At 39.8% G+C, this 72,089-nt stretch overlaps 2 protein-coding genes across 2 annotated transcripts in view; both read left to right on the forward strand.

Annotated features, from left to right (window-relative positions):
- The first annotated feature begins 2,205 nt into the window (after window positions 1-2,205).
- Window positions 2,206-53,787, forward strand: LOC103719837 (glycoprotein 3-alpha-L-fucosyltransferase A-like). The gene is made up of 7 exons (XM_039118463.1): window positions 2,206-2,827; window positions 8,294-8,454; window positions 11,577-11,818; window positions 21,371-21,475; window positions 22,694-22,850; window positions 46,814-47,041; window positions 53,146-53,787. Exons 1-7 carry the CDS (start codon window positions 2,492-2,494, stop codon window positions 53,399-53,401), a joined length of 1,485 nt encoding a protein of 494 aa, XP_038974391.1. The 5' UTR covers window positions 2,206-2,491; the 3' UTR covers window positions 53,402-53,787.
- Window positions 53,788-62,636: 8,849 nt separating this feature from the next.
- Window positions 62,637-72,089, forward strand: part of LOC103698157 (ferredoxin--nitrite reductase, chloroplastic) — a 16,973-nt gene continuing 7,520 nt past the window's right edge. The window contains exon 1 of the mRNA XM_039118464.1: window positions 62,637-63,170. Coding sequence (XP_038974392.1) covers window positions 62,795-63,170 — 376 coding nt within the window. The 5' untranslated portion in view covers window positions 62,637-62,794. The remainder of the gene's footprint in view (window positions 63,171-72,089) is intronic.

Raw genomic sequence — 72,089 nt, forward strand, 5'->3', positions numbered from 1 at the left:
GCTTTTCTTGCATTATTAACAAAAGCTTTTCCAAGTGGTAATAAGGTTCCTATGTCTTACTCTGAGGCTAAGAAAGTTATTCGGGATTTGGGGTTAGACAATGTGAAAATAGATGCTTGTGTAAATGACTATTGCATCCTCTATCGGGGGGGAATATGCTGAGGCTCGATTATGTCTAGTATGTGGTGCTTCTAAGTGGAAAAGTAATGAAGCATATGAAAATGTGGCCCCCAATCATGATAAAGGTAAAATATTTTCCAAAAAGTTTCTACATTATTTTCCTTCAACACCAAGGCTGCAAAGATTGTACATGTCCTCAAAGATTGCTTCAAAGATGAGGTGGCACAAGAAAAAACTTCATAATAATAGGTATATGAGGCATCCGGCTGATTCTATAGCTTGGAAAAGCTTTGTCTCACAATATCTTTTTTTTGTAGCGGATCCATGCAATGTTAGGCTAGGCCTAGCAAGCAATAGTTTCAACCCATTTGGAATATGATCACTTCCGACAATGCATGACCAGTTGTTCTCATTCTTTATAATTTACCATCTTAGATGTGCATAAAAGATCCTTATTGTATGATGCCATTACTTATCCTTGGTCCTAAATCTTCTGGTAATGGCATTGATGTGTTCTTACAATCACTAATAGATGAGTTGAAGGAGTTGTGGGAAAAAGAAGTGAAGACACATGATGCATCATCAGACTGCACTTTTCAGTTATATGGAGATGTGATATAGACCATTAATGATTTTCCTACTTACGCTAACCTATCAATTCTCTTGCGGACCATCTATGCAGTTGTAGTCCCCTACCACTAGGAGAAGATGACCTTGCTGAGTGATTTTGGTTAACTCCTCCTGATCATCCTTTCCTTATAATCCGTACTTGCATAAACAGCAGCAAGCATCCATGGTCTAGTCATACCATCCGATATCACCATCACTACCTCCTGGTCACACACATAGAAAATATCTAACTCGCCAATCTCCAATCTCCAATCTCCATGCAGCAATGATTCCTCCCGACAAACCTCGGAATTCCACAGCATATAACTCCTGGGATTTAGGAAGGGCTCTCCTTGCCCGTAGCAAACTTCTACCAAATAGCCGGATTTCGAATAGAAGACACACATTTGGACTGTGGACTTGCACCAGTCTACGAAAGGCCGGGCAAAAGAGGGCTTCCATGCCCCTCGACAATTTCATGGTAAGACTTTCATTGGATAACTAGAGAGGTACCCAGGATCCCCTCCCCATACCTTGCTTCCACTATAGCACTGATCTCCCTCCAATCCTCCTCATTCAAATTCTTGTCCCCCTAAACTCCCTGCAGAGCCCTCTTCAGGAGGCCAAAGAGCCTCACATGAGGGGAAGAGGCTCTCCCCTCCTGACGGGCCCTTGACTTCTAGGACGGGTGGTTGTGCCGGCACGCATGAACAGGCCCCGGCACGCTTGAAATTCCCCCATTCCTGCTAGTTTTCCGGAGAACGCCTCGGAGGGCGCCCCCAAACCTCCCCCTGTTAGCCCCGTGCCCTCCGTTGGGAGAAGGGAGGGATACTTACCGGACGGCAGGGAGTGTGTTGGCGCCGGCAGCGAGCCGAACCCATCCGGTTGAGGTTCTTGGCGGAACCGACTTGCCTTCACCGTCGTCTCTCCCCGTTGGAGGCGTCTGCCAGCCCCATCCTCATCGGACTCGGGAACGGCCTCCAGCTGTTCCGAGCTCCTCCGAATGCTCCACAACTCGCTGGCCTCCACGGAGTTACTAGGGTGAACAAAGTTAACCTTGGACCTCACAGGCTCAGAGCACCGTTTAGCCGCCCAACTCGGACGGCTTCGGCTTGCACCCAAGTCTGGTGAAGCCCCGCCAACCTCCAGTGATGTCGGGCCCATACGAAGCCCGCAGCCCATGCCAAAGTCGTGGACCAGAGCTTTCCCGCGTTGGCCCGCCCGACGCGGGCTCAAACTGCCCACAGATGCCGGGCCCGACTCAATCTGCCGCCCGCCCAGGCCTCCAATTCATCCTGGGCCTTCGGTAGGAGGGCTGGTGGCCCATGGCCCACTGTCCAAAGCCGGGCCCTCCTTCCGGCCCAAGAATGGTCCATAAAACGACAAGAAATAATAGTTACACATGAATGGCACGTGTAGAGGTCCAGCGAACTGCTTCTATAGTCCTCTCAGATTGGTGGACGGAGTAGCAATCCATCCATTAGTTTAAACTCGGTGACGATGGAGCAGCCATCCGGAGTTCCATGGGAGCTGTCTTGTGTTTTGCACGTGAAGCGCGGACTTGTCCGAGAATTGTCTACCGAAAGCGCTGGCTTCCGGTTTAGTTGGTAAAACAAGACCGGAGACCGACCAACCTCACCTGGCTTGAAGGAGGCCACAACAGCTCCGTTCGTCACCTGCCTTCTCCGCCATTTCGCTCCGGTAGAGGAGAAGGGCGCAAAGGAGAGAAGCCGCTACGGGCCGAACAAGCGGCGATCGATCCATGGGCGTCTCTTCTCCGAACCAGAAAAAGAGATGGCCGAGCCTGCTTCCCCTCTTCGTCGCCCTCGTCGTCGTGCTCGAGATCGCCTTCTTGGGTCGCCTTGACATGGCCAAGAACGCCGCCATGGTCCACCAGTGGACCACCTCCTTCTATTTCCCTTCCACCCCCACCACCGCCGGCTCCACTGCCACCAACACCTCCACCTCCTCCTCTTCTCCTCCCGAATTTCTAGATGATGACTACCGCCGCTGCCAGGATTGGTTGGAGAAGGAGGACGCCGTTCCGTACTCTCGGGATTTCCAGAAAGATCCGATCTTTGTGTCGGGCATCGAACAGGTTAGCTTTGCTTGTCAAACCTTTCAAAAATGTTCTCTATCATATATTTCAGTTAGTTGACTTTTATTTTTGAGCTTCTTTACAGTTAGTCATCCTTTAATGTTTATTGTTATTGTTGATTTGGGTGTGATTGGTGTCATTTGAATGGGGCGAATGAGGTTTTCTCGAAACTTGTATGTAGTTGGTTGGTAAGAATGTTGGATTCAGAGGGGAAACTTTTGTGAGACATTAGTGACTACGGTAAGGCTTGCATCGCAGCCTTGATAAATTTGTGGGGCATTGAGAGGGTTTATGGAAGCGAAAGATTGGGGTGGAAAATAGAAAGAAGAGTGCGGTAGGGGACATGAAAGATGACCTGTCGCAAATTGTTCTGGGTTCATGTCATGTGCATATGTCAGGATCTGTGGTGAATTGCTTTTCTGATTTTGTAGAGAAGAAGTAGCTGGGAAGAAGAAGAGCGTGCACATATAAGAGGGAGAAAGCGTAGAAAATAACTTTTATTAATCTTTTCTTCTAAAAGACATGACACAATCTCTCTACAAATTCACTTGCTACTCACAGCTAGTAAGTGACATTCTCCCTAGATCCCTCTGTAGCTCTCTCTTAACCTAAGGGATTCTGTGTTCTAACTCCAAGTTCAAAGACACTCTCCAAAAGTGCTATGTGACCATGATATATAGCCATGCGTCAACTCATAGTCCTTTTTCCATGCATCAACTCATATTCCTTTGTCCTCTCATATTTAAACTCCTAACCACTATCTCACAGCTGCTCCATAGACTGGTCGATTATTCTGTAATTCCTTGGTATTTGAAAAAAGAATTCCTAGTGCAAGTTGAACTTTCACAGGCTAAACTCTATTCTAATCCTATTTGCGTTTAGTACTCATTTAAAGTAGATGATATTGAATACGAGGAATAGGAAATAAAACCTTTTACATCAACTGGTTCACACATAGACCTCACATTAACAACGCTGACTGATGCGCTCCTTAACTAACATATTCCATAATTACATAAATTAAGACCTCACATTGCATCGCAGCCTTGATAAATTTGTGGGGCATTGAGAGGGTTTATGGAAGCGAAAGATTGGGGTGGAAAATAGAAAGAAGAGTGCGGTAGGGGACATGAAAGATGACCTGTCGCAAATTGTTCTGGGTTCATGTCATGTGCATATGTCAGGATCTGTGGTGAATTGCTTTTCTGATTTTGTAGAGAAGAAGTAGCTGGGAAGAAGAAGAAGAGCATGCACATATAAGAGGGAGAAAGCATAGAAAATAACTTTTATTAATCTTTTCTTCTAAAAGACATGACACAATCTCTCTACAAACTCACTTGCTACTCACAGCTAGTAAGTGACATTCTCCCTAGATCCCTCTGTAGCTCTCTCTTAACCTAAGGGATTCTGTGTTCTAACTCCAAGTTCAAAGACACTCTCCAAAAGTGCTATGTGACCATGATATATAGCCATGCGTCAACTCATAGTCCTTTTTCCATGCATCAACTCATACTCCTTTGTCCTCTCATATTTAAACTCCTAACCACTATCTCACAGCTGCTCCATAGACTGGTCGATTATTCTGTAATTCCTTGGTATTTGAAAAAAGAATTCCTAGTGCAAGTTGAACTTTCACAGGCTAAACTCTATTCTAATCCTATTTGCGTTTAGTACTCATTTAAAGTAGATGATATTGAATACGAGGAATAGGAAATAAAACCTTTTACATCAACTGGTTCACACATAGACCTCACATTAACAACGCTGACTGATGCGCTCCTTAAATAACATATTCCATAATTACATAAATTAAGACAAATAAAGAACACTAATTAGAACCGCCCCCCCCCCCTCCCCCCCCGAATAAAAGGAAAAAAAAGAAACAAACTTCCCTCCTCTGAACAGAAAATCAAACCTAGTCATTTTATAATTTGGCAACTCTGCCATTGGTCTACCCCCTCAAATGCCCATGCAAGGAGTTAGTGACGACTACCAACCTTCTCCCTTGGCACCTCACTCCTTTCTCATCGTGCTAAATTGCTATTTTAGCATCCAACTGCAACTGTTGTATATCTAGCTACCAAAGCTTCGAAACCTTGTGGCGATATTGGAGCATAATACCACCTTTATTTGCAGAATTTTACTATTGGGTGGGTAAAATCTTTGGTTGGACATACCCTGAAACTTTAGGCCAAATTCATTTTTGGGTCACTTCTTTCGGGGTTAATCCGACCCTCTTTCCCATGCATTTCTTAGGGCTTTTAGGTATACCATGTCGCATTCCAAATTATCCAGATGCTTATGCTGGAGGGAATGCTCTGAGCAGTTTAGGCTCTTATATATCCGTAATTGGGATTTGTCATTTCTTCTTGGTCGTAACAATGACTTCAAGCAATGGAAAGAACAAAAGATGTGCTCCAAGTCCTTGGACTGTTGAACAGAATCTAACTACACCAGAATGGATGGTACAAAGTCCTCTAGTCATTCATACTTTTGGAGAATTTTTTACTACCAAGGAGACGGAAAGCTATGTGAAGTAAAAGAAGAGAACGTTGCCGACTGCTACTAAGATAAGAACCTTATAGAATTTTTCAAAATGTGAGTTCTAAAACCACTTGTGTAGTCGGAGTTGAGAATTAGAGGGACGTGCCAATAATCATGCTTTGCAATAATCAATTGACCTATTTGACTTCTTTTTCACCTTTTAACCCCACTTCCTTATAACTAGTTTCACTCCCCTGAAAGCAGAACCGTTCCCTTGTTTTGTTCTTATTCAAAAAGTAGACCATTAGCTTCACTCCAATAGTTTTTCCCTGACTTCATAAACTCTTAAGCCACATCAAAACTAACATGGATCTTACGGTTTTTGGGTTACCAATCCATCGTATAAAATGTTCATGCCCTGTATGCCCTTTTATATTAGAGCCATTTGCATGCTTTGGCTCATCAATCTCAATCCCTTCAAGACTTGATCTAACCTTGAATTGATTAAGCTCCCATTGCTTTTGATCTTTCTCTGGATTTGATTCATCCTCTTTCCAATCAAACCCTCTTTGCATCAAATATTCTTCTTCAAAATATTCCTGCACTATATCTTCTATTTCCTAGGAATCTGGCAACATGAACTTATTGCTTCTCAAAGCTTCAATCATGGAGGTCATACAAAATCGTTGCGAACATTAGTTCCTCAATTGCTTTTAAGCCCGAACAAGATCACTATCTTTGCTACATTTTGTGCCACCATATAATTCGCCTATTGGTTCATAATCTCCTTCATTGACTCCTCCCTCACTTGTAAGCTCCATTACCATATGAGTAAATAAAAGCTGAATAACCTTGTTTGGGAGCAACCTTCACTTGATAATCAAGCTTCAGTTGGTTTTACTTCTCACAGAAACAGTGAATTGCTTGTCCACTAATGTGTGCGCTTTTATCACCCATATCACTATCACCTTCATCATATGATTTACCTTTGTTCTGCTTCTGTGTTCTTTTTCTTCCTTTTTTCTTCTTAGAGAATAGTTGTCCTCTCCATCCTAAACCTTCAATGTTCCTATCGTGGAAAGCACCATTTTATGGCTAATGAGAAAACTCTCTAGCTCATTGACAAAATGCTGCATCTCCCTCCTTGCAACACCTACCACGTACTTAGCCCACTCTAGGTGTAGGTCGATAGATAGAAGTTTCCCTGTCTTGTCATTTGAAGTTTTATTATTTAGATCCAACAATGACAACTCCCTATATGCCATTTTCATATCCAATAATGACAACTTCCAACTCTAAAATAGATAACTTACCTTGCTTTAGATTTTCTGCCTCCTTCAAGAGTTGAATTTGGTGGGTCTTGATTTTCTATGGAAAGCTTGAAAAGATGTCCCAAGTTTGTTTCAATTGTCTTTGCATCAACTATCCAAACAAATATGTCATCTTCTACTATTTGCTCCCTAATGACATGATTTCCAAAAATTATAGTTGGAGTAGTTAAGCTTTCATAAAAACCTGAAACCCTTGTAAGCAGCCATATTCTTCAATAAAATCTCTTTTGCTTCCAACATTGGTCTAAAATTTGTTCCCAACACCGCCATAGAGACGCATATTGAAGTTGCTTGTCACACACTGAACTTGTTGCAGATTACTGTCTCCATCATATCTGGGCTTTGGGATAAATGTTGAGTTATGTTTGTGACATTCCCTTATTGTGGAAATGTAGTAGAGAGGAAGAGAGAGAATGAAACATATGTTTACGAAACTTTGAGTATTGAACATAAAGCACTCTCTCCCGAAACTGACTGCCTACTCACAATAAATGCCTAAAGCTTTGTTTCTCTCTTGACCTAAGGGACACTGTTCTCTTAAGTCCAAGAAATGAGGGCTACTCTCTAAAGAGGCTACACGACCATTATATATAGCCATTCTCCAATTGATAATCCTTTTCCTTCTCATATTCAAACTTTTAATTACTGCCTGACGGCTACTACATAGGCAGCCTAAATATTCTCTATTCGTTGATCTATAAATCAAACTTTGACAAACTAAACCTGGCCCCTAATCCTATTATGCTCATGCTGCCACATACATGATATTAAAATAATTGGCTTTGCTGCAGAGTTGGAGATAAAACCTTCCATGCTACTTCAACTCATGCTCCAGTTAACTAACAAACTCATTCTATAACTGCTTAAACTATTACTTAAATAATGAATCCTAATTATGTCCCCAAATAAACCCTACTAATCTTACTTAAAGTAGAAGAGGAAACCAAATTTTAATGCGATAGACAACTCTGCCACTGGCCCTTCTCCTTCGATACCCATGCAAGGAGACAGGATAACTCCCAGCAAATAATGCTCACATTTTAGCCTTCATATTGGAAGGGTTCATGGACACATCAGATTGGTGTCGAAAATAAAAAAATGCTGTAATAATGTGATACAACTTCTAGGAGGATGGAGTTTGCAGTGAGTGAGTTTTTTGTAATATAGTAATTGACATATTGAGGATGTATTAGTGGAGACTGAGCTGAGATGCTATATATTTAATGAAAGATATTGGGAATCTTGAACAAAAAGGTTCTCTTGTGTTTGTGTTTTGGGATTGATATTGAAGAGGAGTGATGTTTAATAAAGAGGAAGGTATTTGCTAGAAGGGCATCATTCTTTAATTATATACTGGTAGCAATACCTAATACACCAAACTAAATTGAAACAGGGATTATAATTATTATACTAAAATTTCCTCGTTAGTTCCACCTCCACCTATACTTTCCCCCTCATTTAACTGTAATAGATGGAAGGTGGCCCAATCTCATGTCAAGATGTTGTATTCTTGAGTTCTATTTTTTTATTGAAAGAAACTTGGCATTTTAATATTGATCATCAAATTTAAGCAATGCCCCTTTGCTGTGCTTATAAGGTCTTCTTCCATGCTTATAATTTGATAATATATATTACTGATGTTCTGTTTCAGGATTGGAGTGCATGCTCTGTGGGATGTAAGTTTGGGTTTGCAGCTGACCGGAAACCGGATGCTGCCTTCGGGTTACATCAAGATCCTGCAATAGCTAGTGTTCTCCGATCCATGGAATCATCCCACTACTATGCAGACAATAATATTAATTTGGCACGAGGGTGGGTAAGCACAATATGATTTGTTGAATAGCATTTGTCTATAGTGTTGATTGGAAAAATAGAAATGTGCATTATCTTTTGTTTGTCTTTTGTTTAATGTCACAGAATCAAATGCAACTCAGAGGTCAGCTTTGCAACATATATTGATCTGCAATATACATTAATTTTCACAAACAAAAATTATCCTTATTTTTGACTCAAGCTAGGCAATCATTTTAGTTAATTTTTGAAGACAGTTTTCTGGTATAATTTACTAGAAGAAACTAAGCAAGTATCAGGTAACACTCAAACACACACACTCTGGTATAATTTACTAGAAGAAACTAAGCAAGTATCAGGTAACTCTCAAACACGCGCGCGTGCGCGCGCAGAGAAAGAGAGATTTCAACAGATAAAATTAATTGCTAGCGAAATTAGTGCCACAAAAAGTATATCACTCAAATTGATAGGAATGCTTCCGCATTGTTTAGTAGGTAGCTCCAAAATCTGCTTTTAGCAGGCATTCATGTACTGGTTGGTATGGCGCTGTATTTTAATTTTTTTCAGAGAAAAGGTTTTAGGCATGAATTCATGTACCTGTTTTGTACAATCTATACAGGCCGGTATGTACACTAATGCTGGCCTGCATTGCTATAGGTTACTGGCTGTGCTAACCATTAGCTTATGTCTGCATGAGGGCATAATGTGATATTGTATTGGTCGGTGACTGTTATGAGCCCATACCTTGGTAGTTTTGATTTTCAGCTTAAATTGATCCTGTCTGGCTGAAATGTCTTGGTATTGACATGATCAATAACAAGGGATCCTCATATTTGTGTTCAAGCTAAAAGCTGATCAGTTTTGGTCTGTTTCAATGGTTTTGGGCCTTTTGGCTAGTTAGCTGAATCTGATCGAAATTGATTACGAATGATACATTTATTGATCATTTAGCTTTTTAGTGTCACTCTGAATTATCGTTTCAAGTGTGTTGAACAATTGATGCTGAATCTTGGCAATTTTTCAACCTTCTTGAGTTAAAAAAGTTGTTTTGACTGACATAGTGATATTCCTTGTCTATGTGCATTGGATGTTTTATAGCTTACCAGAGCTTCCCAAGGCTAATCATTCATCGTTTAGGAAATTACTAAGCTGAAGGGAATCATGTATCACACTTTGTCCACTTTTTGCAAGGGTATACATCCAACTTGTGAAGGAGTCTCACATCCACATTGAACCTCCTGGCTCTTTGATTGTAAAGTGAAGGACGATGGCCATACCAACATACTCATTACAGCATGGTGACTACGTGATATATATTTACCCATCAAAGACCTATATCCTAAGAAGCTGAAGCAGACTGTTGAGCTTTAGTTTGCAATGAGTTGGGTCAAGAAGAGTTGGCTTGTCGGGTTCCTTCCTAATGAGAAAAAGTTGAACTCTCCAAAGTTGAGGGGAACTGATGCAGTGATGGAGGGCTCCATTCACTCAATCAAGAATGTCTTTTTTGAGAGAAAAAGGCTAGTTTAGGCTTTATCCTATTGTATGGATCAAGGTTTGCCAGGTTGGTACTAGAGCTTATACTGGTCAGCAATAGGGTTGTTATGGTGTGGGTCTGTATTGTGCCGTGCTGGAGCATACCAAAATAATGAGAGGGAGAAGGAGATGGCGGGAGGGGGAGATGGTGGAGAGGAAGGAGAGGGAGGGTGAGAGAGAGGGGGGGGGGGGGGGGAAGAAAGGCCTCATTGAATGGGAGCTTTGAGAAGAGAGAGAGGGAGAGGGAGAGGGGGGGGAAGGAAGAGGGAGAGAGGCCGAGGCCTCGTCGACGGAGCTTTGAGAGCTCCGAACGGGGACCTCAACAGAGAGGGAGAAAGGACAAGAGAGGGAGAGAGGGGATGAGAAAGGGACAGAGAGAGAGGAGAGAGAGACTTACCAGATCCGTCGATAAGGATGAGGGCTTCGAAGGGGGACGACAACTTCGACGGGGATGAGAGCTTCGAACGAGAGAGAGAGAGAGAGAGAGAGAGAGATAATGTTTATAGGCTATTTTGAAGGGGGTGTGCCGTGCCAGTAATTGACTAGTTTGGTTTGGTACACTCTGAATAGCTGGTTACCTTGATATGGATTTTCTAATGAGTTAATCTCAAGGCCTGAAGTATGCAAATATGTTCTTAAGGTCCTCAAGTTACCAAGAGACTAAACCTAACTGTTGTAAAGGATTGTTGTCCAATAACTTTTGCTTAAAGTACTTTATCATATACTGTGGTTAATTTCGTGATTGAGTCTTGAAGTGATGAATATTTTATTGAATGAAAAAAGTTGTTGGATGAAAGAAATAAAACATATGCACATGAGAATCAATAATACCCTGGGTAGGTTGTATCCCTAAATGATGAATATTCTTTTGAATGGAGATGACCATAAATGAAAAGACTACAGTATACGTGCATGAGAACCCATACCACCTTGATAATGTGTGTCAGCTACATGGATTCTGGAGTTGCATAATTTAAAGTACACTGATATGGCTATGTGAAGCATGAATTTGATGGCTTAATGACTATAATGGCCTTAGAAACTTTATATCATCATAACTATAGTAAGTGAGATACCCAGCCTTGCAACCGCAAAAGTTTCAGATGTTTGAGAACTACATAACCAATGAAATGATACTCAGAAGCTGATCACCTTATATAATAATTCGACCTCAGGACACTGGCAACATCTCGATCAATTTAGAAGCAATCAGGAGAGCGGATAAACAAAGTACCTTATGAAAAATTGCTCTACTACTTTTGATTAAGTCAATGAATTATTTGGGACATTTCAACAATTAGCCTCATTTCTAATAATCAATCTTGGATACAGTACACTTTTGTTTAGAAATCCACAATCAATGTACATTATTCTAACTGATTCATGAAAGCATCACTTTAGAGCACTTCTATTGCAGCTCTGCATATTTGTTTTGGAGTCTCTGAAATTAAACAGACTGTTACTACTAATAAAAATTGTTCCTTCATTTCAGGCTTTTTCTGGGAAAGAATGCTTTTTCAATTCTGTAACTTTTAATACAGATTCTGCTGATATATAATGATTCTTTCAAAATTTAATTTGGATATTGATCATTCTGCTTTGGTTGATAGGAGAGGATACAAAATTGTAATGACAACTAGCCTGTCCTCTGATGTACCTGTTGGCTATTTCTCATGGGCTGAATATGACATTATGGCACCTATCCAACAAAAGAGTGAAGAAGCCCTTGCAGCTGCTTTTATTTCTAATTGTGGGGCACGCAATTTCCGTTTGCAGGCCCTTGAAATGCTTGAAAAGTTGAATATCAAAATAGATTCATATGGGAGTTGTCATCGAAACCGTGATGGTAGAGGTACACTCGAAATGCTGTGTTCTGATTCTTGCAGTGCTCTACATGAAAATTCATATTCAATACAATAATAGCAGATGATGGTTGATTTCTCTTTGCAGCATAGCATAGAGGCTAGATTGTTAAAATTTCAATTTGCAATTTTGATGCAATTGCTTCTGAACATTCAACAAGATGAATCATGAATGTGTTTTTCTATACCTTTAGCTATTGGTTGCTCCATTGTGGAGATTAATATAGGGTTATTTTTAATATATAACCTTTTAACTACTGACTTAAATCTTAAGAAATTGATTCAGTGAAGACATATGCATTAATAGTTGACTGGTAATAGAAATGGAAACTAATGTTATGAATGCCAAATTTTCAATTCAATATGCATGTATGTTTTGTATATGTGTAACATTCCCTTTAGATTCTTTTTGTAAAAATGACTTTTTTCTGGATTCACCTTAGCAAAGCTATTCTAACTTCATAAAAGTATTTGTGTTTTATCTCCAACTACAGCCACAGTTATTTTCAAGAAGCTTTGTAGTTCATGTTTCTAAGCCTCAACTAGACAACAAGTGTACTATATAAGATTTTATCGCAATCTTCTTTATCTCTGTGATAATACATCTTTATTGCGATTCTCTTAGTTGTTGGAGCCTAGAATTGCTACATTGGAGTCAATCTTCAATATTCTTATTGAGGTTGACATTTATGTTCTTCTTTATCTGCAATGTTGTTCATATGGCTTCTTTGCATATATATATTGTGCATTCGAGTTTTTCAATCAGAGGCAGCCACGAGCTTAGAGTGATTTTTAACCCAGTATTTAGAGTCAGAGGCGTAAGTTAGGAGTTTAGATTCTTAAGTGAGGCATCAGCCTCAACATATATGGCATATGCATCATAAATTTTCTGTCCTATAAGAGAAATTTTGATAATTAATCAAACTTATGTAAATAAGTAAGTTGTACAACGTGACTTTTACACTTGCTTATTTGTTGAGCTTTGGTAAGAACACAAATGAGTGACCACCAGCAGTTCATTGCCGCTAATGCTGTGTGAAGCTTTAAGTGTAAAGTGACAACTTATGGCACCAATAATGTGTCATGTAAATCTGTATACAACATAGTCTGTTACTGTGTATAATGTAAAATCCCATATTCCAGGCACATGAAGCTGTCCTGAAGCTTTTTGTCAATATGACCAGTTTGAAGTTTAATGCTGAGTTCATGTAGGATAAATGAAGCCATTCAATGCCTGAAGCTAATGATGATAAAGATAGATATTCTGTCTTGATGTTAGATTTGAAAATTGTAGATTGCTTTTTAGCAAACCATGATATAATGCTGCATCCAAGAAATATATTAGAACCCGATCTAGATCAACATTAATGTGGATCCCTAGCCCAATTAGCATCATAATAGGCAATAAAATGGAGTGACTTGGATCCCTGAGTGTTTTGAACATAGTCTATAATATTCTTTTGATTTATTTTTATGTGCATAACAGTTTATAATTAGTTAACAAGGAAAGGAATAAATTGACGAAGCTAAATAATGGCATACTAGCATATGGACAAGAGTTCAACATTCACTAACATTAGGCAGTGGATCGCCTTCATATAAACAGGGTTTACTATTAGAAGCACTCGCATACTGATCAGTTTAGATCCATCCATTTTGAAGCAAGATAAGAGATCCACGGAATATTTCATTTAATTAAGAAATCACTTTAAGTTCGAAATCTTGCATGCCTAGAAAAATAATGATGATTACCCAAATTTTTCATGTCAAAGCGAGAAATCAAAGCATTGATTAACCACTCGATATGCTCACTATTACTCCGGACAATAATGATGTCATGCACATATATTAGGAGAATAATATGAGAGGTTTTAGTTCTTCAAATAAAGGAGGGTTGTAGTAGGTTGATGATAATAGGTTTGTGGGCAAGCCTAGATAACTCTGCCTTTGTTTTGCTTAATATATAATACTTTGTACATAAGCTGTCCCAAGCCCATATAAAGGAGGGTTGTGTTAGGTTGACAGCCAGCATAAAGCTATAGTTACAACCTATGAACATGAATCCTAAAGAGAAAATTTGTTGGGCTTTCCCTTCTAGCGACATGCTGTTTTCGAGTTTGAATGTATTAAGAAGTCGGCAAAGGTTAACTAGGCTGTTCCCCAAAAGCAACGTATCAGATTGGTGCCTGGATGTGGTGAGAAGTAGGCAAGGATTCTCACAAATTAATGGATGAATGCAAGTAAAGAAGATAGTCAAGGAATGTTGGATATGTTTGGCAACTTGGAATATATAGTAATTGATAGGGAAATTGATGTAACTAGTAGATACAATGGATAGGAGAATTAACATATGTTGCCTGCAAGAGACTAAGTGGATAGGAGAAAACCAAAAGAAGTTGGTAAGATAGGTTATAAATGGAGTAGGAATTCTTGTATATAAGAGTTCAAAAAATGAAGTTGTAGACATTTAGAGGGTAGAGATAGGATAATCTTGATAAAATTGGTTTTAGAAGAGAAGTCTATTAATATAATTAGTGCTTATGCTCCTCAAGTACAATTAGATGATGCTATAAAGCAATACTTGTAGAAGGCATGGAATGACTAATTTAAGAGATTCCTATTAGAGAAAGATTAATTTATTTGAGGAGTTTTATGGGGACCTTGCGGGTATGTATTAAGTCCCACATCTGTTACGGACTGGGTAGATCTTTGGTACTTATATAGGGCGAGGGAGCCCACATATTAACTTCTAGCTAGCCTTTTTTAGGCGAGGTCCTAGATTATTACAAATGGTATCAGCATGGAGCCGATCCATGGGCATGCATGACTAGGAGAAATTGGAGCATGGGTCTTTTGCGGTTGTCTCAGGCTGATCATAAATCGTGTGATTGGATTTGACTAGATTTAGATGCTTAGCCTGACAAGGATGGTAGGACTTAAATGGGAGAGTATGTCAGAACCAATCTGGGCATGTGTTGTGTTTAGTCCCACACTAGTTATGCATTAGCTGGATCTTGGGTACTTATATAGGGCTAAGGAATGCAAAATAGTACCTTCCTACTAGCTTTTTTGGGTAAGATCCTCGGTTATTATAAGTTTTAATGAACACATCTAGAAATATAGTGTAGATTTCTTCTTTATTGGAAAGACTAATTGAATTTTGCGTAAAGATTGTAAGGTTATACTAGTGAGAGTTTAATCACCTAATATAGGTTGGTGGTTTTGAATGTATGTATTAGAAAATGGAAGAGAAAAACTAAAAATATGAACTTGAGGACTAGGTGGTGGAATTTGCGAGGAGACATAGATTAAGTTGGGACACAAAAGTAGTAGAGAACTACTTTGGTTTTATGCTAGGAAGGTCGACTATAGAAGTTATTTTTTTCTTTTGGATATTAATGGAAAAGTATAGAGAAAAGGGATGATATTTTAATATGGTTTTTATTATTTTGGAGAAGTATATGATAGAGTCCCTAGAAAACTCTTATTGTGGGTGTTAGAAAATAAGGAGTTTTCATTAGATCAAAGTTCGCTGTCTCGGTACTGGTGCCACACTAGCACAATGTCAGTACGGTACGATATGATTTTTTTTGGCGTATCAAGTATCGGTACGCCACCCATATCAAGTACCGGTACCGGTACCAAATGGGTATGGTACGATATGCTCCGTACCGTTCGGTTTTGGCCAGTACAACATACCATGCATTAGATCTATTAATGTGACAAAGGACATGAATGATGGAGTGGTTACTAATGTGAGAACTATTGGCGACGATATTGGTAAAATTTCATTTGTAATAGATTTACACCAAAGATATACTCTAAGTCCTTACTTTTTTGTGCTAGTTATATATGAGCATACTAAAAATATGTAAGTATGATGCTTTGGTACATGCTATCTACAGATGATATAATCTGAATGGATGAAACTAAGGTTTCTAGTATAATTTGAGAAAGTAGGTCTAAGATAATTAATGGAATGCAATTTTAATAAAATTAAAAATAGAGATGAAGGTGGAATGAAAATAGAGTCATGAAGTTATTCATAGTGATGTTTTTCGGTATTCAAAATCGATTATTTATGAGGAAGGGGGATCAAAGAGGATGGTATCAATATGATTAAAACAAGTTGGTAAAATGGAGAAAGGCTACTAGGATATTATGTGTTTGTATTACACTGCCAAGTTGAAAGAAAAATTTATGGTAAAGTGTATGACTAGCTTTGCTGTATGCTACAGAACGGTGAAAAGTTAGAAAATAATTATGCACAAGATGAGTATGGCTTAAATGAGTATTTTGAGATAGATGTCTAGTAATACAAAAGAAAGATAGTATAAGAAATAAATTTACTCGTAAAAAGGTAAAAATAATACTAGTTGAACAACTAGAAGATCGGATAATGAACAACTATTTCAATGTATATTTTTATTTGCTAGATGTAGCTCCCTACCCATCTGATAGTTTTACCTTTGCTCAATGATATTTATGTACTAATAGGCATTTGCTAGATCTGCTTGCTTGATCTGTTTCTAGGCAACCATCATCATGTGATAAAGGAAGCTCATCTATAGGTACCTTTCATGGTCCATGGTTCGAAGCATGGAGTATAAAGGCTTGATAGCCTTTACAGCCCTCTCAACCTACATCCAAAACTACTGGCTTGTCACCAAGCCCTCCACGTGGCTCCTCTCAGTGCCAGACCTTGCATATTTGCTCTTTTGCCACTCGTCACTAACAAACATCTGGTGCAAGCCTGCCTTTCTCTTAAGAAGGCTATCAAGTGTAATATTATTTGTTGCAAATCATGTAACATCTGGCCTCAATATTTCTCCTGTAGTGAGCTTCGTTATTAGAGCTTGAATCCATATGTGATTGTAGATAAATTTGGTGATGGACTGGGTTGTCTCGACGACCTGCCTGACCTAGTGAGTCATCCCAATATCCATCAGCATGAGGTCGATGCATTGTGCAACACATGGTGTTAAGAAAATGTGGGGCCGCCACTCCATCAACAACTCCCCAACAGCCTTATCCTATGGGCCATTATTAGTGACCACCTGCACGATGTTCTACTCTCCCAATGTGATCTATCAATAAGGTCTTTAGGAGCCATGCAACATTATCTCCTTGAAGAAGAGGTTTTTGGATGGCTTCTAGTTCATCCTAGATTCCTTTAAACTTCTTAATATAAGTGGACATAAAAGAGGGCAACAATCAAATAGCAAAATCTTAGCCACAAATCTGTCATTACTCTAAAATATATTTCACCAATATTTTTAAATATAAAATTATCAAATTCCTCATTATCATTGAAATGGAAAGCCTTTAGGGCAACTAAGTTTTCAATTTATGGACAATCACTAAAACCATATTAGATAAGAAATCTCTATCCCAAACTCTAAGAAGAATGCTAATTTAACATCTAGGAAAAGCAATTTATCTATCCATGTTCACAAAAAGACAAGTTTAAAAGAAATATTCTCATGTTGTGAATGATTCAATAGAAATACAAAAGTAAATCTTGCTCCAAGCAGCTTTCCTTTGCTTGATCATCTATCCATCTGAAGAAGCTACAAGAAGCCCTACCTCTATTCAATCTGTAATGGTAAGGAATAGGTAAGCTTTGTTGCCCAGTAGTAAGTAAACTGTCATAGCAAACCAAATAAAATAATGGTAGAAGATAGAAATTTTAATACTAAAATAGTTTATTTTCAAGAAGATTGTCATAGATGGCAAATTCTGTTACAAGAGATGCCGATTCTGATGAAAAGGTAAAGGGGTGAGCAAAATCTTAGACAAATTCCGCTGGTTGAAGAGCGAGGAGTTTATTCACGACGACCCGCTTGAGCTGGAACTGTTCTCTTTGATCTACCTTAAAAGCTTACAGAACGTCGACTTACATACAAAAAGTACTTGCTTTCCCGTAACGCAAACAAGGAGTTTCTTCTGAGACCCCTTGAACTGGACTGCCCCAAAATGGTACGGAGAAAAACATTCCTAGTCGGAGTGATAGTGGCAGTTATAGTTTCAGAAATGCTGATTATTTATTTGATATCAGGGATATTTGGAGTTTGATCTCTGATGACACTTTTTTAGTTAGGGATAGTAATGGTGACAGTTTTTCTGTATGTTTTGATATTGAAAATCTGATTTTTTAGATTGACAATGATAGTTCTTTTCTGAGTGAACTAGAAAGTTTTTTTTCTAGTTATTTAAATATAACAAAGAAAGTATTGGATTCACCTCAACCCTTTGAAAAGAAAACTCAATCTCAAAGAGTTTCCACAAAACTTACAAAACGTATTCTCTCTCGACGTCTATAAAATGGTTCTCAATGTTGTTCATGATCCATATTTCATAAGTAAATCAAGATGTTGTTGATAAACACAACCAACTTGTCTAAGAATGATTTGAAGACTCGACTCATTAAATACTTGAATGATGTTGGGGGTGTTAATCCATCCATAAGGCACAACTAAAAACTCATAATGGCCATATCAGGTTCATTAGGTTGTTTTAAGGACATCTTTGCATTTGGTCATGCAATACTAGTGCAAAGCCTTTTGCATAATGCTCAAACTGTGGCCAACATGTGATAAGCATGCTACTCTATAATATGTGTTACAGTGTCCAATGCTTGTAGAAATAAAGACAAGTTTCTCTTCTTTTGCACTTTTGGTGAACTATATTTCAAACTTAATGCACTTATGATGAGAGTCATAAAATAACGTACAAGGCTTCCTATATGTGATTTAATGCCTCATATAGCTTGACCATTGAGTCCGAAGGTGTATTTGGATGTTGGAGAGCCTTGCTTGAGGTGTGAAACAGGGAGAGCCTTAAATAAGAGCTTTTATTAATGGTCGCGCATCTAGGATATGGATTTGGTGTAAATGTTGCTTAATTGGACCTAAGAAATAATAGTTTCTAGCTGTTGTACTCTGTTGCCTAGTTTATGCTATCCCCTTTAGATTTAGACGAATATTTGAATTAAGTTATTGTTGGGTTGGGTTGTAAAAGAATGTTGTTAATGTACTTATGAAACATTTGATGGCCTAGATATGATAACTGATGACTATTTGAATTCTGAAATGTCATCGTTTGGACAATGTGAAGAACGAGATTATAAAATTGACTAACCACTTCATGAGAACCCTCGTATAAATAGAATTTCAACAGATAAAAGAAAAGAAAACATCTACAACAGCATGGCGCTTTCCTGGGTTAGAAGTTTCCTTCCTTAAGTATGAACCCAGATTGGGAAAGCAAAGAGATTATCTTCCCACAATTTCATGTCATTTGGGCCCCACAACCTAGTTTTGTTTGTAAAGTTGTTTCTTTTTTGTTATTTTATTCTATGGTATTTTTGAAGAGAAGTTTGAGTAGGATTTTTATTTTAGGAATTCTAGGAATCTGTAAGTATGGAAGTTTTTCTGAGTGTGGTGGTAGAATTAAGAGTGCGAGGCTATATCAAATTGCCATTCGCATTTAATGTGTGCTTTCCTGCAGAATTGAAATTCACAACTTCTTTCTTTTAAGAGGATTTGTTGGTCGGCCAAAGACTGATACTGATTTGAAGATACCATTGTAAGAATTTATTACTAGTTCATGACTGCTGAAGTGATTAAGGATGATCTTCATCTCTCTCTCTCTCTCTGTGTGTGTTTGTGTCTTTTCCTAGGCCCTTCCATCTCTTCAGTTTATCACTTTTTTTCGTGGTTATTTTGGCTGAGATTAAGATTTCAGAGGGAATTTGGTTCTATATGACACAGTTTTGTTAGTTGATTTTACTGATTCAGCAAACCATTTGATGTGAGTTCAGAATGGATTGTTTTAGTTTTGATATTATTATTTATTAGTCAAGTGACGAAGGTACTTTCTGGAATTAAATTTAAATTTCTAATTCTGCTTTTATTAAGGGATAAAGAACTCTGAAATGCTTATTAAAAAGGAAAAAAAAACCTCTGAAATTAGTTGCTTTATTTTTGTTCAGAAATCATTTTCAAACAATCAGCATCATTTTTGTACCCAAGTTTATATATTTCTCTGTCTTATGTAGAGGATAAGGATTGATTCGTGACAAGAAAACATCTAGTTTTAACATTCTTATGCTAAAATAAGTGTATAAATACGAACAACCACTCAAGGTTTCGGGGTTTCCCCTTCTTCTATCTATTCAATTCATTTGAAGACTTTTTTCTTTCTGTTTCTTTTTCGATGGAGGAAACTTCAATGCCTTAATTTTGAGAGTTTCTCATCTAGTTCTTAAATGGAAAGTAAGTATAGTTTTCATCATTTCCTGCTTGTGACATCAGTTAGCAAAGATATCTGACATGCTACAAGGATTGCAGATGGCTAAGATAAGAAGGTGTATAATCCTTAGTGTGAGAAAAATTGGTATTTCTCATTTATATCTACTACATCACCACTGTCATCATCAATAGTCATGCAGTTATCATTTTGGCAACATGAGTTTGGATACTTTCTATAATTAGCATAAAAAGAGTGCTGTGTGTGTACTTGTGGATCCAAAATATTTTGTACAATATTTTTTAGCAAACTAAATTGGTGTCTTCCTAAATCAAACACATATTTTTGCTCAATATTTTTTACTTTATAGTTGATAGAAGTTATTACATAGTTGGTAGTTGGTTTTTTGATACTTAATACTGTTGCTTGTTTGTTGTTCGTTTATCTTGGTTATTGATTGGTAACTTAATGATTTAGTGGCAATGGTTTCAAGCATGGTCTGACGAACCCGCCCGTACCCGGTACGCCGGAGCCGTGGAAACCGGTACGGGCCGAACCCAGCCGAAGCTGGGGAAGACGAAGAGAAGAAGAGAGAGAGAGGGAGGAGAGGCCTCTATTGCCCGCAGAGGGTCGCGGGGGGCCGGCGGAGGCCGGGGGGCGGCGGAGCCCGTGGGGGCCCGGCAGAGGCCGAGGCCGCGGCCGCGTCCCCTAAGAAATAGGGGACGCGGACGCGGCCTTGGCCTCCGCTGGCCCCTCGCGGCCCTCCGCAGGCGGCCTCTCCTCTCCTCCCTTCTTCCCTCTCCCGCTCGCTCTCTCGTTCTCTTTTTCTCCGGCTCGGGCGGAGAAGAGTATTTCGGTTCGATACTGGTTTAAACCGGAACCGTACCGGTCTAGTAGACGACCAGTACGCCTACCGGTATCGGTACGGCGAACCTTGGTTTCAAGATTCAAGCAAATGTGAAATAAAGTTTTTGAGCATTACTGGCAGTTATATCATCTTCAAATATTAAATAATAGTAATAGTACACTTTGCCATTGATTTTTTTTGCTTGACTCATTTATTTTTCTATTGTTTTCTCATTGTTTTCTGTTTCTTAATTCTTCATATAAATAAGTTTCCAATCCAAAAGTTGTTGAAATGTTTCATTTTGGTCATCAACGAAAAGTGATTTAGCAAATAAGTGTTTGAAGTTCGAATTGTCATCTCATTAGGCAAAATTTGTACTTTCTTGTGATTCCAGTTATATTGAAATGGTGCACCTACATGTAATGATATTGTTTTCTTAATGCAGTCGACAAAGTGGAAGCTTTAAAGCGGTATAAATTCAGCTTAGCTTTTGAAAATTCTAACGAGGAGGATTATGTTACAGAAAAATTCTTTCAGTCCCTTGTTGCAGGTATGCTTATTTGACTGGTGTAGTATTAGATTTACATAATACTCTTTTATCTATTTAATATTTCTGAATTTTATCTATTTAATATTTCTGAACTTGTGATAGTGAGTTGGATACTCTTTTATCTATTTAATATTTCTGAATTTTAATTGTGATTATTTTCCTAATACTCATAGCTATATGACCATATAATACTTAAGTATGACAATATGATACTTCTGTTCATGGTTGTAATTTTAGTGGTATGATTTGCATTTCCAAACAATTGAACTTAATATAAACTATTTTAAAACATATACTATCAAATTTTAGCTAAATTAGATGCTTCTAGACTATAGATCAAACAAAACACAATATGATACCACTAAAATTGTATATTTTGTATTGGGGTGGCAATGCGTTGGGTCCGGTCGAGTGCAAGTGGGGTCAAATAGCTATCACCTCGAAACCAACCTATTTATTGAACGAGTCAAAACTCTAAACCCAAACCCGACCTTTTTATTAAACAGGTAACATGACTGACCTGCATAAATTGTTTAATAAAAATGTCAGATCAGGTTAAGTAGGTAAAATATGTTTTAAATTGGTTAAACAAGTCTTAAATGATTTAAATGGGTTAAACAGGTCCGAAATTGGTGGGTCGTAATCATGTTGACCTGACTCAATTATTAAACAGGTTGGAGTGGGTTGACAGGTGAGGATTCTAAACTTGAACTTGAACCATTTGATAAAAGGGATAAGTTGGGTCGACCCGTTTACAACTTGGACCTATTTATGTTATCACCTTTGGCATTCGCCTTTCGCCTTGGGCTTGAAGACAATACTCTACGAGTTGTCCAAATCTTGCTTTTGCAGCCAGCCAGCCACCCCTGGTTTTGCATCCATTTGATGCATTGGTAAAAGACCTTAAAAATGCTTGTTTTTAGGTATTTTATATATCGTAGATTTTGATCAATGGTGTGGATATCCATTTTGAGAGTTTTATTACTTTTCTTCATTGGGAAGCATTTGATGCTAAATTCTCTCAAGAGCATTCTGCCCCAACTTTATCTTCATGTGTCTATTTTGTACGAATCACTTGAAAGTTGAGATTTTATTCAGTGTGCATAAACTAAATTGCTATTTTGGAATAATCTTGTGGGTGATTTTCCTGATTTTGCAAATTTATAGCTCAAATATTGCATTCACAAATTTTGTTGTATCCATGTTAACAATTTGCAGGAGCTGTTCCAGTTGTCGTTGGTGCTCCAAATATCCAGGATTTTGCTCCTTCCCCTGGTTCAATTTTGCATATTAGAGAACTCAATGATGTTGCTTCAGTTGCCCAAACAATGATACACCTTGCAACACATCCTGTTGCTTATAACCAAACTCTGAGGTAATCTCCTCAAATCTTTTCAAAATTACTACCTCTATCTCTAATATCCTGAGATAATAATTTTGCTCACCATTTTAAAGCGCTGGAAATACTTTCGAGCACATTTGCAATTTTTTATGCAGGGGCAGCTGATATTTTCTAGTGTTACATCCTTTTTTGCTTTTCTTTTTAAATAATTTACGAGAACTAAAGTAGATCATTTGAAAACACAAAATTCAAATGATATGTGAGTTTGTACTTGTATTATCAATGAAGTGATACTACCAAGATCCAATGGAATGGTGGAAGAATTAAAACTTGGGCAAAGAATTAAAATTCTGGAATTAGTATCTGAACAACATGAAAAATAATGATCTGGCTTATTAATATGGTAATGTATGTATATTAACTTCTATAAAGGGTTAAACATTTCAAGAGTCTAATTCTTCTTTATCTATTGGATTTAAATGGTAACTATCATTATATGCCTGTACTTTCTTATGTGCTGTATGTGCACGTGCGCACCACATGCATGTTAATTGTGTTGTTATTTGTGTATGTGTCTGCATGCTTATGTGTGTGAAGCATGCGCGCGTGTGTCTCACTTCAATATCTGAGGGTAAAGATAAAGCAAACAACCAGATGTTGCTTCTCTTTGTGCTATGTCGTTTTCTGTTAGTTATTGGTTGTCTCCATAAGAATTATAGTTATGATAAAGACCAGGAGAAAATTACATAACTTGTAATATATTTATGATGGATTGGTTCCAAATTTTGTCATAGATTTTTCATGATAAGGATTATTGCTTATTTGGCACAATTAATGACACATCCATATGACCCTATATTGTCTTATTCCTTCATCAGAATTTTTCTGTTTTTGCTCCCTTATTTATTTCTTGAAGAAAGAATCTGAAAACCTCTTTAGGCAATAACCTTCCTAGCACATGACCAAACTATCGCATTTGTTTTCTTGATAATGAATCTTATAAATGTGACACTTTTCTAGTGCAAAGGGTTTAGGATGCGGCTAGGTTATAGATATGGATTCAGAAATTCTGTTTTCAGATATTGATTAATAAATCCTCGAGTTGTTTGGAGTATATCTGAGTTATTGAGCGGCTTTTGCCTATTGGACTTGATGAAACATGAATTTTTGGTTGAGGATTCCCTTTGCTCTGTCTTCTTTCCTACATTTTGAAGGTGATCCTAGAAATGAGTCATGATTTTTTTCCTAAAAATTTGACTTGCTCCGTAATCCAATTTCACTAATTTCCATGCATCTTAGTTTCTGTTAGTTTTAGGGGATAGTAACTTTTTAATATTTAAGGTTAAGGAATGGGTGGGGTGGTTGTGGACTTGAATTGTTATGTTAGTGTGGCAACTGTAAAAATTATTAGGTTTCTGATGGAAATAACTCTAAGATATCCTGCTGGATTTAACAGAACCTGATCTCCTAGATGATGGAATGGACTCCTTGCACTTTTTGGATGGTATGCTCCTTATGTTGGGAACTCCTCTTCCATTCTCTCTTCTTTTTAGAAAAGGGAAGAAGTGGACAAGATCAGAATATTTTGGAATTGCAATTGCTGGCACAACATTGGAAAAAGCTAATCTCAAAGGTTCCTATCTTTTACTAGGTTATGACTCTTCTTGGTGTAATGCCTGTATATGTCTTAAAGAGCAAGTACATCATATGCAAGCTGACCTGTTTAACTTTGTCAGAATAAAAATTTAGCCTGTCATTCCAAAAATTCAGGCCACACCCAACTCCCTCCTCTCCAGTGCCCCATAAAAAAGAACAAAAGAAAAACAATGACACTGAAGAGTCAATCAGAAAGGTCTGGGATGTTTGCTTTAATGAAGCTGGAAAGTTTTGAACTTCACTAATTAACAAATGTAAAAGAGTCTCATATTAATCTTTGGGACCATGTGCTTGGAAAGGTTGTTTTTTTTCGGTCTTGTAAGGTCAATATAAAGCAGGGTTGAACTATCACATGCTGGCTTGGCGTTGGGATGATGACTATCATGCCATTACAGTCTTGCATGTCGATAAGGCACTAGTGCGGTTTGTATTTTGCATGCTATGCTGTGCTAGCCGGCAGTTAAATTCCTGATACAACGATCCGAATGTTGTCTCTGTTCAAATTGAATATTTGATTGCCCATGATTGCCTAAGTCACCATTCACCAATCTACTGTCCTAGTTTATGAAAATCAACCTCTTGCTTCCCTTAGCAGTAGAATTTAGCAAATCAATGTTTATCTAAATCAAAACTTGTCTTTGGCTGCATGTGATTAACTATCAGCTGATTTTGCTGATAATTTTCCATACAGTAGTGGCTTGTGGGGTTAATCTAGCTACCATGGATTGAGTGTCACATGTTTGTTCCTGTTAACTCAACCAAAGAAATATTGGAAGATTATCTTATTCATAATCAGATTAATCTACTAATTGAACAACTTAGATGGGAGGTTATATCATATGGATATACCGTCAATACAATGTAGAAGTCTAAGTGCACATCTTTGTCATCTTTGGAATCCATTTCTTGCTGTGACCACAGGATGACAATAGGTAGGTCATGATTGGCTTTGTAAATTTTTGAAGTTTTGGCCTTCTATATATTCAGAGGAGAGAGGACGTTTGGAATCAAAGTATTAGTTATGAGGTGAATGGATTGACAGGAGTTTAGGGGGATTTTGCAGTGAAAAATCCATTTAATTATTAAATATGCAGAAAAGGGTACCTTTTCTCTTCAGATCCTGTTTTAATTTTTGCTAGACCATTGTATCATTACTTATGTCAACATTTTGCATTGCATTATGTATGCATCAATTAATAAGATGTGTGTATTAACTAAGGCAAAATTCATATGATGATTAATGGTCCAATAATGTCCAAGACAGATCATATCTGCAAAAATAGATAAGATAAATAATTGCATTCATTTTATGCAAGTAGTCAAATAGGTTGTTTTTTTAAAATTTCCAATAGGGATTACTTTAGATACACTTCAACATAAATTGTTGGTGTGAGAAGAGAGAGCTTTTTGTGCATATGTCCATGCATTTGCATGTGTATACACTAACCATGCATGAGAGGACCATAGATCATTAGAGTCAAGGACCATGGTTGGCATAATGTTGTTTATGCCAATATATAAATTTTTAAACAATATTGTGAGTGATTAACTTAGAGGCGGGCTTCATTGCAATGGAAATAGCCTCTCCGCATGTGGGGAAGGCTATATATATCTGACCCTCCCATTTATTTGTGAGAGATTAACTTAGCCAACATCAGTGATTTATTCTCTTTCTGACACAATCACCTGCTCATGTTGCCTGATAATTGCTAGATTTTGATGACTTCGTTGCTGGTTGGTGTTGAAAAGTTCATTGGCCTTTAAAATAACCTCATTTTTGTTGGACTTCTTGGTTGTTCCAAATCTGGTGATTGATCATTAGGATCATTGGTTAGGTGCTGGTATAGCTAGATTCAAGGTAGAATGTTTATGAGCAGTAACTGGTATCTTTGTGCATCTTTAACTCCTTTCTTTTTTTGTAATTTCTCCAGCAGTGACCATCATCTTGGTTACAATTTCCCTGTTTTTATGGCGATTTCCCTTTTCTTGCTTTTATTCTGTGGGGTAGAATCTACTAACTCACCTATTATCATAAGGAAGCAGATGTACCCTCTTTCATCTAATTTGGCCTTATTTTACTTTTTTCCCCTGGATCTTCCACACTAAATGATCTTATTCCTCTAATCTGTGATCCCACTCTATCTTATAAGGTTAGAAAAACTTGATATGAGTGCAAACCTGAACCAATACATATTGGTAATTTCTGTTGTAACCTGGTTTTGGTCCAGTATTTATTAAAAGTGTTCAAACATTACCTATATTTAAGAAAATAAAAGCAAAAGAATTGGAAGAGGAAAGGAAAAAATTCAGAAACTGTACAAACAAAAAAATATGTTGCATGCTAGCTGATTACGTTTTTATGAATATATCATGTGAATTCTCTCTAAATGACAAAGTAGCATGAACCATATTTGCTGGTATGGAAAAGGTGGGACCGTTAATTGAAAATAGGTAGTGACAACTAGTTTAGTTCTCAAAATAGTGGGAATATTTGGGATTTGCAAGTAAAACTTCTGGCTTTCTATGGCGAACACAATTAAGATACTATTACTGGTGTCTTATTGATGCATGTAGCCTCTCTCGCTGCCTTGGTTTATAGCATTCTTACATCCAACTAATGTGAACTCAGCTCGTATTTTGCTTGGGGCCAATAGGGGCAGGGCCTTCATTATTGGTAAGGCGTGGTCATGCTATGTGAAGGCAATCCTTCATGTAATGTCTTTAGGTGTTTATAGATATTTGTCCTTGGTTTCTGATTTTTTTCAATTTAAAACAAATATAGTTTTTAATATGGCCTTTTTGAAAACATTGACATACACCTTCACTACTTGAGAATACTTGAGTACACTAGGATACACTTGAAAAGACTTAAATGAATTGGAATTTGAAAACAATTTGTACAATGAACTTAATATCAATTTATGTAACCAATTAATATAATTGGGCATGGACTCAATAAGCAATTAGCCCACTAGCTAAGGGTTCGCTTGGACCAACTACTATACGTGCTGGTCAAAGGTCCACTGATGTGCAAACCATTCTAGCTGTGGGCTAGAGTTCACTGAAACCAACTATTATGCCCTTGGTTAATGATTTGCTAAAACCAACTCTTATACCTGCTGATTAAGAGTTGACTAGCTGACTAGAAGGTTCAATGTCATATAATAGGCATAAGAATTTTCATTATTAAGAAACATAATAGTTAAGAACAATACTTCTGATAATAACATATAATTCAATAATATGCTTGACTGTCATAGCACTAGTTCTGGTGGAGATGACATAGCTGGAGTCTAATAAATGTAGATGTCACTAAATCATTCAAAACACATGGGAAAAGTTTCCAAAATGAAACTGAATGGATATTTAGAAGAGAATTGAAAATAATACAAGATATGAGCATTTACATATTAAAAAAAAATCAGATTTTTATTTCCCCATTATAAACAAATGTTGAAATTCAATGTCTTTAAGACGATTCATAATTCAATAGGAATGAGGATTTTAAAACTGATATTGAACAAGGGATGGGAGGAACAAAATCGAATATCCACTATGTGAGGACACTTTCTGCGGATTTCCAAGTTAGAAGCTTCACACTACAACTTTCTCCTTTTGTTCTACCTGATTGCTGCTTTTATTTTTTTATTCTTTCTTCACTCATTCTTTATTCTATAGGTGGCTAGAATTTTTAAGATTTATGAATAATAATAGGAGGCCAGCATCTATGTAGTTATAGATGTTTTGTAAACGTCTGCTGAACTAGCATCGGATGCTAGTTGGTGATTGATACAGTATGGTACTAGTTCGGTATTGTATTGAGTGTCGATACACTGTGGCGGACCAAGTCTGTACTATTATACCATTTTGTTTTTCCATTTTTCATGTTTCATTTTTTTTGTTTTTTAGTCTTAAGAGATTATGATTGTGGTTGTTTACAATTATGATGCTACTTTGGTAGTTTTTTCATGTCCTGTTAGTCTTAAAGACAATATGACTGATTAGTGAAAGCAATTGTAATATAATTGAGTGCACGTGTATATATACTTGAATATACATATATCAGATGAATTTGAAGTACAAAATACGTACTTACATCTGATTCCTTGTGAAGTGTCTATGTCACTTGAAGACATCAAGATTTTAGTCATAGTCTAGGATTGAGATCTGACTCCAACCTAGATACTTTGCCCACCCCTACATTCTATAATCTAAGCCTCCTAGACAGCCATCTTGATAATGATCCAATGTCTAGTTCTAGGTTGGCCATCCCATTCGAGAGAAGATCGAGGTAGTGAATTCTGACTCGTAATTTGGCTAAGGCCATGGAAGATAGTAGCCAATCGAATATAATACCTTAGATGAAGGATATGATATGAGTTATCCAATAGCTTACCATATATGTACTTTGGGCCAGGAGGATCTACAACCTGACCGACTTTCTAAACGGTGTTGATAATAAGCTGGTAATACGTGTCGCCCATAGCATTGGTGGGGATGTGGCTAAAATGAAAATAGGAAATAGTTGCCCATAACATGTTATTTTTCTTGTCTTTTATAAGCATAGCATCAATCCCTTGCTACTTAGAATCTCTAATAGGAAAGGCATGGAGATTTTACATCATGAATAGTGTGGCCCCTTTTGGTATATCCCTGGATTTATTCTTTTTCACTGCTGAAGGTCCCAAAAATGGATGCATTCTACTGCCATCTTTTTCTACAATCTCTTTTATCGATTGGCTCTTTCTATAGCCTAGATCTATCCTAGTAGACCTGGAACAAGGATAGAATCTGACTCAAATTATGAGGGCCCAAATTGAGCCTTATACTTGACAACCTTCCTTTTCCATCGATCATTTCGTCTCTTCCATATGGCAACTTGAATCTGCAGCTCCATGTCATCTGGATTTGACACTTCATTGCTCTCTGTATCCTTGGAGTGATATGAAGGTGGCTCAGTTGCCTGATGTTTGATTTTTGCTCTTTTCTCCACATTTTGTGCTTGCTCTCATTTAAAATCGATGAAGTATTTTTGAACGTATGGTGGATCTCTTGTGGATATTTCTACAAGCAGCCATGTTGGGAGAATTATCGGCCAAAAATTACTTCAACCACATCACCCCTCTCCCCTCCACTCCACATTGCACCACTTGCACCTCTAGTGGTGCTACCTTGGAATCATCGCCCCATGCTCTTAATCTATGTCAAGCTCCATTTTTTTCTTCTTTCTTGGATATATTTTGCAAGTTTAAGGAGCATGTCATGTATTTTTTAGTAAAATTAATAATTATTTAAAACTTCTATAATTACATTGAAATGAATAAAAGGTAGAATTATTTCAGAGAATACTTTTGTATTATCCATTCATGATACTAACTTTTCATAAATTTTAATAATTTATAAATATTTTTAATTATAAATTTACTTTTAATTATAAAATATCTAGAAAATTAATTTTAATTTGAATTAGTGTAGCACCATATTAGGGGTACTGCATATATTTTTCAGCCCATGCAAGGTATGCGGTACCGACGTACCGGTGGGCATCGGTACCGGTACGGTGCCGAACCAAACCGAACCGAACCGGTACTGTACCGATGGGGCTAAAAACCAAAAAAAAATTGGAGCCGGTATGGACTGGTCGGTTCGGGCCGGTACCGAGTCGGTTTGGGTCGGTACCGGGCCGGTATGCGTCGGTACCGGTCGGTACGGGCCGGTACAGTTCGGTACCGAAATATGTAGCTGTACCGTACCGGTAGGGTCCGGTACTGGTATGTACCGGCCGGTATGGCAGACCATGAGCCCATGGGTATGCATTAATTGTCATTTATTTTAAAATTTATTTAAATTTGGGCTTAGGTATGCGTAGCCATGATCATGTCCAAATTTAAATGAATTGCTATCAAATTGAGATAGCAAGTAGCATGTATACCTCAAACATGCTATTGATGTTGAAATTTTTTGAACATTAATTTGTATATATATATATCAATCAAAAATATATTTTTTGATCTAAAAAATTATCTGATGAATGAAAAAAATATGATTTGGAATTGTGTAGATCATCCTTAAATTTACAACATTTCATGAAATCATGCGAAAATGCAAAATTTTGGTATGATCTTCCCTCATTTTCCCTTTTTTTGCCTATTTTAGGCTTCAAAAAGAAAAAAACGAAACTTAGGAGATGGAAGGGAATATGGTGTTTTACTTGCTAAGAGTTGGATTTCGGATGAAATCCATGAAGATTGGTCCTTGTCTAGCTTTAAATGGTGTGGGAGGGTTGGGAAGGTTCGGGAAACCTTCTTAGGGCGTCGCATCAATTATTGAGGGTGAACTGGTCCGAACTATTTTGAACCAAGTAGAAATGTGCAATTCTGCTTTGGGTTGGTTTAGGTTGTGTTTGAGGCCTGTCCTGACCGAGAGGCCGCCCCATCCATGATCTTGCTTGAATGGTTTGGTATGCCCTAAACTTGGCAGTTTGGGGTAGGGCGATGAACCTTGGTTTGTGAGCATCAGATGTTTAGCCAACAGGATATGGTAGTCGGATGTCAAGCTAAGGGTTCAGCTAGGTGGCTGATTGGTAAGGCATGAGGTGGCTGTTGGAAATAGTGATAATCATGATGTGCCAATCCTAGAGCAAGTATGAGGTGGCAATTTAGTGGCTAAGCATGAGGTGAAAACTAATTAGAAAAATGTATGAGATGGCTATGAGCAATGCAAGCATTAGGTGGCAGCTAATATTTCATGGTTGCTTGCTAAGAAAGCATGATGTGACAGCTCAAGAAACAAGCACAAGATGGCACAAGTCTTGGAAAACTTATAAATTTAACCTTGAACTCTTCAAGTTTATATTTAGGACCTTTTTATCAACTTTTTAGTTCTCAATATCTCCTATGTATTCCAAAGATAACCTTCATAAATCTCTTTACTTTCAAATAGGCTATATGCATGCCCATTGCTGAAAGCTATTGTTTATGTAACTCTATGATATCAATAATCATTATTAAGGTGTTACAGAATTACGTTCTTACATCTCATGTTTTTCCTTTCTCTAGTTTGTTTTTAGAATTGGAAAATGGAACTGAATTCACTTGCAAAAATGTGTTTTGTAGGAAATAATGTTTTATAAATTAAATTTTATTTCCTATTAGATACATACTAAACTTTAACTGCTGAGAACTTGTAATGTTACAAAACAATTGTTCTTTTCCTCGATTCCTTTTTCTTTCTTCTTTATTTTTCTCTTTCCAATTCTATGCGTTGGTTGTGTTCCATGATCTGCAATTACTGTTGCATGTGGCTAATTTTAGAGGAGGATGAGGACAAAGAAGAAAAATAAGAGAATTGCTGCATGTTTTGTCATAGGATCAATTTCTTTAAGGGTCAAGGCTGCTTGTGTAATGAATGAGGATTAGTTGCTGTCTTCTACTATCCAAGATAATTTGTGGGAGGTTGATAAACGTTGAATTCCTTTCTAAGTCCTCTAAGCTGACCATAATTGTCACTTAGCAACTAGTTTCCCTTCTAAAGTTGAAAAATCTGATCATATTTTTCATAAAAAAATATTCTTTTGAAGAGTACTTTCTCATGTGATTCCATCTCCTTTGCTGTGTTATAAAACATAGTGCTGCTAATGGTGGGTGCCATGCTATTTGATGCAGTTGGGGTGGGTTGCTGTAATTTTTTTTTCTCTTGATGATGGTGGCTGAATCTTTTCTTCTTTTTTTTTCTCTTTCTTTTTTGTTCTTTTTTCTCTGGTGATAGCAATGGAGGCTAGGGCTTCACATGGATGGAAGGGAGAAGGAAGATGGGATGGAAGATGGTTTAATTGGACCTAGAGATTGTTGACCAATTGGTGAATTGCGGCTTGAATTGTAGTTGGCAGCTAGACTTGGTTTGGAACCAAAATCAGATGGGGTTAGGACGTGGAAAGGGATTTATGGCTGAGGATTAGGAGTCCTAACTAGATTAGGATTTTAATCAGGCTTAGGCGTGGCAAGGGAAAGGGTTGGTGGCATGGGATTTAGGATATGGATGAGGATGTAGTGCGTGATGGAATAAGAATACCAATAAGAAGGAACTCTTGTGATGTGGCGTGATCAAAGAAGAGGATGGATGGCGTGGCTGATTAGGAGGAATCCTAGATGGACTAGGACTCTAAGGGTTATGGCAAAGTGGCATGTAATTGGTAGGGATAACTATGGAAAATTGAGGAAGAGTCTCACCTCCTCAAAACCCAAACCTAGCGGAAGAAGGAAGAGTCTCACCCCCTTCTCACGCTAACCTTGGCATCTCACCAAGCAAGAGGGATCTCTCCTCACCGTGGAAACTCACAAGAGGTTCTGAAAATTTTCTCAAAATAATTCTCTGATTATTACATTCATCAAACCTCCTATTCTATAGGGAGGGAGGTTGGCAAAGATAAGAATTACAACCAGAATTTTATTGGACTCCTAACCACATAGGGACTCTTTTAAAATTTAAATCTCCTAATTGACCTCAAACACCTTGCCACCTAAGCCTAGAAACCCATGAATTCTCATCTTGGGCATGCGGATTGGAACCTAAGAAGAGAGGTTTCAGCCGCACGCTATGATTCCTACTCTAAGTGGGAATCCCTCCATGCCGCATGAGACCAAGTCCAAATTTCTTAGGACTCCCATATGACATGCGGCCACTCCTAATTAATCAAAGACCCATTCAACGCCTTAGACTCAATCTAATTAGGCGCCGAAAATGCTAATCCAATGTGATTTAAATCACTTGTTACATGGACTCAATCTCACCACAACTTGGACTCTAAATTTTTCTCACAAGACTAGACTCAATATTTAAATCACTTATTACATGGACTCAATCTCACCACAACTTGGACTCTAAGTTTTTCTCAATACTCCACACACCTATTGAAGCAAATCAAAAGGTCTTTAAAGCACTCCACCGTAGGATGAACTCCATGTGATGGGTTGAGATTTCTTATTGACCATGTCAAGACTCCACAATTGGATGATATCTTCTACTATCCCTACACGTGATGCAAAGGTCTTCATGCTGAATTCTTTCACATTGGAAATCCTTCTCAAAGGGGAATCCTCAAGGGGCGCCACATCAAAAGATTAGGAAACAAGGATCCCTAAAAATCGGCAAGGGTTGATCATCACATGAAGAGTCCTTGCACCAAGACTTCTCTTCAAAAATTCTTCACGCCATCTGATTTCTTTCCTTCCTTCACGTGAAGTCCTCTTCATGGACTCTTGAGCCTCCTAATCTTTAGCCAAGGATTGCCACATGGCACTCAATTACAAAGACTCCATCTTAAACATATAGACTCAATCCTCTCACACAAGGACTCAATTGAAGACTCAGTTCAACAAACTTACAACTCATTTTAGGACTCAATTATAAACATAAATTAGCAAATTACAAACCCAAAATAAAAGGACTCAATGTGATCTAATAGATCAAAATAAAATAGACTCAATCCAATGTAATTTAGTGCTGGAAATCATGAACCCAATATGTTTCGGGCGCACCCAAGCAAGGATCCAAACTTGACGTACGTCCATCATGACTTGGGCTCGTGTTCCTGCATCACTATTCCATAAGAAGATCACAACTTGGGAAATGTCTCTTTGCCATTGTCATTTTGTCACTTCTAGATGGACGATTATCAGTGATATAATCATGTTTTCTTTAGCTTTTAAGAAAACTTCTCCAGCTTTGCCCCATTACAAATAATTTTTGGCTCCATATAGCTTCATAGATGTCATTTGCACACCAGGAATATCATTCATATAAGCTCCAAGTTTAACATCTCCAGCCATAACAATGAAAAAGGAATCAATAGTCAAAACTCGGCTGTATTTAAATCCATGGGCAATAGCTAGAATGGATTACAACTCAAGTATGACCAAAATTGAGCTCAGGAACACTTGAAACAAGGAAACAATATGCAGGTTCTCACAAGTCGATAATCAGATATAATATGCAGGTTTCTGCATTGCAAGACAGCAACATGATGTTCACATATTGGAAGGAAAACAATATATCCTTAGAATTTGACTGACCTGATATAGCATCTGAATAGTATGAGTACTCCTTAACAGAGATCGAACACCAATAATTACCTTCAGATCCTTCTTTCTACAGCATCACGTGCTTCGTATGAATAAAGAAGGCCATGATCATGATCCCGCACATTGAAAGAACTACAGCAGCAAGATCAATAAGCTCTCTTATTGCAGATATATGACTTGATACCCACTTCTGGGGATTACACAACATGAATGAGACCGATGCTAACCTGCCTTTAGTACAATGTCACAAAATCAGAAATCGGCAAGAAGACAAGAAATCTGTAAAGAAGAGGGAGACGAAGGTAGAGAGAAGAGTTGGAAGGGAGAGACAGAAGATATGGGAGATGAAGGTGTCACGCCCGAACCCGAGGCGCGGCAGACGCCGCACGCCCGCACGGCGGGCCGCACAGGCGTGCAAGGCATCGGATCATATCAAAGCAAATACAGATGTTCAAAAATGACATAATTATTTAAATTTATTCAAAAGCAGTCTTACAAAATTTCAAAATAACATTTGCTAACATAATTCAAATGTCCAAACTAATCTAAATGAAATGCCAATAACTGATGGAATCATCGGAACATCTAACGCACTCCCCAATCCCGTGCGATCAAGCCTCTGGATCTGAAAAACAGAGAAAATAAAATAATGAGCTACACTAGCCCAGTAAGCAACAAAATATCCCAAAGTGGGGTCGGAGCATATCAGGTTAAAATACAGGATAATGACTGGAATAAATCATAAATAACATCGTTTTACTATTTTCAAAACTTATTATCATTTTTCCAAAAACTCTGATACTAGAATTTCAACATAATAGGCTATGGCCACGTAACCCAGTGGCATGGGTTGCACAAGGTGCCAAATCCACTATTTTTATCCACCGATGGCAGCCGGTGTTGCACAAAAGTGCCAAATCCACTATTGTTATCCACCGATGGCAGCCGGTGTTGCACAAAAGTGCCAAATCCACTATATTTACCCACCGATGGCAGCCGGTGTCGAAACCGGTTCCTCACAGATTACAAGTCGACAGGTCCAACGTGTAATCCTCATTGGCGGGGCCAGAACAGATCAGATCATAGCCATGCTGGAATGCATATATATAAAAACAGATTTCATAAATTGTACAGTCATATTTCACGGCTTTCAGAGCATATAACATGATTTTCAAATAAAAGTTAACATGTCAGACCCATTTTACTAAATACAAAACATATTTTAAAATTTAATCCAGTAATAATTATTTTACCAAATAATTTAGAAAAATGCACTTTGAAGCATTAAGTTACTTACCTCTTCTCGCTTAATCCCTACTTCAGATAGGCGGATCAGGTTCACTTGTTTAAATTTAATTAATTCCTTGTTAATTTCAGAACTAAGCAAAATCCAAAACGAATACTATTGGACACGGCCCAACAGGGCCCAGAGGTGGCCCATAATGGGCAGGGCCTGATAGGGCCCATATCGGACACGGCCCAATGGGCCCGCATAGACCCAGCTAAATAGGGCCCCCAAGGTTGGTTTCTAATTGGTTCATTTATGCAATAAAAATTTGTTGCAGAGACTAATACTTAATTACAGGGTACTGTTCTATAATAAAACTTGAGTAAAGGGACCAAACAAATATATTTGAGGGCCTTTATGTAATAAATCTTTCTTATAGGGATCAAACATAATTTACAGAAGGTTCTTTTATGCAATAATATACTATTAAGGGCTTAACTGTAAAATTGCATTTATTGGCTAAACGGGTTCGGGTTTCGGGTTTCGGGCTTCGGGTCTAAACTGGGTTTCGGATTTCGGGTTTCGGGTCTGAACTGGATTTCGAGTTTCGGGTTTTCTTCTCTTTTTTTTTGTTTCGGGTTTCGGGTTCGAACCGGGCCCAAGTTGGGCCCGCAGTGAATAGGGCCCGTGAACAGGGCCCTTCTTCTTCCCCAAACCCCCACGAATAGGGAAAGAAGAAGAAGAGGAAGAAGGGACCGGCTGGGGGGGTCAGCCTAGGCGGCCAGGAGCTGTTGCCCGGTCGACGGCCGGCCGACTGCAGTAGCGGCCGGCGGCTGCTACAGCGACGGGTGTCGAAGGAAAACCGAATGATCTCGGTTTGGGGCCAAAGCAAAGGAAGAAAATCAAGCATGTTATTTGGCATGGAATCAAGGGCAAAAGAGGAGGGAAGCTCACCGGCGGTCGACGGAGGTGGCGGATCTCGGCCGAGGGAGGCTCGGTCCGATGTCAAGCGGCGGCGGCGATGGCACTTTCCGAAGAGGAAGGAGATCTCGAAACAGGGGAGGCTTGAGTGGTGGTGGTGGTTGGCCGAGGCAGCTCACCGGCGACTTGGGAAGTGGAAGGAGAGGAAGAGGAGAGGGAGGAGAGGAAGAAAAGGGGACTCGGCGGTGGCCCTAGGGAAGGAGAGATGGGGGTTTTATCTCCCCATCATAACGGCCCTCCGCCGCGAAAATCGCGGCGGTCGAGCGCGATCCGCGGCCGTGATCGGCCGTGGTGTGACCGGAGGGGGGGTGCCGCGGGATGCCCGCGGCGCCCTTGCCCCATTTGTCCCCGGAGGAGCCGGAGAGGATCGCAATCGCGATCCTCTATTCCGGTCCTCCCAAAAATAGGAACGGGGCTGCAGCCCCATATCTCATAGAAGGGCTGCTGTCCTTCATTTCAGCTGGAAAATTCTCCAAGTCAGCTTCCAACCAACTTCAAGGTGAATTTGATTGCACGCCATCATGGTTTTTATCATATTGTGTTGGTGTTATTTGGTCTGAATTAGACAGCCTTTGATTATAATTTTCCCGTTAGTGATTCGTAAATCATCATGAATTAGCTAAAATGGGAAGATTAATATTTTTTGAGATTAAAAGGGCTGCAAAATATCTCTTAGAAACCCACGAGACCTTTGGAGTACATAACTTATTTAAGAAACAATAGGGACATCAATGATTTTTTAGCTATTCAGCGATTTCCATTTTGGTATGTTCTTAGGTTTGTTCCCCTTTACTAAATTAGGGCATTATTGCCTAAGTACCTATGCTTTAATCGTGTACCGCAATCATTCGCAAAAGTCCCATAAATATAGCCACCATTTGTATGGTTCAAAATATGATGTTACTACAATACCATCTATATTAGCATTTGTATCTATACTTTAATTAACAACTAAACTAAAATGCATTGTCACCAAAGAAAAGAGCAAACTAAAATGCTTTGACATGTATAAAGAAATCCATTGTAATGCTAATGAATAGGGGCAAATTGGTGTTTCCATTGGTTAGCAATCTTGATGTTCATGCATAGTTATATTAAGTAAACGCTAGATGTGGTCATTAATAGAGAAATAATTTATCATTAGCATACAAGTCTATTAGTCCTAAGGCAAGGCATTAATGTTGGTTCCAAGTTGGATTTCGGATTTCGGGTTTCGGGTCTGAACTGGATTTCGAGTTTCGGGTTTTCTTCTCTTTTTTTTTGTTTCGGGTTTCGGGTTCGAACCGGGCCCAAGTTGGGCCCGCAGTGAATAGGGCCCGTGAACAGGGCCCTTCTTCTTCCCCAAACCCCCACGAATAGGGAAAGAAGAAGAAGAGGAAGAAGGGACCGGCTGGGGGGGTCAGCCTAGGCGGCCAGGAGCTGTTGCCCGGTCGACGGCCGGCCGACTGCAGTAGCGGCCGGCGGCTGCTACAGCGACGGGTGTCGAAGGAAAACCGAATGATCTCGGTTTGGGGCCAAAGCAAAGGAAGAAAATCAAGCATGTTATTTGGCATGGAATCAAGGGCAAAAGAGGAGGGAAGCTCACCGGCGGTCGACGGAGGTGGCGGATCTCGGCCGAGGGAGGCTCGGTCCGACGTCAAGCAGCGGCGGCGATGGCACTTTCCGAAGAGGAAGGAGATCTCGAAACAGGGGAGGCTTGAGTGGTGGTGGTGGTTGGCCGAGGCAGCTCACCGGCGACTTGGGAAGTGGGAGCAGAGGAAGGAGAGGAAGAGGAGAGGGAGGAGAGGAAGAAAAGGGGACTCGGCGGTGGCCCTAGGGAAGGAGAGATGGGGGTTTTATCTCCCCATCATAACGGCCCTCCGCCGCGAAAATCGCGGCGGTCGAGCGCGATCCGCGGCCGTGATCGGCCGCGGTGTGACCGGAGGGGGGTGCCGCGGGATACCCGCGGCGCCCTTGCCCCATTTGTCCCCGGAGGAGCCGGAGAGGATCGCAATCGCGATCCTCTGTTCCGGTCCTCCCAAAAATAGGAACGGGGTTGAAGTCGGCTGGGGCTGCCGACTTCAGCCCCATATCTCACATTCTCTCCCCCTTAGAAAAATTTCGTCTTATCCCCAGCTAACTTCAGCCCCATATCTCACATTCTCTCCCCCCTAGAAAAATTTCGTCCTCGAAATTTAACATACCTTAGCTTGCAAAAAGGCCCGGATATGTTTCCTTCATCTCGTCCTCCAGTTCCCATATAGCCTCACTTTCTGAGTGATTGTTCGACTAGATCTTAACATAAGGAATTATGCACCTCCTCAACACATGTTCCTTTCTATCAACCACACGTATTGGCTGCCTAACGTGCATAGCAGAGAACTCGAGGGAAAGTATAGGCACCACTACCTACGAAGCTAAATTTAATGTATCCAGGGATCTGATATTTTATCCGCTTTTCATGGCAGTTAATAGTAGCAAAGTGTGACGCTAACCAGTCCATACCAAGAATTATGTCAAAGTCATACATATCTATAACTATCAAATCAGCAGGCAAGTCTCTACCTACTATCTGAACCGGACAAGTCTTAGCAGACCTGATTACCAATCATCCCACTTCCGGCAGGGGTGTTAACATGTAAATCATACTCTAACGGCACGCAAGGTAGGTCATGTTTTCGCACAAATATCCATGACACAATGAATGTGCAGCACTAGAATCAAACAGTATATAAGCATAAACAGAAGCAACCGGTAGTGTACTTGACACCACAGTATTGGATGCCTGAGCATCCTGCTGAGTCAGTGCATAAATACTGTGCGGTCTCCCTCCTATCTGCTGCTTAGGAGAAGAAGGCTGAGCAAACTGAACTGGAGCAGGAGAACCTGCACTTGCTGGGTTCTTGTAGCTTGAGGCCTCTGATCTGATTGTGATACTTGCCGATTGCGAGGGCACTCTGCTATCTTATGACCCTGTTGGCCACATCTGAAACATGCGCCAGATAATCGTCTACAGAGTTTTCTGTCTTATGGGCACCACCACATGCTTCACATTTAGACTAGTCTTGTTGAATAGTCTTTCCATAAGATCCCTGCTTTTCTGATTGCCCAGACCTATTACGAGATTTTGCTGTCCTACTAGAATTCTGTCCACTATGAGTATCATCATCTCTGCTCCTCTTCTTTTGTATTCTATCTTTTGAATCTTGTATTTCCTTCCAGACAATTTCCATATTCTTGGCCCTATCTACCAGGTCATCATAGTTGGTTGAGTGCACTACGGCCAAACCCTGACGTAATTAAGGCTTCAATCCTTCTTCAAATCTCCTCATCCGGGACTCTGCATCTATGACGAGGGTGGGAGCAAACTGAGCTAACCTGTCAAACTCTGCCTCATACTCATCCACGGTCATAGTTCTTTGAGACAGATTTAGAAATTCTCTCTCTAGCTTCCTAAAGCGACTTGAAGGGAAATACTTGGAGTAGAAGGCTGTGCGAAACCTCTGCTAGGTACGTGCCTCCTGCTCGGGTGCCAATGTGCGCTCCACAGACATCCACCAATGATGAGCTCGGTCTTGAAGCATATAGGTGGCAAATCTGACCTTCTCTTTATCGGTGCACTCCATTGCTCTGAAGGCTTTCTCCATTTCATCTATCCAGGCTTCGGCCTCTTGAGGACTAGTGGTGCCTTTAAAAGCCGAAGGAGCCATTCTCTTGAATTCAGCTATACTCCTTCTTTGCTCCGGAGGATCAACGACTTGCTGGATTGGTTGCTGAGGTTGTTGCCTCTGTTGGCGTACTAACCCAACGACCTCCTCAATCAGTTCGAGCACCCGGGTTTGATTTCCGGCGACAGCTTCCGGAGTCATTGTTGATTGACCCTGGGGCCCTGAGCTTTGTGAAGCCTCGTCCTCTTGGTTAGCAGGGACTCTTCTCCGAGAGCCCCTAACCATCCGATTTAGACTACGGACACGGCGAGGCGGCATTCTGATTCAGTGAAAATATATAAATGTCATTAAAATCATCGAAACAGAATAACACAAAATAATTAGCAAAAGCAAATAAACCTTATCCCGTTGTTTAGTTCCTACCCATCTCTCAACCTTTTCGACGAATCCTAGGAATCCTAAAACTTAGGCTCAAATATGACTGTTTCTCTTATGATCCCTAGTAATCTTAAACCTGAGCTCTGATACCACCAAATCTGTCACGCCCCGAGCCCGAGGCGCGGCAGACGCCGCACGCCCGCACGGTGGGCCGCACAGGCGTGCAAGGCATCGGATCATATCAAAGCAAATATAGATGTTCAAAACTGACATAATTATTTAAATTTATTCAAAAGCAGTCTTACAAAATTTCAAAATAACATTTGCTAACATAATTCAAATGTCCAAACTAATCTAACTGAAATGCCAATAATTGATGGAATCATCGGAACATCTAACGCACTTCCCAATCCCGTGCGATCAAGCCTCTGGATCTGAAAAACAGAGAAAATAAAATAATGAGCTACACTAGCCCGGTAAGCAACAAAATATCCCAAAGTAGGGTCGGAGCATATCAAGTCAAAATACAGGATAATGACTGGAATAAATCATAAATCACATCGTTTTACTATTTTCAAAACTTATTATCATTTTTCCAAAAACTATGATACTAGAATTTCAACATAATAGGCTACGGCCACGTAACCCAGTGGCATGGGTTGCACAAGGTGCCAAATCCACTGTTTTTATCCACCGATGGCAGCTGATGTTGCACAAAAGTGCCAAATCTACTATTTTTATCCGCCGATGGCAGCCGGTGTTGCACAAAAGTACCAAATCCACTATATTTACCCACCGATGGCAGCCGGTGTCGAAACCGGTTCCTCACAGATTACAAGTCGACAGGTCCAACGTATAATCCCCATTGACGGGGCTAGAACAGAACAGATCAGATCATAGCCATGCTGAGAATGCATATATAAAAACAGATTTCATAAATTGTACAGTCATATTTCACGGATTTCAGAGCGTATAACATGATTTTCAAATAAAAGTTAACATATCAGACCCATTTTACTAAATACAAAACATATTTCAAAATTTAATCCAGTAATAATTATTTTACCAAATAATTTAGAAAAATGCACTTTGAAGCATTAAGTTACTTACCTCTTCTCGCTTAATCCCTACTTCAGATAGGCGGATCAGGTTCGCTTGTTTAAATTTAATTAATTCCTTGTTAATTTCAGAACTAAGCAAAATCCAAAAAGAATACTATTGGACACGGTCCAACAGGGCCCAGAGTTGGCCCATAATGGGCATGGCCCGATAGGGCCCATATCGAACACGGCCCAATGGGCCCGCATAGACCCAGCTAAATAGGGCCCCCAAGGTTGGCTTCTAATTGGTTCATTTATGCAATAAAAATTTATTGCAGGGACTAATACTTAATTACAGGGTACTGTTCTATAATAAAACTTGAGTAAAGGGACCAAACAAATATATTTGAGGGCCTTTATGTAATAAATCTTTCTTATAGGGATCAAACATAATTTACAGAAGGTTCTTTTATGCAATAATATACTATCAAGGGCTTAACTGTAAAATTGCATTTATTGGCCAAACGGATTTGGGTTTCGGGTTCCGGGCTTCGGGTCTAAACTGAGTTTCGGGTCTGAACTGGATTCTGGGTTTCGGGTTTTCTTCTCTTTTTTTTGTTTCGGGTTCGAACCGGGCCCAAGTCGGGCCCGCAGTGAATAGGGCCCGTGAACAGGGCCCTTCTTCTTCCCCAAACCCCCACGAATAGGGAAAGAAGAAGAAGAGGAAGGAGGGACCGGCTGGGGGGGGTCAGCCTAGGCGGCCGGGAGCTGTTGCCTGGTCGACGGCCGGCCGACTGCAGTAGCGGCCGGCGGCTGCTGCAGCGACGGGCGTCGAAGGAAAACCGAATGATCTCAGTTTGGGGCCAAAGCAAAGGAAGGAAATCAAGCATGTTATTTGGCATGGAATCAAGGGCAAAAGAGGAGGGAAGCTCACCGGCGGTCGACGGAGGTGGCGGATCTCGGCCGAGGGAGGCTCGGTCCGATGTCAAGCGGCGGCGGCGATGGCACTTTCCGAAGAGGAAGGAGATCTCGAAACAGGGGAGGCTTGAGTGGTGGTGGTGGTTGGCCGAGGCAGCTCACCGGCGACTTGGGAAGTGGAAGGAGAGGAAGAGGAGAGGGAGGAGAGGAAGAAAAGGGGACTCGGCGGTGGCCCTAGGGAAGGAGAGATGGGGGTTTTATCTCCCCATCATAACGGCCCTCCGCCGCGAAAATCGCGGCGGTCGAGCGCGATCCGCGGCCGTGATCGGCCGTGGTGTGACCGGAGGGGGGGTGCCGCGGGATGCCCGCGGCGCCCTTGCCCCATTTGTCCCCGGAGGAGCCGGAGAGGATCGCAATCGCGATCCTCTATTCCGGTCCTCCCAAAAATAGGAACGGGGCTGCAGCCCCATATCTCATAGAAGGGCTGCTGTCCTTCATTTCAGCTGGAAAATTCTCCAAGTCAGCTTCCAACCAACTTCAAGGTGAATTTGATTGCACGCCATCATGGTTTTTATCATATTGTGTTGGTGTTATTTGGTCTGAATTAGACAGCCTTTGATTATAATTTTCCCGTTAGTGATTCGTAAATCATCATGAATTAGCTAAAATGGGAAGATTAATATTTTTTGAGATTAAAAGGGCTGCAAAATATCTCTTAGAAACCCACGAGACCTTTGGAGTACATAACTTATTTAAGAAACAATAGGGACATCAATGATTTTTTAGCTATTCAGCGATTTCCATTTTGGTATGTTCTTAGGTTTGTTCCCCTTTACTAAATTAGGGCATTATTGCCTAAGTACCTATGCTTTAATCGTGTACCGCAATCATTCGCAAAAGTCCCATAAATATAGCCACCATTTGTATGGTTCAAAATATGATGTTACTACAATACCATCTATATTAGCATTTGTATCTATACTTTAATTAACAACTAAACTAAAATGCATTGTCACCAAAGAAAAGAGCAAACTAAAATGCTTTGACATGTATAAAGAAATCCATTGTAATGCTAATGAATAGGGGCAAATTGGTGTTTCCATTGGTTAGCAATCTTGATGTTCATGCATAGTTATATTAAGTAAACGCTAGATGTGGTCATTAATAGAGAAATAATTTATCATTAGCATACAAGTCTATTAGTCCTAAGGCAAGGCATTAATGTTGGTTCCACAAATAATCATTCTACTTATCTGTTTTAAAATAATTATTTCTCTAATAAATAATTTAAAATCTCAACCAAACCATAACATAGAAGTAGGTTGATGGGACCATCATTAATGGAAGGAATGGAAATATCAAATTAGAAATCAAATATAACATATCCTAATGTATATTAAAAATCTAAAATCAAAAGGGAGAACTTCCAAGAAAAACAAGTGCAACAAATACTTGGTGAAGCACCAAGGAAACACTTTAATGTGGTGCTTTGAGGCTTTGATCTTTGAGTTTTGGCAATCAATCTATATGAACTTAAGTGTGAAGAACCCAAACCGGGGTGATGAAGAAACTAGTGTATGATAGAGGGAGAGGAAATTTGATATAGGAAGAGGAACTCTATTTGAAGAAAGTTCTGAATATACAGAAGCAAGTATTAATGCCCCAGTAACAGTACCCATCTCGGTCTGGTCTGGGTTCATAACTTCATATAATATCAGTATGGGGCGGGATAGATTGAGATGGATAGGAATGACCATTAACAATGAGAATGAAGAGCAAAATTGTCCCTATCAAGCCATCCCGTGTTAGGACAATTGTCCCAATCTGTGCCAGCCAATGTCACCTAGGACGATCGGGATGCCCCATTAGCAAATTGGTGTCCTGAGGGTGTTCGGGGAACCATTCTCTTGCTAGAACGGTGTCGTACTGGCAGGATGTGCTAGGATGCACAGGGATATAGATCCTTGGAGAGAAGTTTCTTGTCCAAATATTCACAATTTCTTGAAAGAGGAGACTATATAGAGATCTAGTTTAATGCCTAAACCACATCCCACATAGCCACACACATTCATTTTGCTAGAATCATTATTTGGGGATTGTTTTTTAATCAAGCTCGAGTTCTGCCCCGTACCATGAAAAGAAATAAATGGTTGTTGCAAGGAATGGGATATGGGGTTGTGAGGGCTAGTATAGTGGGTGGGGTTGGTGGTTTTATTATGTATTGAATCTATTGTAGTGTTTCTTCTTTCCAAACTGAATGGCTCATGCCATCTAAGTTTGCGAAACTACATGAGGTGAGGGGAGCAACATTTGGAAAAGGCTCAAGTATTAGTTGGGCCACCTACGGAAACCAAGGAGCATGTCCATATAAATATGTGGAATTTTGGGGGTAAGAGGCCCTGAGGTGCTTAGCTCTGCCCTTTATTGTTATTTGCACAATGTTTCTAAATGACATAGACTATATAAAGGGCATTCTAGTGCACAAGGCTCCTGCCACTATAGGGTCTGGGGGAGTGTTAGATGTATACAGCCTTATCCAATATTTGGAGAGATTGTTTCTGTGTTTTGAACCCATAAAACCCAAATCACAAATGGAGCAAACTCACCATTTGTGACAAGGCTTGCCCTCTTGAGCAACATATATTGTAGTTCCATAAAAAGCAAACCCGTTAAGGTCTGTGTTACCTATATATTTGCATCTAGCTCCTAAAATCCATATTAGATAAATTTGAGTCGAAGACGTGTTAGACGCTTGGATGCTCACAAAAGTTTTTTGGTTGCATCTTTTGGAAATTGATTGAGAGTTGGGACTTTTCCAACAATGAATTTGATACAATATAATAACATTAAAATGTACCTCTTGTTCTTTTCAAGGATTGATAATGGGTGTACATAGTAAAGTAAATTTACAAAATATCATTCCAAGTTTGTCGGCTAATCAGAAAGTTTTAAAGAGAAATATATGTATTGGATGGCCTTAACAAATGATATCATTTAAATTTTTTTTTTTATACAATGTTTAAACATATAGATTTTAGTCAAAATTATTTTCCTGCATATCTGTATATATTTTCGTTTTCCTCTTGCTGTGTCAAAAATATGGACACCTGTTCGAATCTGGTTCTCATTTACGTGCTCATGTAACATTGATTAAGGATTGTCAGTTCACAGGATGGCCTGTTAGATTATTATTCTTTATGTGTATCTCATGCTGAATTCCTCCACTGCCGATTGGAAGGCACCTTTGTCCATGCCTTGATATAAGTGTGTGCTTGCCTTTCATCATGGTATGAACACGAGGAATGGCTTGTTGGGAATAGTTTTGAGTCCATCATTCGTTGCTTTAAAGAACAATGACATCTCCAATTCTCCTTATAATGGATTACCAAATACTATAGATGTTCATTCATTCTGCTGCACTGGATGCTTCTCCAACAGAAGAAACTTTGGATCGTAGTCATGTGATCTAGTATAGAGACTCACCTTATCCCACACCAGGAAGTCCCAATTGAGGATTCACTTGCCATTATTACACCTCATAGTGGATGTTATGTACCACCCGTGCCTTCCTGATACTGAAATAGGGTACCTACCATGCTGGCTGCACCATGTATTGGTACTGATGCCATCCTGTAGTGCTAATCTAGCAGCAACCTTGGTTCCAATTACAATTTTCATGAGGATAAAATCAAACAAATAATGCCAACTGTTTACAGTCCATTTGGTTCTTTTTGTCTTTTCAGTATAAGAAATGCTTCATAAAAGTTTTTGGATTGCTTTCTGTTATCATTCCTGACTTCTTAGAATAAGCCAATATACCAAACATCTGCTGTTTAGACAAGAGCCATCAGTTTAGCAGTAGATCTGGAACTCTCAACTTGAATTGCTCCCACCTTCTGGAAACTTTGTTTCTTCTGGAACTCTTGTGGTTTCCATGATTGCTGATAAAATCTTGTGAGAATTTGAGGGATTGGAGAGAAATATTGTAATGTTGTGTGGTAGCATTTTTTATGTTTTGCATGTTTATCAACCTAGTCACACTGTTGAATAGATTGGGGTCTTCTTGCAGGTGGAAATATGAGGGCCCATCCGATTCTTTCAAGGCCCTTGTGGACATGGCAGCAGTACATTCATCTTGTCGTCTTTGCATACATCTGGCAACAAAGATCCAAAAATTAGAGGAGAAGAGTGCTAGATTTCTGAATCGACCTTGTAATTGCACCAGCAGTACAGGAACTGTATACCATTTGTTTGTGAGAGAAAGAGGACGTTTTTATTTGGAGAGCATTTACCTCAGGTACCCTCTCTCTCTCTCTCTCTCTCTCTCTCTCTCTGTGTGTGTGTGTGTGTGTGGGTTGTGTGTGTTGAAAATAATTGTGGGAACACTGCCAATAATTTTATGGACATGATTGAAAAGTTACCTGATGCAGGTGCATGAACGTCAGACAACTTGCATGCAATTTTCAGAGTATTAAATGGCCGAATTTAGAAAAGTTATTAACATAAAGGTTTCAGGTCTCTTTCTCTTCTTTCCAACAAGCCTAAGAACATTAAAATCCGAGTTATGGTTGGAAAGTTATAGGTATTTCAAGAGGCAGGTGTCTTTTGACCTTTTAAATTCCCTAAGAGAATTTAGTTGGTTTTGATGTCTTTTATTGTGTGAGTTATCCATATTAAGGTAACTTTTGACCTTTCATTTTCTTTTGTCTTTTCATGTTACCCATGACTTGCCTATAAATAGTCATGACTTGTAATGAGAAGGCATCCAAGTATTTGAATGAAAGTTATCTTCCTCCTTGCACAAGAAATTTATCTTGTCTTTTCTCCCACTTCCATTGGATTGCAAATTGATCCAAGCGGTATCAAGTGGTATCAGAGCCCGGGTTATCATCTCTTGACGTTTCGAGAGGAATCCTATCGCATTTCTCGTGGTGGTGTTGACGCAAGCTTCAACCAACCATGGCAAGCCGAGGCAACCAAAGTCGTTCTAGCGATGAAGAATCTCGTAGAGAGCGAGATCTTCGCGACATAGAGAATGATGAGTTGCGGCGGCAAGTCCAAAATCTTACCGAAAGGTTGGCTCGTTATGAGCAAAACCCGAGTGAAGAGGAGGGCGGCACCACTGAAGAAGATCGCAACACCTTCCGTGACCAAAGTTTACGTCGTGGTAGGAGGAGCAACTCTTCATCTCACCAACATCGTCATCAATTTCGATTTCCAGACATCAGGGTAGACATTCCTGAGTTTGAAGGAAAAATGCAACCCGACATCTTTCTAGATTGGCTTAACACCGTTGAGCGGATCTTTGACTACAAAGAGGTCCCCGATGAGCTTAAAGTGAAGATTGTAGCCATCAAGCTTCGAAAGCATGCATCAATATGGTGGGAGCGCCTCAAGTTGCAAAGAGCAAAGGAGGGCAAAATCAAGATTTGTACTTGGGAGAAAATGAAGAAAGAGCTTCGCAAAAAGTACCTTCCCGAAAATTACCTTCAAGATGCATTTCTCACTATGTATCAATTCACTCAAGGGATGCGAACCGTGGAGTACACTGAAGAGTTCGACAATCTTATGGTTCGTTGTGGTGTAGCAGAGGCCGAAAAGCAAACAATAGCTCGTTACCTTAGCGGATTGAGGCGTGACATCCATGATATGGTACACCTCCATTCTTTTATTTCTCTTAATGATGTTATTAAACTTGCTACTAAGGTGGAACGCCAACTTCAACAACGGCGAGAAAAGGGTTTAACAAATGCTCCTGGAGGCCGAAATTTCAAGCGTGAGGGCATTCCTAACTGGGGGAGTGCATCGCAATCTCATTCATCTTCTACATCTAAGCCAACCACGATGGTGAAAAAAGATGCTTCATCTTCTTCTCGGCCAACATCATCTCGACCTCAATGTTTCAAGTGTTCTGGCTATGGGCACATTGCTTCTGAGTGTCCAAATAGAAGAGTGGTTTCTCTTGCCGAAGAAGGTGATAGTGAAGAAATGAGTCAGATTCTATCTATGATGAAATTGAAGGAGACATCACATATAGTGATCATGGTGAAGCTCTTGTGGTCCGTCGAACCCTGAATTCAATACGAAGCGAAGATGATCACATGTGGCTCCAGCACAACATCTTTCATACTCGATGTACGGCTCATGGCAAAATTTGCAATGTTATTATCGATGGAGGAAGTTGCGAGAATTGCGTCTCAATGGAGATGGTGGAAAAGTTAAAACTCAAGACAAAACCTCACCACCACCCATATTCTCTTTCTTGGCTCAAGAAAGGAAATGAGGTAAAAATTTTCCAACGTTGCCTTGTTCAATTTTCAATTGGGAAAAATTACCGTGATGAAATATGGTGTGACGTGGTTCCTATGGATGCTTGCCATTTACTTTTGGGGAGGCCATGGTTATTTGATAGAAGGGTTGTTCATGATGGATACAAAAATACTTATGCATTCTTGAAGGATGGTGTCAAAATAACCCTTGGGCCTTCAAAAATGGACAACACATCCAAACCCATTAAGGGAGAGGGAAGTACCTTCTTGTCCATGGCAGAGTTTGAAGTTGAAATTCGAGAAGCCTCCCAAGCATATGCTCTTATAGTGGTGGAATCTAATCCGGAGGGCAATTTATTGCCACCCAAGATTACTTCTTTTTTGCAGGAATTCCGAGATGTGACTCCCGATGAAATTCCTTCTGGTCTTCCACCAATGAGAGAAATTCAACATTGCATTGATCTTATGCCAGGTGCAACTTTACCAAACAAGGCGACATATAGAATGAGTCCCAAGGAGCATGAAGAATTGCAAAGACAAGTGAACGAGTTGGTGGCCAAAGGCTTGGTACGTAAAAGCATGAGTCCATGTGCGGTTCCTGCCTTGTCCCCAAAAAGGATGGAACATGGCACATGTGTATTGATAGCCGAGCTATTAACAAGATCACCATCAAATACCGTTTTCCTATCCCTCGGCTAGACGACATGTTAGATCAACTTGCCGGCGCTTGCATCTTCTCCAAGCTTGATCTTCGAAGTGGCTATCATCAAATTTGCATGAGACCGGGTGACGAATGGAAGACGGCATTCAAGACAAGAGATGGACTATATGAATAGCTTGTGATGCCATTTGGGCTCTCTAATGCACCAAGCACATTCATGCGCCTCATGAATCAAATCTTCAAGCCTTATATAGGTAAATTTGTCGTTGTTTACTTTGACGACATTTTGGTCTATAGCAGGGATCAAGATCAACACTTGGAGCATCTTAGACAAATTTTTATGATGTTGCGAAAAGAGAAGCTCTATGTCAACCTTCGCAAATGCGACTTCTTGACCGATAGCCTAATATTTTTGGGTTATATGGTCACCGCCAACGGCATCAAAGTTGATCCTAAGAAGATTGAAGCTATCTCTAGTTGGCCGGTACCTCGTACCATTCACGAGATCCGGAGCTTTCATGGGTTGGCCACATTTTATCGAAGATTTATACGACATTTTAGTTCTATTATGGCCCCCATCACAAATTGTTTGAAAGGAGGATCCTATCAATGGACTATGGAGGCTCAAGAAAGTTTTGAGAAGCTTAAGGTATTAATGACAACGGCCCCTATCCTTGCCTTGCCAGATTTTGAAAAAAATTTCGAGGTGGATTGTGATACCTCTAATGTGGGCATTGGCGCAGTGCTTAGTCAAGGACGCCCTATTTCCTTCTTTAGTGCCAAACTTGGAGATGGGCGAAAGAACTATTCAACATATGATAAAGAATTTTATGCTATTGTTGAGGCTCTTCGTCATTGGTGGCACTATCTTGTGACTAAGGAATTTATTCTCTACTCCGATCATGAAGCCTTGCGATTCCTCAATACTCAACACAAGCTTAGTGCAAGGCATGCCAAGTGGATTGAATTTTTGCAATCTTTTACCTTCACCATCCGTCATAAAGCCGGAAGTCTCAATCAAGTTGCGGATGCTCTTAGTCGAAGACATGCTTTGTTGTCAACCTTGGAGATTAAGGTAATCAGTTTTGATTTCATCAAAGATCTCTATTCTAATGATAATTATTTTGGTGAGATTTGGGCTCGATGCAGTGATGCTCCTCATGAAGATTATTCAATTTAAGAAGGTTACTTATTTAAAGGTAACCAATTATGTATTCCTAATTGCTCTCTTCGCCAAGCAATCATCAAAGAAGCCCATAATGGAGGACTTGGAGGACACTTTGGCCGAGACAAGACTTTAATCCTTGTCAAAGAAAATTTCTTTTGGCCGAAGATGAGAAAGGATGTAGAGAGACATGTCAACTTATGTCGAACATGCCATATTGCCAAAAGCCGAGCTCAAAACACCGGCCTTTATACTCCTCTTCCTATACCTCAAGCTCCATGGGAGGATGTAAGTATTGATTTCGTTCTTGGTCTTCCTCGCACTCAACGTGGAAACGATTCGGTCATGGTGGTTGTTGATCGATTATCTAAAATGGCACATTTTGTACCTTGCGAGAAGACCTATGATGCATCTAAAATTGCTGATCTTTATTTTCGAGAGATTGTCAAACTTCATGGCATTCCAAAGAATTTCACTTCGGACCGAGATCCAAAATTTGTAGGACACTGGGCGAAATTGGGCACCAAACTTCAGTTCAGTTCTTCTCATCATCCACAAACCGATGGTCAAACGGAAGTGGTGAATCGAAGCCTTGGCAATCTTATTCGAAGTTATTTGGGCAATAACAAGAAGCAATGGGACTTAATTCTTCCTCAAGCGGAGTTTGCATACAACCGCTCAAGTAGTTCTACTACCGGTGCTAGTCCTTTTGAGATCGTCTATGGGTGCAATTCTAATGGCCCCCTTGATCTAGCTCCCCTTTCTGATGATGTTCGATTTAGCGGTGATGCAGAAGCAAGAGCTAATGAAATCAAAAAGATGCATGAGCAAGTTCGATCCAAGATTGAGAAGAGCAATCAAAAGTTTAAGGAGAAAGCTGATAAGTATCGACGCTCGGCATCATTTAAAGAAGGCGACCTTGTATGGATTCATCTTCGTAAAGAACGATTCCCCCATGGAAGATATAGCAAATTACAAGATCGTGCCGATGGACCATTTCGAGTTCTTAAGCGTATTGGAGAAAATGCCTATCAAATTGAACTTCCTGGTGACTATGGAGTTTCTGCTACCTTCAATATTTCTGATCTAATTCCATATCATGATAAAGAAGAGGCATTGGACAACTCGAAGACGAGTTGAGCTTCAACCGGGGGAGTATGATGCAGGTGCATGAACGTCAGACAACTTGCATACAATTTTCAGAGTATTAAATGGCCGAATTTAGAAAAGTTATTAACATAAAGGTTTCAGGTCTCTTTTTCTTCTTTCCAACAAGCCTAAGAACATTAAAATCCGAGTTATGGTTGGAAAGTTATAGGTATTTCAAGAGGCAGGTGTCTTTTGACCTTTTAAATTTCCTAAGCGAATTTATTTGGTTTTGATGTCTTTTATTGTGTGAGTTACCCATATTAAGGTGACTTTTGACCTTTCATTTTCTTTTGTCTTTTCATGTTACCCATGACTTGCCTATAAATAGTCATGAATTGTAATAAGAAGGCATCCAAGTATTTGAATGAAAGTTATCTTCCTCTTTGCACAAGAAATTTATCTTGTCTTTTCTCCCACTTCCATTGGATTGCAAATTGATCCAAGCGGTATCATTACCCATTCGGAACACATGGAGAACCACCACCCAAGGTTCACAAGTTAAAGCTCCTTCCAGAAGAAGATGAGTGCAATATGTTTTGGTCTTGATTTTTATGCTGGTCGCATGACTTCTACTGGCTTGGAGAATGGGCCACTCATCCCAAAGGGAATGACAATGGGGTATTGTCACCATGGTCAATTGGCTAATTCATGGTTTTAAATAATGGTTAGTATGATGTTATAACAGCTGTTGCAATGGTTTTGTGGAGAGTCCATTACATTTTATGAGCTAATAATGCGAACAAAAGTAATAACCTTTATGTGTCTGTTATTCCTTTATAAAGATTGATGAAAATCATGGAAGTTATTTTGTCAGCAGTAACATTTAAATTCAAATCATTATTCCAACTCACGAAAAATGATTTTTCATTGGAAAATACTTCAGGCCATTATGTGCACTAGAAAATTCCCATTTAAGCTAGAGCTCAAACAAATTACTACTGTTGTAACTATTAATGACCACAGATGGTTTCCCTAGGGTTCCATCAAAATGGACTTAGGGGTCATTGAAACATTGGGTAAGCAGTTTGAGGTCACAAGTTTCCATTTTCTCAATTATGTTTTTCGATCATTCATTGACTGGTAGTCAACAGGCAACCTGGGACTCAACCAAGTTTCCATTTTTTAATTTTATCGTTTCTTTTTGACAATTTTGGCAGATCTGGCAAGTTAACTTTAGGAGCATTGGAGTCTGCAGTACTATCAAAGTTCAGATCACTGAACCACACACCCATATGGAAGAATGAAAGACCAGAAAGTATAAGAGGAAATGATGAATTGAGAATATACAGAATGTACCCAGTTGGCATCACTCAGAGACAAGCACTTTACACTTTCAGATTTAATGATGATGCTGATCTCGAGAGATATATCAAAAGCAACCCCTGTGCTAAACTTGAAGTTATATTTGTATAGCAAAGGAATGGTCATTGTGCTAATACTACTTTACTCAAGCTTGGCCATTTCAATATTATTTATTAGACCCCACTGTAATTATCTTTGGCTGATTTGATTGATAGCCTCTTCAATTGTTATTTGGATGTCTGCAGAAGTCAACCAAATCTAATGATATATTAGAGGGTCATTCCTATCAGTTAGGAAGGCATGCTTGGATCCATTGTGATGCATTTATTCCTATGCATTTGTAACATCGATCTTTATGGGTGTTGTTTTTTTTTTTGCTCTTTGGTAAGATCTTTATGAGTGTTGTTTGATTAACTTAAAGATATACTATGTATGGCAACACTCATCAACTAGGACGGCATGCTTGGTTCCATTTTAATTCATTATATATCTCATAAGTTATGATCTCCCAATGTGGAATTTACATGGAAGCTTTATTTATGCGATAAGCTGAAGCGTACGTTTCAGTCCCTTTAACCAAAGGTTCTAATGCCACAATGTTTTCATTACAAATGTTTGATTGCCTCAACTGTCTTCTGTTTCTGTCGTCAAATATTGTGCATACCTCTGGTGATTGTAAATCTTGGCACAATAATAAGGTCGGGGAATGATATGCTTCGTTTTTTGCTTTAAGGAGATGCCCTTGGCGGTGCCCCATGTTAGTAATGAACCTATTCATAGGTGAAATATGCTCCATCGTGATCCGGAAGTTATGGGTTTAAAATGGAAAAACAATCACTTCATACGTATGAAAATGGAAGGTTTTAATGAAAAACTAAACCAAAAAAAAAAAAGGTTTACAGGAAGTGGTGGGGCTTATTTATTCCTGCTCCTTGATGGACAGTGCGAATGCTTGAGCTTGCTTACACAACTTACGAGACCCAGTTAGTTTGGTTAGAGGGAGGCGAGGTGCAGGGACCTGGATTAATATCAGAGCTTTATACACTTTACATCCATGTCTTGTTAGCACCTGGGATTCGATAGGCACTCTACAGGAATTTTATTGCTCTGACATAACAAGAGGAGGCAATCAAACATCTCAGACTTGCTGATATTGCTACAAACATGTTACATAAGCAAAGCTTGAAGGTTTCCTTCCCCCTTTGAGTCCAGATACTCTACAGCATACGTTTTGCACTGTAGGGTACTGTGAATGCTTGGATAACCGTTGGGATGAGGAGGATTGAGAGATTATGTGACAGCCCTTCATTTCCATGATGAGCAAACGGTGGCTATTTGAGTACCTACAATTCTCTGCAATGCATAGAGGATCCGGAGTCAGGTTTTCTATGTATCAGCTGTTGCTGACACTGGTGTAAATTTGAGCACTATTAGGGCATGGGTTACTATCTTGTGTACAAGAAAAAGCAATGGATGACTTTATTGATTTTGCATATAGCTTGCATGATTTCTTTTCCTAAGAAAAGAAAAAAGGAAAAACTCAAACGACCTGCTTGTTGATAGAGCACATGACTAATTTATGATGCCGCTGGTTTTAGCTTGGCAGGAGATTGATAAGGAAACAGATTTATATCTCGGCAAGCACAGATTGAACCCCCCAGCAGAAAAGAGGAGTAACGGTTCCCTCCCCATTAGAGGAGATTGACAAGAAAGTTGCATTCAAACCTGGTACTCCTACACTTATGCTCCTTTGGGGCTTCAAAATAACTCTAATTTACTACTTTATCTTGGGTCGGATGGTACAACCCCTTGGCGCTTTAGAAAAGAGGCAGGGTTCAATTGAGAATGGTTTTGACCCTGTTTTAGACCCAAGTATTAAGTCCCAGTTCCACAAGCAGTGGCTTGGTGCGCCTCGGAACCTAGGCTCTGACCTTGGTGGGATGGGATTGGTATAGTATATTGTGCAAGAAATAACCCCTCCTAATCTCTTATCCGAAAGAGGGAAGCGAGGGATAAACAAACTTGGTTTAGCTCAAGCTAACCTGGTATAAGTCCGGCATGGACTTTGATGGATTCTTGACTTGGACCATTTTTTGGTCCATTACTATTTGAGCCATACCAGCTTACCCGGCTTGGCTCTTGTTGCCTCCCTCTATGTCAGCATACCTGCTTGAATGAAACATCTAATGAATTGCAGATTACAGTATGCAATCATAAAATTTGCACATCCAATATGCTTAACATTGTTCTCAGTGGCCTTCAATGCATTCAAAGACCAAAGCTGTAGGCACTTAGCAAATTGAAAAACTTGCTTCCCAACGAATGGACAACGGGAATGGACCTAAGTTAAGAATCCAGTTTAATTAAGCTTTTCCGGTCAACCTCTGTCATCAGTTATTACTGGATGAGACAACCTCCATCATATATTGCCATGAGCGTAAGTAAAGCCCATCATTCATGGATATTTGATGATATAACTCAAACTGTTTAGTGTAATCAATAGCCACAATTCAACTATTCGAATGCTTTTCATAGTGCGAAAGTCATGGTCCAAAGGAGTAAATCATAAGAGGCGGGGTGGGGTTCGTGATTAGAGGCCTGAGACTTGTTTCCATGGGTAACAGTCAGATTTTCGATATCTCAATTTTTGGAGCTAAGTTCAGAGTGGCTTAGGAGAGCATCGGCTATACGAGGCTTACTCTCAGGATAGATTATTTTCTACTGTGAGGATGACTAAGTAATAGTGATTGGGTAGATTACGAGATAGGCATTGCTGGCAGATGGACCCCTCTTGCTATAGGATATTTAGAGTATGATAGGGAAATCCGTCTTCTTTTGAGCCACACATGTCTATCAGGAGGTGAAGAATGCTGCAGATTTGGTGACCTCGTATGTGGTGGAGCACTCAGATAGAGTCCTTTAGGTGAGCCATGACACTATTCTTTCTTCTTTTGGCGACATTTTATTTGCTGAACTTGTTGGATGTATTCATACTAAGATAGTATGACTCTTACGCTTCATCAAAAAAAAAGAAGAAGTAAATCATAGAAGGAAAGTGGCACAACTCATAAATCGAATAGGTTTACGGCAGAACAAAGTCTCATTACATTTTTCATCAGTACTGATCATATTAAATGGTACCATAAAGTCATTTAGAAGATTACATTTTCGTAAACTCTTCAAATGTCATGCTAATGGAAAAAAGATTTAGCTATTGTCCCATGAAGTTGCTTCATTTTTGCATTCCACCAGCATTGCTCAAATTTTTAAAAAAATTGTCGGTTAGTGATATAATCACCTAATTGGTCCATTATCATGCTCAATGTTGGTTTTCGACTAAGTGTAAGGATACAAATGGACTGAGTTAGGATCGGGTCAAGCCATCACGGTTAGGTCAATTAGTCCCGCTAGAAACTTTGTTTATGCCCATGGTTCAGCTGGCCTATTGCAAATCCAAGCTCAGTTAGTAGCAGCAAAACTAGATCTATCCTCATGGCTCACTTCAAGCAGGTTTTGACTATTTTCCTTAGCCATGTTTAATCCAATCCCTGATGGGTCTTGGATGGCTCAACTGGCGTATTTCAAACAGTCAGAAAACAGGTCTAGAGAGCCTAGATTGTGACAAAATTTTAAAGATGAAGTGGGTTTGTATTCTTCGGAATTTGTTTGACTAGAAATCAAGATAGTTAATTGGGTAGTTAACAAAGCAGATTTCGGTCCTTGTTCGGCATTTGAACTGATGAAACTTGAGAAGTAGTGGTTGAGATGTCCATAGAAGACCTAATGATGATTGGAAAGTGAATCCTTCAAGGTTTCACTAGATTTTGAACTAAGTTTAATGTAAGATTGACCTAGGGTTTACTTGATTTTTATTATGTTTTTGGTATCCTTTGGGGTTTTGGCTTGGGGGTGTTTGGGCGATGTGGAAGTTTTGTATGTTGACAGACTTGCGGAGGTTTTTATTTTTTCAGCCATCAAAGGCAAAGGTAAAAGTGGACCAAATAATATTTATCTAGATTTGTTTTGTATTGAATCTATTTGTATATGGATACAAATTTAAGCATCCAACTAATATTCTTATCTTTATCTTTATTTGTCAAGAAAAAATAGAAAAATACATCGATAGAGAATTATCGGATTCATATCCGAGTATCTAGTCGACGTAACTTACCTTGTATTCAATGATATCTTTGATTTTATGATCATAATAAAATTTAACTATCTGACTTATTATTTATACTTATATCTACTTTCAATATCGAATACCTATCATGTTCATTTAAAACAAATATGGATATAAACTTTTGCATTTGATTAGTATCTGTGTTCACATTCAGATTCACCTATAAATGGACATGGATATGTTGATTGATTCATATTCAATTTGTTTTCAGGAGATGCTCTCTCTTTATATTTATTGTGATTCTTTCTTCATGAATATCATAATTGGAAGTCTTATTATTCTGAATAATTCTATTTTTATCTTTTCAAAAGATAATAAAATACTATTCGATTCGTGTATAATTCTTATCTATCTGAATGTAAATTTATATTAGTTTTTCTTTGTAAACTATCTTTTAATTTATGATTAACATCTTTTGGATCTATGCTTTGCCTGTGGTCTCTACAATATGTGTACTATTTGGGAATATGGAATAGGATCTAGTGGGCCCTGTGTTGCCACCTTTTTTATCTTGTCTCGGGCAATTTAGGAATTCGAAAACCCTAAAAAATCCAATTTGTTAGGACAGAGAGTGCGTCGTTAAGCTTGCTTGAGCGAGGTTTTGATGAGTACGCAAGCATGCCACCAGTATTGTGTGAGCTGAAAAGATTTTGTTTGAAGGGATGATAGATAGTAGTATGAATCCAAGTGCTTCGACCTTTAGGGACTTTCTTCACTCTCACACCACCATTTCAAGGAGATAGAATTGGATAGGGGTGTAACATGGGCTAAGGTAGTAGGGTTTAGTGTTGGGCTAAGGTAGGGGCATAGCGTTGGGCTAAGGTAGGGGCGTAGCGTTGGGCTATGATAGAGATTCTAAGTTATGTCTATGCCTAAAATAAAAGACTATGGTAAAGTTAAAGATAAAGATAGTTTGATTGGATTTATTGTTGAAGGATCCTTTTATATAGTATAATTCTATTATTCATACTAATACATAGCAACTACCCACAAATATTATAATGGTCCACTTCAAGGGTTATTTCTCATGTTTGGCTTCCACTCTTGGTAGTTCTGGTAACTGCTGCTAACTATCTTTCCACTATGCACATATAAAAGCACGATTAGTCTTAAACTTCGAGATCGATAATTATACACTATCGGTCTTTAACTAATCTTGATGTAGTTTGTATTGGCCGTGTCTTTTTATTCAACCTACAATATGAGCATCTATTCCTGGAAATCTAGGATTAGTATGATCATGTCGATCTTTCATTGGCTATCTTTCATGGCCAAGGCGATCTTATCAGCTTCCTTATTTATATTATGACCGAAATCTATCTATTCAGCCTAGATTTCCATCCATTATGCTTTTTCATAACTGAACTCTATCTAGTCTTCACAAGAGTCACATAAGTCTCACATGCACTGATTTTATCATGCTTAATCCATGTGGTCTTTGCTCTTAGCTGCTAGCTATATTATTAAGATATGGTGTAAGCAATGCTCACAACATCTTACTGATCGGGGATCGCGAGGCTAATGGGATGTCCATCACTATCTACTTGATACCTATAGAACAAATATCATACAATTATGGTTTTGATCTACTGACTGAGGGTTGCTCTTTTACCAGAGTATTTACCTTCGATAATCCGCTTGTATCTCTTCTGATTCCACTAAGCCTTTCTCTCTTGGCATATCTCCTCATATGGAATGCTTGTAGGACCAAAACGGCTTGCATGCTATTCAAGGATCCTCCAAATTTTTAGGGATTTGGCATTATCTTCTGCATAAATGGGGCACAATTGTCCTCTAAAAATAGACCCTACATCCCTCTCTTTTGTACTCATTCTTTTTCTTGCTCTTGATTATCCTCATGCCTCCTTCTATTCTTCTTTTCCTTACATAGTGAGCGAAAAGGATAATAAGAAAGGAAGAAAGTAGATGAATTCATTGTTGTGTCATCAAAATTTACTCAAGGAACAAAAAAAGTGGATATTATACTAGGAAGATAAAAAGCTATCTTTAATAAAATTGGAATAGGATATAACACACTAAGAAAGAAAAAGTTTTCAAAAGATTTCTTTGTTAAAGCATCTGATTCAAGTAACCCTTTAGTTTCATATTTTTATTATGGCAAGAAAGGACATACAGCGCAAAACTATAGTCTTAGAAAAAAATACTTATGTAGAAATTAAGAAGAATTCAGTTTCTAAAAGGAACCAAAGTAACTAACCTACAAGGACCCAAAAAAATATGGGTACCTAAAACCAAAACTTGATCTCTCTTTTGCAGCTTTTTCTTACAGCTAGAAATAAGAAAAGAAAAGAAGATGATACTTGGATAGTGTGGGATACGTGCGCCTCTGACCACAGCACCTAGGGCGTTTCCTATACTGCAAGAAGCGTGGATCTATTGATTTAATGGTGAAGGAGAACAAGAGGGCGTTCCCTATACTGCAGGGCACTTTAATTATCGCTGTGCAGCACCACTATACTCTGCTTCACCCCCATCTCCTGAATGAGTCTCTTCAACCAAAGAGCCTCCTTGGCAGCCTCTGTAATCCCTATATACTCGGCCTTTATGGTGGATAAGGCTGTGATAGGTTGAAGGGTCCATCTCCATGAAACCGGTCTACTAAACATGCTGAACACATAACTTATAGTAGACCTCCTCGTATCCAGATCACCTGCAAAATTTGCATCCACAAGCCCTTTGAATGGACCCGAGAACTCTCTTGAGGCATTGGAGTCCTCCTATGTCTATCTTGCTGCTCAAAAGTCAGACTAAGCTTCCGAGTTCCTTGTAGATACCGAAATATCCACTTTAGTGCCTGCAGTGCTTCTTCCCCGAATTTGCCATGTACCTGCTCACTTGACTCACTGTATATGCTATGTCTGGCCTACAACACACTATAGCATACATCACGCTGCCCACGACACTAGCATATGGAACTCTATCCATGTACTCTTTCTCTTCATCTGTCTGGGGGCACTGCAACTTTGAAAAAGACATATGGCTTGCAAGTGGTGTTCCAACTGATTTGGCTTTATGCATCCCAAACCTCATTAAGACCTTCTGAATATATCTTCCCAATGACAAGTGGAGGATACCCTTACTTCTATCTCTGTTAATCTCCATTCCAAGAATTTTCTTGGAAGGATCCAAATCCTTCATCTCGAATTCTGCAGACAAAGCAGATTTTAGCCCATTCACTGCATCGACAATCCTGCTGGCAACGAGCATATCATCCACATATAAAAGCAGATATAAAGCATCCTCCTCATCCACATTCTTCACATAGACATAGCTATTATGTTCACATCTGGAAAAACCCAGGCTCAAGACAAAAGTATCAAACCTTCTGTACCACTGTCGGGGTGACTGTTTCAAACCATAGAAAGATCTCTTCAGTAGACACACCTTTTCCTTCAACCCTGACTGCCTGAAACCATCTGGTTGCTGCATGTATATCCTCTCCTCTGAAGGTATCTCCTTCCTTGGGAACACCCATTTTGAACCAATGGCCCGAACATCTCTAGGTAGATCCACTAGCTGCCATGTCTTGTTCTTTTCCAATGACTGCATCTCTAGGTCGGAACAAGTTAGTTGATAGGATCCCCTTTTTTACGTCCCCATCCCGAACATCTCTAGGTAGATCCACTAGCTGCCATGTCTTGTTCTTTTCCAATGACTGTATCTCGAGGTCGGAACAAGTTAGTTGATATAGGATCCCCTTTTTTACGTCCCCATCCCTCATGGCCTGCATCCATGATTCCCGATCTAAACTCTCCATGGCCTTTTCAAATGTCTCTACATCTCCATTAGCAGTGATGAGAGTATAGGATATAGTCTCATCAATGCCACACCGAACAGCTTTGTAGATAATGCGCTTCGGCTTGTGCGGTGCAATTCCCCTAACAAGGTCTCTCAAACCAGAACTCTGTGGCTCTACCTGCACCTCCTCCTGAATTGATTTTCCTCTTAGCTAGTCCTCCACACATGTGGAAACATGTCTACGAAACTCCATCTCTAAAGGAACACGTTTGGATGTAGAATTTGAAGGCACAACACCTACTAACAAACAACCAATCATGTTATGGCCCCAAAACCAGAGTCTCATACAAGCACACAGGCATGGAGTTTTCACACAAGACACTATGCTCGCCTCCACGTTACTCCTTCAATGATCGTCAAACAAAAACTCTAATAAGCATGTATCTCCATGCCACGCGCATGCACCATAAACATTCCCAATAACACTTTCAGCATTTGAACATATCTTACTCTTCGTAGCAGTTTCGTGGGAAAGAAGCCATTAGTTTATGCCTTATTTAACTAGAAATTCATCGAACATCCAAGGAGCATTTGAACAATCAGTTTCAGTTCTGTAGGGCCTACCTTCTATTAGTGTGTTCTCAACTGCTAATTATGCTTACATCAGTGTTCGTCTATAAATTTTCATTAATTGTTGCATCTATTATTAATCATCCTAAATACCCATTTGGCACAACCGGATTCTGAGAACCCGTCCACAGTTTTTAAGAACCAAGGCCAAAGCCCCTGCGGCGAGCCAAGCGGCGAGCACACGCAGTCAAAATAAACTATCGCCCCATGCCCTCTCAGAGGGTCGGGCAGGCGCCCCCTCGTTGGATGGCTCTTCGAAGCTCTTGCGAGCCACTTCATGTAAAAATCTGCCTCTTCTTTAGTCTAACAATCCCAACTAGAGTCAGCCTTCATCGGTGTCTTTGGTCACCCTTTTTCTGTCCATCCACAGGTACAGATCTGTCGCCGACACAGTTTGTTTAGAGCACCGTCATTGTGACGTTAAATGTATTCAGAATAAAAATTTAAATAACGGTTGTTTTATAGTCGTTATTTTATTACAAAGGCAATTATATAAGAATAATTTTACCTAAAAGTTGCACACTTCATGAATAATTTTCTTTAAATTAACATGAAGGATAATTTTTTATTCTGTGATGGTAATTTCGAAAATAACATTATTTTTAGTATAAAAGCCGTTGCTATCCCCTCACGGCGTTACGGAAACGTTGCTACCTTAATAAAGAATAAATTAACAAAGGCATCCTTCTTTGAATAAAACATAAAATAAAAAAGGGCATCGTGCTTGTAATTTAGCGGAGACAATCAGAACGCAACGCTGGCCTTTCAAAGCACCCAAGAGCCCAATCCCCAGCTCTTCCTCTCGCCCTCCCCGCTGGCTCGCTCGCTCATGGCCAAAGGGAAGCGACACTACTAAAGAAGAGCCACACGGCTTCCTCTCATGGCCAAACCACACCGAGCCACGGGACTCGATACCACCACCGCCGCTAAGAATGGCGTCTTCCACATCTCTCCAGCAGTTCCTGGCCCCGCCGGTGCGATCCCGGCGGCTGCGACAGGCCAGAGGTTGGGCGAGGGCGGCGGCGACGACAGAGACGGCGGCGGCGGGGGTGGAAGCGGAGAGGCTGGAGGCGAGGGTGGAGGAGAAGGATGGAGGTTACTGGGTGCTGAAGGGGAAGTATCGAGCGGGGATAAATCCGCAGGAGAAGATTAAGTTGGAGAAGGATCCGATGACGCTGGTGATGCAAGATGGCATCCGCGAGCTGGCAGCCACGCCGCTGGAGGATATCGAGAAGTCCAAGCTCTCCAAGGACGACATCGACGTCCGTCTAAAATGGCTCGGCCTCTTCCACCGCCGCAAGCACCAGTGTACTTTCTATCTCTCCTTTGTTTTCTTAATAACAAGAGAAGGAATGCTCGGAGTAAAACATTGGACTAATGCATGTGAACTTGCATTAGATAACAGTTTTCCTTGTTCACGTAGTTTTTAGATCTCGTTTGGCTGCGAAATAACTCCGATAACTGACGGAATAAGGCTGTTAATTATATTTCCACGGATGATTTTATTGTAGTCAAAGGAAGGTATTGGTTGACAGACATCATTATTAGGAACAAAATTGTGAGTTTGATTTCATGAGGAGAAACAAAATATAGTTGATCCATGGATATGAGAGAGAGAGAGTTATTATTTTCTCTGTTCATCAATTAATCCTTGTTACTGTGTTCTTGTATTTTCTAACTAAACAACCAGGGCCGGCTCGGGGTCGCCTAAGGCCCCCGACCCACGGAAGGCCCCCATCCCATGGTCCCCACTGCATAGTTTTTTTTTTTATTTAATCTGTAGCCTTCTGCCTTTTCCATCCGTCTCCAATAGCTAGAGTCGTAGCTGGGCGCTGGCCTGGGCAGTGGGCCATCAGGAAGAAAGGGATTTGGTTGGCTTGATACATGCCTGAAGCCACTCTCATCTTTCATCCCTTCTCTTTTTTGGTTTTGGTCTTGGTTTTCCTTCCCTCACATTACTCCTGACCCAGCCAGGCCATCAGGAAGAAAGGGGGATTGGAAATGGACTTCTTGGAGGGTGGAGATTCTTTTAATTTTCTCCTCTCGGTTTCTTCTTCCCTCTTCCCTCTTGGGTGGTACAGAGAGAAAAGGAGGGAGGGGGTTCAATGGCTGCTGTGTGATGTTGCAGTCGCTGCTTGGGTACTCACTTGAAGGGGAGATGGTGGGATGGGACTTTTATTAATTAGATGGAGTGAATTTCCCATAATGCCCCTACTTTCTTTTATAGGGAGGCCCCTTTCTGGACAAATTCTTTTTTTTACCTTCCCATTAAGTGCCATGGGATGACCTTTTCCTATTCTGCACTTGCTTGACCGGGTAAACAGTATTGTCAAGCATTATCTCAGTTATTTAATCAGTTTCATGGCCCTTCTTTTAGGGTAATTATTTTTCTGTGCTCCCATTGAAGAATTATATTAAATTAAAAAGATTTCTTGTCTGTTTTTGTTAGATTTATGCATCTTCATTGAAATAGTGTACTTAACAGCTATCTATTTTCATATCATTTTTTAAATATTTTATATTTATTAAAAAATTTATTATTAAAAAAAAGGCCTCATTTATTGGATTCGCCTTAGGCCCCCAAATGTATTGGGCCGCCCTTGTAAACAACATCGCTAACTATTTGACAATCATTATAAGGAATGGTACTTGTTGCTACAAAACAAATTTTTGAGTTAGTCCATGAATAAAAAGAATTTGAAGGAATGCTGAGAAATAAGAATTGCTATTTTTCTTTTCTTGTCTTCCCACAACCGAACAGAGCGCAGTAGGAAGCATCTGTTTTAAGAATAAAAGACAAGGTTAGTACTTTTGAAATAGCTTTTCAGTTTTGCAAGCAATTTTTATTTTTTCTTCACTAAAACCTTTGAAGCAAGCACTCCACGCTGGAGGTGTTTTTTCTTTTTTTTTTGTCCCTAGAAAAGGGAAAGCCAAAATAAAACATACCAAATGAACTTAGGGGTGTAGGGCTATAATAGTAAGTACAGTGGCGAGCCCCTTGACTAAAGATGCACCTCTAAATAAGTACCTAGATTTTTATAAATGCATTCAAAATAATAATAATAATAATAATAATCGACAATCTCTCGTTGCTAAGGACTTCTTTGGTTAGTGGGAATAGAAGGAAAAAATGTATGGTCAATAAAAAAATAAATAAACACTTCTTGTTTGTTGGAGTTTTCAAAAGAAAGAGATGGAAAAGTAACATTTTTATTAAAATAAAATTTTCATATTTTATTAAAAAATCTATGAGAAACATAGGAAAACTACTTTCTTACTAGTTGGAAATGTAGATTTTTTTTCTAAAACTCTTTTTTAAGCCTTTCAAACTCATTGATAAGTTCTTTTCTTTATTAACAATATAATAAATATTTTATTCAACTTTTCTAGAAAATTAGATACCCAATTAATCATAAGCTACTCTTAAATATACGACTTTTCATGATCAACCAAATATACCAAAATTATTTTTTTAGACATTATATTCTCAGAAATTATCTTTCTATAAAAAATATTTTGGTGAGAAAAAAATTATTTTCACAAATGAAATGAGTCCTAAATATTATTAGAGGTCCCGATCCAAAATTTTGGAATGTTATTTGTTAGTTCAGCATTATTCATATAATATAATAATCTATTGTGTTGCCCAGATAGACAACCCAAGAGGGGGGGGGTGAATTGGGTTTTAAATTAATTTGGATAATTAAAACGTTATGGATGATTAATTAAAAACTATTGCAAGTTATTTAATTAATGCTAAGTGCTGTGAGTGATGTGAGAGGAAGAAGAGAAGAGACAATCCAATGCAAACACAGAGTTTTATAGTGGTTCGGAGCTACCCCTTGCTCCTACGTCCACTCCCCAAGTCTCTCTTGGGAATTCACTATAACCCCCTTGGATTACAGCCGGTTGTTTTGCAAGCTCACAACCAAACTTGTTGTTTTATGAGCTCACAACGAACTCGGTCGGTTTTCCCAGGCTCACCGACTAGAACCAACCCCGATTGTTTTTCCGGGCTCACAATCAAACCCTTACACACGTTGGTTTTTAACTTGGCTCACCAACCAACCTTAAACCCCTTGATTCAATCCCCCGATTGAATCAAGTAAATACAAGAGATAGAAGAAAACAGAAAATAGCTTCTCAAAAAGCAGATTTAAAACAATATAATCGTAAAGGAGTTAGAAGCCCTCAAACGCTTTTAAGCTGGTGAAGAGGTATGGCTTCTGGAACTCCGGTCTCCTCTTGAAAGAGTAGTCGACTTGAATGCAGGAGGAGGAAGCTTTGATTGTTGGGAAGAAGTTGTTGGAGCAGTAAATGCAGATCTTTCCTTTTTCGTTTAAGAGCACTTGGAGAGCTTGAAAACTTGAATGCTTGGAGTGGAATGTCTATCTCTCTACCTTGCTACAGTCCTCTGTGGCTATTTAAGCCAACCCCCATGAAAACTAGCCGTTACTCTGCTTTTTCTGGCCGTTCTGCACACTCTGCGCAGCCTGACAATATGACCGTTGGTGGGTTGGAGTCGACTCGCGCGATCAGGAGTCGACTCGGCTGTAGCAGGAGTCGACTCACGCTTTTCCGGAGTCGACTCGGCAACTGTTCCAAATTTGAATTAAAGTTGCAGTCTTGACTGGGAGTCGACTCGTTTTGACCTGGAGTCGACTCGCCAACTTCTGGAGCTGACGTGGCAATTTTGGAGTCGGCTCATCCACTGAAGTCCGTGGATCCAAATTTGAATTTTGTCCACTCGAGTCGACTCGACTGTCCTGGGAGTCGACTCGAATCTCAGAGCCCGAACTCCCGATTCTCTGTCTTTTGGCTCATCCAGTCTTGGAGTCGACTCGAACTTTCTTGGAGTCGACTCGGCTCTCAGTTTCCGAAAGTTGGTCTTCTGCCTTTTGACATGAAGCTTGTCTCGGAGTCGACTCGAGCTGTCTGTGAGTCGACTCGAATCTCAAAGGCAGTAACATGGTCTTCTGTCTGTTGATGGTCGCTCAGTCTCGGAGTCGACTCGCGTACTGCGGGAGTCGACTCGAATCTCAGAGTCCGAAGATCGTTCTCTGACTTTTTCTTTGTGTTTCTCTTGGAGTCGACTCTTACTACCCTGGAGTCGACTCGTTGAACATTGGAGTCGACTCGCGCACTTCGGGAGTCGACTCGTTGACAGTTTCTGAGTTGAAGCTTTCTGTCCTTCTGTCTGTTCTCAGTCGGAGTCGACTCGTACTGATCTGGAGTCGACTCGAGCTCGTGCCAGTGAACTTGATACGCTTGGAGTCGACTCGTGATACTCGGGAGTCGACTCGAGTCTCAGACATTGGTTCATGCAGACTTCTTAACTTATCCAAAATACTATGAACCAAGTCTAGAAACACTTGGACAGGATTTTCACTGAAACACTCAATTGAATTCATTAGTAATCGCAAGATATACTCAAATGCTTTGAGCTCATCAAAATCAAATGGGGTTTTAATCAATCACTCCACAATCTCCCCCTTTTTGATGATGACAAAACTTTGAGTATATGTAAAGTGAATTGCTCATAAAACAATGAAGTAAAATCCATAAATGAATTCAAATGTCTGATAATTTAATTTATCCAAGTTTGAAAGGAGTGAAATATTAAATTTCGGAGTTAAAGCTCCCCCTTTCATTTGGAATTATATAAGCCTTCATATTATGCAATCAATTGTTCGGCTTATATGTCATTAATGATTTAGCTTGATTAAAATTCAGATTCTCCCCCTCAACATATGCATTCAACTATGTTTTGATTCTCTGAATTTTCTTTTAATGCTTTGAAGTTTTTGAACTGAATTTTATCTTTTTAGAGGAAAAATCTGTCAATTTGTTCTTGAGTAGGATTCAGCTAATCTCCGAATATCCCTTGAATAGATTCTGGAGATTACTCCATTAGGAGCCCCAAAAGAGAGATAATGAGCCTCGAGGTACCGAATCCACTTAGAACAAATTTGTGTGTGTTATTAAGAGTTTATCTTTTTATTTATTTCCATTGATTTCTTTTACATATTTTTTCATATTTCTTCCCTTTTTACATATTTTATACATATTTCTCCCCCTTTTTGTCATCATACCAAAAAGGAGGTAATCACACACAATCAATGGCACAACCAATCATCAAATGGCACATAATTGAAGATAAAATGTCTACTCATTGTATTGATATGAATGTGAATACATGTGAGAATACAATAAGTAAAGCAAAGCAAGACAAAACACAACTCAAACACATCTATGTCCTCCTCGAGGATGAAGCTCCCCCTCTCGAGGATGCATCTCCTCCTCTGGAGGGTGTGGCTCCTCCTCTCGAGGATGTGGCACCTCCTCTGGAGGATGGTGCTCCTCTCAATCGGCTCTGCTCCATGAGGAGGGTGACTGCATCTGTCACATGTCCGAGCTGCGTGATAATAGACGTGGTGGCTCTGCTATGTGTAGTGGAGAGCTCTGTCACCGACGCCTGAAGTCCAGTCACCGATGTCTGTAGTGCGTCCAGCTTGTCGATGAGTACATTCGACAAGCGCTCGGCCCCCTCGGTGGTGGTGTGCATGTCACGACCTATCTCCTCGCGCATCTGTCGAGTGGAGCTCGTGACCTCACTCATGCTATGGAACTGGGCCTGGACCAAACTCCGGATATTGTAGATCTCTTCCCGTACATGAGCCGTCATGTCAGTCACGGCTGTCAAGAAAGGGACCAGGGCAGAGGAAGTGGGCGCAGAAGAGGGAGCAGGCACCGAGCCGCGGATCTCCCGAAGCAGCTCGTCCTTCAGATCTCGGACGATCTCCTGCCGCAGCTCCCGGAGCTGCTCTGTATCAATACGGACCTCCATAGATGGTGGAACTGAGGAGGAAGGTCCGGCAGAGGTGGTAGGAGCAGGAGGAGTGGATGGGAGGTCTGGATGGTCTGGAAGGTCTGGGTAGTCTGAATCTGGCTCAGGACTGGGTGATGGTCTGGTGGTCTGAGCAGTGAGAGTGGACTTCCTAACCCAGATCCCTTCTCTCTTCCGAAACCCCATCCTGTGCATAGTCCCCGTACATAAGCGATCAGTCCATCGCAAGGCACGAGAGGGTTCCCTCTCAGGAATGGAAATCTCGTACTGCCTAAAAAGAAGAGTGAATAACATCCCGTATGGGAGTGAGAGCCTAGGTCTATCTAGGGGCTCACACATATACCTATAAATGAGCTTTGGGAAGTTGATCGGGGTGTCCTGAAGGATATAAGACATAATAGCTAAGTCCCTCTCATTCACAAAATCAAATCTCCCTGTCTTAGGGAAGATGGACCTGGACAGAATGCTCAAAAGGATTCTCACTTCAATAGGAAGTGAGCTAGCAGATACCTCATCTAGGGGGGACTGAGGTGGATGCCCTAAGACGACCGTAAGGGCCGCAACTCTATCCTCAGGGTGTACGGGAGCCACCCCTACTAATGGAAGGTGAAGGATATGGGCAATGAGGTCCTCTGTGACACGCAACGGGACACCTACTACCGTGCCCTCGATACCTCCATCTTCCCGATGGACGGTACTGTAAAACTCTTGAACTAGGCCAGGATAGGTGGGAAGGTCCAAGGTGAGGAAGTACTCTAGGCCCTGGGCTCTAAGCCTATCGCCTATGGTGAACCCCTCCCGGGAGAGATAGTCGAAATCGACAAACCTCCCGGAGGTGACGGCCTTCCCGGCCAACGGCCTAACGAGAACCACCCTAGGCGGGGAACGATCCGGAGGTGGTTGCCTCGCGGGATCGTGCCGCGCCTTGGAGCGCCGCTCGGGACCGGCCTCGGGACGGGACCTCTTCCTAACGACGGTCTTACGAGGCATCTTGACCTAAACGGGAAGAAAAATACCTAGAGGACGGTGAAGGACCGACAGAGGAAGCTCGGGACGGACCGGAAATGACCTAGGAACGGACGGAAGCTCAATGTCCGGCGAAGAATCGACGGGAAAAAGGGCTTGGAGACGATCGGGGATGACCTAGGAGTCGGCTCTAGGGCTTTGTGAACAGTGGCGGCTTGAGGAAAAGTGTTTGCGAAACGACAACCCTAGGGTTAAAAAGTCGGATCCCGACTGCGAGTCGACTCCCCTGAGTCGCGAGTCGACTCGACCTCGAGTCGACTCCAGAATATGCGCGAGTCGACTCCCGACATTGTGCGAGTCGACTCCCCCTCAGCTGCCAACTTTGCGAGTCGACTCCCGCAAATGTGCGAGTCGACTCCCCCTTAGGAGCCGGCTCTGAAACTTACTCGAGTCGTCTCTAACCTTGGCACGCACCTAAAAACCATGCCATAATCGTGCCAAATGAGGGAAAATCAGCTAATTAAGGACTGATTTGATGATCACTGTATAGAAACTCTATTTTAACCTCATTCTAATCATCAAAATCAATTAATCTAGTGAAAAACTCCCACTAGGATGGATCAATCACTCCTAATCCCCTTCTAAGCACACTAAACCTCTCTTCACTTAGGGGTTTTGTAAAAATGTCTGCTAATTGATTATCAGTACACACAAATTGGAGTGACACATCACCATTCAATACATGATCTCTTATGAAGTGATGTCTTATCTCAATGTGTTTAGTTCTTGAGTGTTGAATTGGATTTTTAGTGAGATTTATGGCACTTGTGTTATCACAATTAATGGGGATTTTATCTTGTTTAATGCCATAATCTTCTAATTGTTGTTTAATCCATAAGATTTGAGCACAACAACTCCCGGCTGCAACATATTCAGCTTCTGCAGTGGATAATGCAACCGAGTTTTGTTTCTTGCTAAACCATGAGATTAGGTTTTCTCCTAGAAACTGACAGGACCCGCTGGTACTTTTTCTATCCAGCTTACATCCAGCGAAGTCTGAATCTGTGTACCCTATTAAGTTTAGGCTAGATTCTTTAGAGTACCACAGCCCTATGTTCTTAGTTCCAATTAAGTATTTAAAGATTCTCTTAACTGCAGCTAGGTGTGATTCTTTAGGATTAGCCTGATATCTAGCACACATGCACACACTAAACATAATATCAGGCCTACTTGCAGTAAGATACAGTAAAGAACCTATCATACCTCTATAAAGTTTTTGATCTACAGATTTACCTGATTCATCTTGGTCTAACTTGCATGATGAGCTCATGGGGGTGCTGATTGACTTGTTTCCCTCCATATCAAACTTCTTGAGCATCTCCTTGATATATTTTGCTTGATTAATGAAGATGCCTCCTTCAGACTGTTTGATTTGAAGCCCGAGAAAGTAGTTCAGCTCTCCCATCATGCTCATCTCAAACTCACTCTGCATCAAATCAGCAAATTCCTCGCAGAGGCGATTGTTAGTAGCACCGAAAATGATATCATCAACATAAATCTGTACTAATAACATATCCTTATTTTTCTTTTTCAGAAATAATGTTGTATCTACATTTCTCCTAGAGAATTCATGTTCTAATAAGAATTTACTAAGTCTCTCATACCATGCTCTAGGTGCTTGTTTTAGTCCATAAAGTGCTTTGTTCAGTTTATACACATGATTAGGGTATTGATGATTTTCAAAACCAGGAGGTTGTTCTACATACACCTCCTCATTAATAAACCCATTTAGAAAAGCACTCTTTACATCCATTTGATATAGTTTGAAGTCCTTAGAGCATGCATATGCTAATAATAGTCTAATAGCCTCAAGTCTAGCTACGGGAGCAAAGGTTTCATCAAAATCTATGCCTTCTTCTTGATTATAACCCTTTGCCACTAGTCTAGCCTTATTCCTTATAACAATTCCATTTTCATCTAGCTTATTTTTATATATCCATTTTGTACCTATAATTGGATATTTAGAAGGTCTCTCTACTAGATCCCACACTTTGTTTCTAGTAAATTGGTTTAGTTCTTCTTGCATTGCATTTATCCAATTTACATTATTTTCGGCTTCTTCTATATGTTTGGGCTCAAAGTGTGAAACAAAAGCTAGATGGTTATTTAGATTTCTAAGTGAAGCTCTAGTCCTAACCGGTTGAGATGGATCATCTAGAATGAGTTCCTTAGGATGCCCGTGAGCATACCTCCAAGCTTTTGTTAGCCCATGATCCACAATAGCCTCTTGGCTTGATGATTCTCCTTCAATCAACTTTTGATTATCATCTTGTAATCCCATCTCATCTATCTTTTCCTCAAGTATTTCAACATCATCATCAAAATTAACTTTCTTACTAGAGGAGATGTCACTA

The sequence above is a fragment of the Phoenix dactylifera genome, unplaced genomic scaffold (assembly GCF_009389715.1).
Source record: "Phoenix dactylifera cultivar Barhee BC4 unplaced genomic scaffold, palm_55x_up_171113_PBpolish2nd_filt_p 000353F, whole genome shotgun sequence".
Taxonomy (NCBI): Eukaryota; Viridiplantae; Streptophyta; class Magnoliopsida; order Arecales; family Arecaceae; genus Phoenix; species Phoenix dactylifera.

What these genes read in the sequence shown, in the direction of transcription:
- LOC103719837 (XM_039118463.1), top strand. Translation starts at nt 2,492, where the DNA reads ATGGGCGTCTCTTCTCCGAACCAGAAAAAGAGATGGCCGAGCCTGCTT. An exon ending in CTTTCAGTCCCTTGTTGCAG is followed by an intron (nt 21,476 to 22,693) that starts GTATGCTTATTT and finishes AACAATTTGCAG; the next exon opens with GAGCTGTTCCAGTTGTCGTT. An exon ending in GCTTATAACCAAACTCTGAG is followed by an intron (nt 22,851 to 46,813) that starts GTAATCTCCTCA and finishes GTCTTCTTGCAG; the next exon opens with GTGGAAATATGAGGGCCCAT.